Source organism: Rhipicephalus microplus, chromosome 3, assembly GCF_043290135.1.
Source record: "Rhipicephalus microplus isolate Deutch F79 chromosome 3, USDA_Rmic, whole genome shotgun sequence".
Classification (NCBI taxonomy): domain Eukaryota; kingdom Metazoa; phylum Arthropoda; class Arachnida; order Ixodida; family Ixodidae; genus Rhipicephalus; species Rhipicephalus microplus.
This window is the reverse complement of record NC_134702.1, coordinates 157,628,573-157,700,661: the sequence shown is the minus strand read 5'-3', so window position 1 is coordinate 157,700,661 and position 72,089 is coordinate 157,628,573. Positions and strand designations below refer to the sequence as shown.

Here is a 72,089-nt window from a genome sequence, read left to right as displayed (position 1 = left end):
TGAAAAATAGAAAGATCGTAGAAAGCCCGCATATCTGTACGCTTCGTTCAGTACCCCCGTTCGCACCTTAGAAGCATGTGATTTTTTTTCCTCTCACTCTATTCACTATGAAATATGGAACAGACGATAAGCCTAGTCAGGAAAGCTTGGTGGCTGACGGCACTTTGGGCTACTACGTTTACCACGTGTATGCACATGTTCTTGCACCAGTGAAAATACTATATAAGAGTTCAGCAGAAGGTTTTCATTGATGGATTACGTGCATAACGGTGCTACTACAAGGGCCTGATTAATGGGGCAAGCGTGTGTTTTTTTTTTCAGACCAAAAAAATTATGACTGCCTTCTGTAGGTTACTAACAATTCTACAAACACGCTGCAAAGAATTGATTGATTGGTTGATATGTGGGGCTTAACGTCCCAAAACAACCATATGATTATGAGAGACGCCATAGTGGGGGGCTCCTGAAATTTCAACCACCTAGGGTTCTTTAACGTGCACCTAAATCTGAACACACGGGCCTACAACATTTCCACCTCTAAGGGAAAGGCAGCCGCGATTTCATCCCATGAGCTGTGGGTCGCGGGATGAAATTCTGGCTGCGGCGGCTGCAAAGACTACGGCTACTCGCATAATCGATAAACTACAGTGCCGTAGCTGTACATTTACCAACAGCACGCAAGTGCACAACCTAGAGTCTGCATTGTTTCTTTAGAACTGAGTCGCTATAAAATGCTGCATTGACACAGCATTTAATAGTCCTCAGGTTTTGGCACATGCCAAGAGCATTTTGTGATGTGATTTAAATAGAAAGCGGCACCCACTCTGAAATTATTCTGGTGAATGAAGGGTACAAGACAATAAGAAGCACTCTGGAAAGCAGCAGTTGCCGATCTTATTGCAGTGCATTAGTAGCCGAACAAGATAAATGCTTTCGTACGTCGTTTCAGGCATACGTAGAAAAAGTTACGCTCGCACTGACATAACCAACAAACTATACTTTGAGAGCGTGCATGACGTACGCGCACAGAAACGCGACGTGGTTAGCAGACGACGCAAAGAGCAATCCACACCTCACCGTTTCGGCCAGTTGCCGCCAGGTGGCAGCTCTGCTCAATTTCGCGGCCAATTCCTCTCTCCTTAGCCTCCAGTGCAATAGTCGAGCAGAAAAAAGAAAACAAAATCGGGGCACGTAATGAATCTAATTCCGTTCGGACATGACAGATCCTCAAAATGTTTGCGATGGTCGATTTGTATAGCCACAACCTAGGGAAATGCAGATATTACAAAATGACGAATCGAACAGTACTATATTAGATTTGCTGAATTGAGTAGCGCATATTGGAAATGCCTCGAATAGCTTTCGAATAATCAGCACCGATGGGAGCACCACAGAACAACAAAACTTCGTAACAACTGATGGCCATTTTCATTCTTTTAGTCACCAAATTATCTATGCGCTTGTAGCCTATAGCTTCTAAGAGAACGTCGACGCTATATTCACTACGACAAAAAACATACCAGGCTTGACTTAAAACTTGTTGCTCGAATAGGTGAAAGACGTTCGAATAATATTCCTTTCGATTTTTACCAATAAATATAGTGCATGGTATTATAAAAACTATTTATTTGGGACGAACCTGTGCCCATTGGCTCAAAAATAAATGGTCGGCCAAAATGTTCCTTGCTTGCTGTCTCGAACTAATGATGATGATGATGATGATTCCATAGTCATGGCTCGCACCCACTAAGGTGGATCGGCCAAGAATTTATGAGTTATTTAACTTTGTCGGTCCCTTCTTCTTCACCCCTCGAGTCTCGTGTCGGTCCCGTGGCGTATATACCATCGTGGCGCGTGCGGAAAGGAGTTCCATGGCGCGGCTTTCTTGCCACTTGTGTGGCGGCTTTTACGAACGCAAACTGTTGCACGCGTATTCTTCTAATCTCAAACTGTGGAAGTACTCGTGATTGGTTTGTTCACATTCCTAGTTGATTCATATTGGCAACAACGCCCCGCCGCGGTGGTCTAGTGGCTAAGGTACTCGGCTGCTGACCCGCAGGGCGCGGGTTCAAATCCCGGCTGCGGCGGCTGCATTTCCGATGGAGGCGGAAATGTTGTAGGCCCGTGTGCTCAGATTTGGGTGCACGTTAAAGAACCCCAGGTGGTCTAAATTTCCGGAGTCCTCCACTACGGCGTCTCTCATAATCATATAGTGGTTTTGGGACGTTAAAACTCCACATATCATATATTCATATTGGCAACAGTTCTAAAATTATCGGTTCGCACAAACCAAGCCATGGGAGCGCCAGGCTTGTTGATTAGAACACAGATGCGCCTTTTTTCTTGCATGGACATCCACTTATTATGAACTTGGTTGCCTCTTTCTAGGCGCATTAGGAAAAAGCAATAGTACAGGCTATAGAAACGGATGAAACAAGCAAGGAAGAAACTGCGAGAAAGATTTCGGTTAATTTCATATTTTTCCTGTACAGCTTTCCACTGAGTGATTTCATTTTACAAATTTAATTTATTCGCAGTGGAACCAAACATTTATTAACTTACTGCACGCTTTTTTTACGCCACTTCGAAAATGTTACATTGGCTTGGTTGTGACAGTGCTTGGCTACTCACCAAAAAACTGCATGATCGGTCCCAGTCGCGGTGGTCGCAAGTTTGATGAAGCAGCAAATGCAAAATGCCCATATACTTAGGTTGCGGTGCTCGTTAAAGATCTCCAGGTGGTTTAAATATCGGAAACCCCTCACATAGGCCGGTTTTATAATCATATGGTGATTCTTACTCGTAAACCCCAGAAAATATTATTAGCGTCCTAAGTATAACGCACACTGCCCGGTTGTCGATAAAGCGATTATTCAGGTCATCGGCGATATATAGGGATTTTGCCCGGTGCCAGGCACGAACCGTCACACACTACGGCGCATTGTAGGAAACAGCATTCAATGAGTGCTAGATAGGATAATGGGGGCGGGGAGTTGTTTTTTTTTTTGCCTTTCGTTCCTAAGACGACCATACGTTTTGTATAAAGGGCCCGACAGCTACCGTCCTGGCTAGCTGAGCAGAGAACATGTCATGCAGTTTTACGTCATACTGTTTTTTTGTAGAACACAATTAGCAAAATGAGGCTGATGCAAAGTGTCGCGTAATTTCTACTTCGCACTATAATCAATTTTGCTGAAGCCCGTCTGTCGTGGTGCCAGGAGATAACTCCATTCAATAGGGGAATGCTACCTCACCTATGCAAAGAGTTCTTTAATAACTGCGTTGCAGGGAAGTTTGACAAAGCGGGACAAATTATTCACTTGCTTCACATTAGGAAATGTTCTTTTGAGTACTTAAAAAGTGAAAGCACTGCTATTGTTTCTTTGTTAAAGCTGCTGTGACAAGTGGTACTTAACTCTTTTGGGCCGCATATTGTTCCTTATGCGTGCACTATTATGCACGGCGATTCGAAATGAGTTTATTGATTTGTAGTTAACAAGTAGATAAAATTCGAGCTTTAATATGTAGACGCAAATTTGGTATGTCGTAATTTCTTTGGCTTGCAAGAACCTTCTGGAAATTCTGCGTCAGTGGACCATGGGACTTAAAAATCAGATGGAGCACCACTGGATAAACTGGAGGTCGTGATACTCGCATCGAACTATTTCAGACTCGAAGTCGGGGAGGTATTGTCTAACGCATCATAAGTGCAGCGGCGACAAATGAGCTTGCTTTTTGGGGAAGTGTGTGGCGTGGACGTTGTTCAGCGTTTTCTCAAAGTTTTCCTTCAAGCACGCATCTTAGCTTTGAACAGCCTAGAGTGACACAGTTGCCAATGAGCGAAAGTTTTACACAATTTTGAAGAACTGCCACAGTCTTCCTGTTGCATTGTTGGGAAATCAGTGCTTTGTATTCCGCACAAGGGTTTTTCGTACACTCCTTGTTAAGAGTGTGCTGGTATTGCAAAGTGCATTATCTCTAATCGTAACTTGTACGAAACGTGGTATGTATAGTTCATTAACTCAGTTGGTATGTAACTTTATATGTGCAAACGCGAGACGGCTGTAAACTTCATTTGCCTTTGACTTTTGGACGTCATGTTACTTGATTACCTGATGTTACCTTATAGTGCATCCAATCTACGCAAAACACCAAAAAGCTAAGCCCCATACCTACTGCAGCTGAGTCCGGCGAACTCATTTGAAGTTATCATGGCCATTTATGACGCAGGTCTGCGTTTCCTGTGAAGTTAGTAGCGTTGCGATTGCACTGAGAATCGCCGCGTGTGGGCTGTCAATCGACTACACGAGGGCTGAGTACTGCAGCGAAGAAAAGGAACGCAACGGGAGAGGCACCTTCGCCAGAGCTGTCTAGTAGGCCTGCCTCTCCTGCGCTTTGCTGGAAGAAAGCCATCCGTGTTCTGGCTCCTTGCTGTGCCCCCCTGACTCTTGGTTCTAGCGCTCCTGTGCTATAAATGCGTTTACAATAGTGCAGTCTGGCAAGAACGCCCCAAGAAACAAAATCAAAACCATATTTGTGAGTAAAATTGGTTATAACTCCCACATGTGGTAGAGGCATGACCTTTTGCTGGAATCTACTAACCATTTTATTTCTCGGAATACTTGAAAACTGCGCGGCGGAACAAGCAGGTGTTAAAAAAGAAAATGGGAATGCAAATAATCTTGTTTCACATGAAAAAATATACGAAGAAGTTTTGCTTGCAACGTGTAGCGAATACTGGCAGCCCTCGGACTACGCGTGGTTAAAGAACTTCTCGCGAGCCATGACAACGTGGACTTTCATAAGCACAGATTTAGCATCATTCCTCAGAAGACACACGGACGAGAACGTCAGAACTAACATCATTATACCAAAGCTTGGTCAGGATGCATCAAGATGCATTTGCCCACTACTTCGTTTTGGTAAATATTACTACTTGATAAACTGAATGGCCATAAATAGCAAGGCTGAAGGTAAAATTCAGCGCACGTTGGGTGGTCTAGTTCTTCGTAAAACCATTCAGTGCACAGGCCAAGGATATCGGAAGACATACAGTCTGCCAATCGCTCACATTAAGACATATGAAGTGCAGAAATTCGGAAGTGCGCACCACACTCGGGAATCGACAGCACTGAGAAACACGGCGATTCACGTTGCGTGCGTCAATCACGTGGCGCTAAACGTTGACTCTAAGCCAGACTGTCATTCCTGGCAGGCCGACAGCATTTTCGAACATCTCGCAATGCTCAACTTGACAACCGTAAGAAAATTGTACTACCGACGTAGAATCAATATCACCCAATAAATGTTAGAAGGCAACGTCGACGTGTTCGGAAGCATTATCGCAGTGAACTTGGAAAGTTACCGTAATTTTGCAATCCCACCGATTATAACAGCATGGTACGAAAGCTTTTACGCAATACGTCTGCCTCCCTTACCATTGTCTTTCTATGTCGTTCTAAAGGAATCAAAGGTGGCCTTGCTACTTGAAGCGGGGACTCTGTTGCTCACACTCTTCGTACTGTTCGCAGCGGACATGGATCATATTAGGGAGCGGTCATTCGATTCCCTCGCCGTATCGTTTTCTTTCCTTCTGGCCGCATTCTACGGGACGTCCTCGACCGTTCCCCGAATAGGCCGTTTCGCCTCTATGTGTGGTTCCGTGTGTGGCCTGTGGCTCATGGGAATTCAGCCGTTTTCCAACTACTTTCGAGGACAGCTGACATCCAGGGTAACACTGCGTACGATTCCGGAGCAGCTTGACAGCATTGAAAAACTTGAACGAGCGCTTGACGAAGGCAGAGTGTCGCCATGTGTCGTGGGAAAGACATACTTGCACGAACGCCTGTTAGACAGCTTCTCCGCGGACAACGTTCACCGAAAACTGCACCTCGCGTTTGTGCGGAACAACGACGCTATGGGTTTAACGGTTCGTGACTTTCCCGATTGCCTTCTCTGTGCTCATCTCACAAACCGAATATGCTTTTCGTATACCCTGCCACATTGGTATCTGATGTACTATAAGCGTGGGCTCGTGGAATGTTCAGAAACGTTGAGCAGACTACCCATGTCCGTACTGGTTCGCAAAAGTTATGCTCGCAAAAATGCTTTGCACAAGTTCATCAGAACAATACTTGAAACATCACTACTGCGTCTACGCGAGGACTTCGCTAAAATGAAACATATGCGTGCGCATGATGATAATAGTATTTTGGAACCACGCCCCCTCAAATTTAGCGAGTTCGCCTCTTTTTTCTCGCCGTTTGTTCTCTATTGCGTGTCTCTAGTATTGTCCTAGTGTTCGAGTTGCTGATAGGGCTACGGCTGCGACTAAATGTCACTCGGCTGCAGACTGTGAAACGCGTGAAGGGAAGATTTCCCTGATAAATCCCAATTTTATGTAGTATATTAACAGTTGTCAGCGTTACTACTACGCTTAGTAAGCTTAGTTTGTTCAGCGGAGGTGGTCAAACAGAAGATTACAATTGAGAAATTGCCACCACATCCCAATGTGTTTTACTTGCAAACCTACGAGCCCGCAACATCAGGCTTCCCCTTTCTTCACGTGCCGTCTCACTCACAGATTTTCACAAATTATGCGTAAGTCCCGCTGTAACCAACGTCATCTACATCTCAGAATGATGGCGAGACATCTACTACCCTCACACAGCTGTCCAATTGTTGACCACTGGTCTGCCTAGCCACGGTACAGTTCGCTTTGGCGATGCGTTGTCGTTTTTCCAAGCCCTAGTGCGAAAACTCCGCACAACCAGTTTGAAGGCAACAGCTGCATCTGCGCGATGCAGTTCCAACAGCTCTGTTTTCTTGCGAAAAATCTGATGTAGGGTAGAGTAAGGTGAAATGCGAGGAAATTTTTAAAATAGTGACTATTTTATTTTTATTTCACGTATTACGACTAAACATCAATACAGAAACTTTGCCTTGGATACAAGGTATGTGCTACAAAATAATTGTACTGTTGCCACCGTTTAAAGCACTTTAAAATTAATTAGAAATTGCTCCAGATGTCTCTATTTGCCGAACCTTGTGGGGCGAAACTACACGTTGTGTGGGACTGAACAAGACAGTGCAAAAAAAAGTCTATTCCTTCAGCTTTGGCAGTAGGAAGGCTTGAAATTCCCTCCGTGGGCCCTTACGCAGTCTTAAGCAGCCTAGTACTTGGACTCCACGCATTGAATGTAGACAATAGCACTGTTGTGTTGCTCCGAAGCTCCTTGCAGATCAAACACTATCATTTTTTCCTTGTCCTGATGTTTTTCTTTTGTTTTTTTTTTTTGTTGAACTCTACCACAGCATTGAACTATATAATGATTTGGAGGCTACACATGTTTCGACGTATTGACACATATTTTTGCCATTTTGATGCAGAAATGCTCGGGCGTTTCATTTCTTTTAACTTCATTCACTGTGATCTGTGAGGCAATGAATTTGAAACTGTGCTAGGTCCAGACTTTTGAGAGCTTGTATTTTTTTTTTGTCAATGAGGATATTAGAGAAACGTCGTTAAAACTCAGTTGCAAAGTGTGTTTGCGAGCGAGTTGGCTAGGAGATTTCGCCATTTTTATACGTCTCTTGAGGGCATCTTTGAGAACACGGAAAACCTTGTTGCAGCGCGATTGGAGGGAGTCATACTGAACGGCAATCAGTATTTTTCGTGTCGTTTTCCTCCCGAAAACTCTATACGATATTTTAGTTTATGCACGAAACTTACTAGACAAAGAAATATAATACATATTGAGCCGAAGTTAATGGGTCATTGTAAGACACTCTGTAAAACAATTGGATGCCGTTTTGTCGAGTTTTTCCCCTCTCACATACCAAGATTAAAAAAAATCTGCTTTTTCACCGGGCACAATATAAAGTAAACTTCTGGTGTTATGTAGCTCGCCGCTTAGAGCAACAAAAGAAATACGTTGCTTTACTGATGCAGGAGTAGCTTCATGCATGAATCCAATAATACGGCTGATCAAAATTTCACCCCTTACGGGTCCCGAAACATTGACACCAGTTGCGTAAATTATCACGGGCGAACGCTGCGAACAGTCAACTTTTACACATAAAAAGATGGACAAGGACCAGCACTTATGGCTGGAAAAGAGAAACACAGAAAAGTAGCTTTTGTATTAGTTACAGAGGCCGGAAGGCAAAATGTCATGTTGGGCCCCGTGTCTCATTTTACCCCGCCCTCGTTATATATGGACGGCGTTGCTACGTTCTCGTCAGTACCAAGGCGAAAGTTTCGATTATTCTTGACAAATATTATCCCTTGCCAAGGAAACCTGCAATGGCAATGTCACACGTCTTTTAGGACTACGCCGTTATCTCTACGGCACAGAGTTGTAGCTCGAGCACTTGCGGTGCTGTGCTTTCGGTCACACATATTTAGGTCCTTGACTATGTTTCCCCTAATGAGGCTGCCATGAACTGCTCCTTTGAGGGTGATTTCACGTGAAACGTTACAGTGATTTTGGTGACTACCTCAAGTGTACTCGAAAAAAAAACATATACTGATTTCATGAATTGAAAGCACTAAATTGCTAGAATATACCGGACAACATTTTTTAGACCAATGGAAGGCTCCCGAGTTTGTGGAGTGCTGTCTGAGCGTTGTTTGTCGTTTTTAGATGCGGGGCATCTAATACTCGAGGCTTGTAGTGCGGCGCCGTCCGCAAGCTTCCTCCTCCATCTTCCACCATCTGTGCATCCCTTCCTCCTCTACACACCGCGCGCGCTTCACTCCTCCACCATCAGTGCACCCTTCCTCCTCTACACACCGCGTGCGCTTCTCCTCTTCACGAACATTCGCTAGCTGTATAATGTAGCGCGCATGCGCCGTCACGCTTCGAGAACATCGGCAGCTGACGCGCGCGCATGTGCCGTCGCGCTTCGAGAACATCGGCAGCTGACAGTGCATGCGCCGTCGCGCTGTATATATACTCAAGGTCGGCGCTCGCTCGCTCAGTTGCCGCTCGTCGGTTGGTTTGTACGGCGCGTCGACGTCCAAGGTCGCGGTGAAATGAATTCCAACGAATCCACAAACACAATGATCGACGTCCCTTCGACCAGTGCCGCCCTTTCGCATACGTGTGTACGTGTTCACTCATTTAACACCCCCTCCTACAACCACGTTAACCAATTTAGCCATAGACCCAAGTAAGTCGCAATTTAACACCCCATTTCACAACCACGTTAACTAATTTAGCCATCGGCCCAAGTAAGTCGCACTTTAACACCCCGTTAACCAATTATATGCTCCGCATCCTCCTCAGTGTTCCCCGAGGGAAGCTGCGGGCAATTTTTTTTGTTTGGATACAAAACTTCGCTCAGATATTAGCGGCGGCGTTTGCCTAAGCTGTTCCAAGATAGATAAGCTGTTTTGAAGCCGTCGGCTTCGACGTGCAAACGTCGCGGATCGCTGAAGAAATGTCGAACGTGGATGACGTCGCAATGGACAAAATCAGGTGACATGTCTACGAACATTGCACTGGTATGCTACGATGCATAGGGAACATCGCTGTATGTTGAGGGTACGCGGCTCTGTTCCCAGTGAGACACAACGGGAGACCGATGGTTGTGTTTTCCGTTATGATCGTGGGGGCAATATGGCAGCTCTACATAAGATGGCGTCAGTGGTGGAGCCCTTAGCTGAGGCTCGCGGTTGGGATAGCTGCGCTCGTCAAAACTCGCATCATTATTGCTTGTAGACGGTGTCTCGAATGGTGGTTCTCAGGCGCTCACGAATACAGAAGAGTGACGACGAAGTTTCTTGCTTACAACGAGGCGAATCGTTGAAGAAAGGTCAGAAGGCTAGGAGTCTTGGCCCACACTGACATTGGTGAGCGTCGTGACATTGGCCAGGCGTCCGAACATCGAAGTGATGCGGCGAGTCTTGAAGGCCTCAAACAATCAGCAGTAGCCGATCACATCGGCCACAGTATCAAGATTCTCCTTGCCAATAAGGAAGTTGTAGACAGCTTCTACAATTTCTTTGAGAATTCGGCCCACCTTCTCCTCTTCTACCACGTTGGAATTCAAACATTACTGCAATTTCGCTGCCATACACGCCTTCCGATAATTCGTCAAGATGTACCATGTTTCATTTTTTCGGAAATATTTCTCTACGTACGATTATTTGAACAATTAATAATCACGCAACAAGAGGCGTAGTTTGCGTTTAAAAATTTACAGATCACTGGTGTTTCTCTGGTTTACAAAAACCTCAAAATTTGAGAAAATAACCATTTTTGTTCGCGTTGAGACAAAATTTACTCGACATGGTGCTCCAAATACCTAACAGCTTTATGCATCAGTTGAAGAAAGGGAATATATGTTCCCGTAAAGTAGTTGGTCTTATTGCAATTTTTGTTTTAAAGAAGAAATGTTTGAAATTACGCATTGACGGTAATGGGGAACTTCGACGAAGAAGATGCCGTATGACCATTTGGCAAGATAGGTGTCAAGGGGGACTGCACAATTTTGTTCTATTTGCAAGTGTCCAAATGGCAAGCCATGTCTGATTATTATATGTCTGATGACGTGGTTGAGGTAGCATGTACATTTGGAAGGACAAATTGACGTTGATGGTTCTCTTCGCATTATCATGAATTCGGTTGTTCATTTTTTATTCGTACAAGTATCGACTGGAAACCCGTATTGACAAGAAAACACCAAATGATGAAGGCACTGAAAGAGCGAATGAGAAATTTTGCTGTTATAACTAGCGAATTGCCAAGATGCAAGCAGGTCAAGCTTTCACAGGACTGTCGAAGCTTAACGCTTCATTGGATGAAGGAAGCTTCAGTTTTACCGAAGTGAGTGTGCCTTGATTCCGCCGTCATTATCATGAAATTAATGATCACGCAGTAAACAATATTCACCTGTTCACCTTAGTGCTACCTAAAAGGTTGTGTGTACCACCTAGAACTGTGAAATAAGTGCTGTACTTCCTCTGCAGTTAAAGAAATACCTCCATGGCTATAGTAAAGCAATACAGCCATTGTTCAACATTGGCGGTCTGCGAGTTTCGTGGTACCGCCTTCTGCGAGAGATGGCGCCACGCTGCATGACTGTTTCATTCAGGCTCAGTGCTCAGATCTTATGTGGATTACGGGAGAGCCGGCCATTCTTGCTTTTTCACTTGTGTGTGTGCCGATGGGCTGTTTTGTGGATTCTGTGTGGCACAAACTTGTGTGCCAGTAGAACTGGTCACGTTACAATCGTGTGCTTCATTTATTGCATGTCACACGTGAGAGCATCAATATATATCTGCTTATAGCGAAGACCACGTGATGTAGAAAGTAGTGTTTTGCTGAACGACTTAAGCTCTTCTAAGTTTTGCGCTCACAACTTTTTACTTCTTACTTCCCGCATTTCGTATGTCGCATAGAACTCTGGCCTAAATTCTAGGAGGTGTGTAGTAGCTACTCTGCCAGTGATTGAATGCCCAATGCTTGTTCTGTGAATGCATCCCCCGAGATGATGCTGCTTTTGCCGTATGCGCCTACATTACCAACAAAGTACATTCGGGTCATCGTTGTTGAGATATTGTGAGTAATAAAGGCTTATAAACAGCCCCTATCAAAACTCTAATATTTACTTATCGCTACGCCTCCTGTAGCGATGTGATGAAACGAACCACCATTATAGGTGTCCCATCATTTTTTTTAACCGCAAACATTGCTGCTTTCGTTCATTACGAGTTGTTCATAACGAATTGCAACGTTTCCTTGTATAAAAGTTGGAATCAGCTTATAAGAGGTGAAATGCGAGTGCGGTTATAATAAGCTTGATTTAATCCTGTAATCTGTGATAAACAGACGGTACCTTAGTGCTTATCAATAGCAAAACATTCCCGTAGCGCTAACAGTTACAGATTAAAAAAAAAGAAACGTGCAATAAGGCTTAGATAGAGACCGGGAAAGCAAGATGTTACTCAAGTATACAAGGTATACATCTAGCGTATATAAAACCATACAAGTCACACCAAACATCGCATTGCTAAAGCGAAAGTTCCTGCACAACTCCATGATCCAATAAACGACAACACCTTAAATAACCACTCATAACCCTACTCAAAATATTGACGTGGTAGAAATAGCAAGAATAAAAAAGAACGCGTAACCTTTCGCTCATTTATAGTTCATGCGACCGACTTTACAGCTTTAGCTGTAATGTGTGCGTATAACTCATAAAGCGAGGTTTAAATGCTCTGCCCACACAACACAGCACACAAGAAGCCGGCAGCTACACACACACACACACACACACACACACACACACACACACGCACACACACGCACACACACACACACACACACACGAACACACACACACGCACACGCACACGCACACACACACACACACGCACACACGCACACGCACACGCACACGCACACACGCACACGCACACGCACACGCGCACGCACGCACACACACACCAGTTGTGATGAAGAACGAATAAAAAGTGTCGACTGGTATCTGCCTGTCCATCCTGGAAGCATAAATTCATGTTTTTTTCCATTTTGAGATAGCGCCCAGTCGCTGAAGCTGAAATATTTTACGTGTCAGATGGTTTGGGCAAACCAAACGCATTGTGGAAATCGGTTTCATGTGAAGCCATACGCGCGCACGCACCATATGCTGCATATGCTGGAAAAACTTGGCTTAAATCGAAAATATGGAGCAATGGCAGCTGCCTATATGCAGGATTGTTTCGGTTTCAGCCAAATTTTGTGAGATGTGAGTTGACGCCCTCGTGTATAGTGGGCTTACCACGCACATCAAGTAAACTAGCATTTAAAGAGTAACTTACGCTATGACAGAATCTCAACACTGACATTACACTTCAGGCGTCAGTGTTATCGAAACGAAATGAATGCTATGGTGCGCTGATGTTCACATCATAAGCAATGTTAGTTAACTTGTTCCTCCGTGAACGAGCACCGCGCGACTGTCACTAGCTGAGACATGGAAGTACATAGGTAATATTTATTGTACTGTTATAACGATGGATAGCCAACGCTGCTAGCAAAACGAACGTTCCGAGCACAATCACCACCGTAATGAAAACGTCACCACCAGTGATCATGTAATGCATTTATTTAGAATAAGTATTGATAGTTGGTGTAGCGCCGCGTACAAAATTCTAAGAAGTAGTTGCCAGGAATGAGGTGCACTCGCAACTAGGCTTTATTTCTGCGTTCATTGCACATATAAAGCCGAGAAACCACGTGATATGATAGCACTGCCACGTTGTAAAACAATATAAAAACCAAATTAAACGGCCTACCACTCTAATCATCGAGATAGCCTACTTCACAAGAAAACTAGTCAAAAGATGGTTTGCTGATGCATCTGCTGCCCAACGTTTTGATGACTTACGCCTCAAACATTTCGCGCTCTTGTTTTCTTTTATAACTTCTTAGTACTCACGTCTTCTCAAGCTCAAGTGCGCAGTGGTGTGACGCGGACTGCTTGCTGCAATGGAGAGCCAAGTTGCTTCACGCGCCACTCTATAACGTATTCTTGTGTTCCCTTAGACGTTCGTTGAGGTACCGCCCCCCTTGGTCAACGTACACCAGCCCGCACGTCAGAGGGATCACGTACACGATTTTCCTTCGGCACCCAACGAAGAACATGATGTGCTTCTTGGTGAACGTCAGAGTCCTGTGTTCACGAAAGTTCACTAGGTGGCACATGGCTCCCAGCTCCTGTGGGGCACTGAATACGACAGGAACACCTGGTCGTCCCGCATTCTTTTTGATGCGATGTGAGACGCCACGAAGATAAGGGATGACCGCACTGTTTGCCCTTGACACCTGTCCGTTGTCTTTCTCTGAAGTTTCTGTGCATTTCATGCACAGGAGCATTGTCGCCAATTCACACAGCATATAGGAGAGAAAGCCGGCATCACTTATTCTCTCCGTTTGGTTGACAGAGTTTTCCTTCACCCCGGGGTGGCAAGATCGCTGCAATACGCTCCTAACCGCTGATACCGCGATGCCAAGCTTGACAAGCTTGGGGGGGGGGGGCAAAACGTAAACGGAAGAAGTGCTTTCCTGGAGCGGGGAGAGTGTGTCCAACAAACGTGGTCACCTGCGAAAGTGAGTTTTGAATCCAGGAACCTCAAACGTTGCTCACTTGTTAGCTCCATAGTCAGGGTCAGGCCATCGAGTGTTTTGTCAGATAGATAAAGAAGCTACCTTGAGGGAGTTTGACTAGAGTTGGCTTCCGCCTCGAAAAGCACAAGGTAGTCAGGCATCGAAATACACGTACAACAGCGACATCACCTAACTTTTCTTGCAATCGCCCATTGAAATGCGCCATCAGCAAGTCGCTTACACAGACGTGAGCACTAAGAAGATACAAAAGGAAACAGGAGCGGGGAATATTTGAGGCGTTTGTAATAAAAACGTTTTTGTAGCAGATGCATCAGTAAACCATCTGTTGACTTGTTTTTTTGTGAAGCAGACTATATCGACAATTAGAGTGGTAGGCGGTTTATTTGGGTTTACATTGCTTAGCGAGCTTCTGCGACTTTGAGCGTATCTATCTATCTATCTATCTATCTATCTATCTATCTATCTATCTATCTATCTATCTATCTATCTATCTATCTATTTGCTTACGTTTGGATGCTCTCGTGGTCCCACCCTTAATTTGGCGCGAGCCGAAAGTTCGCATGGTAGGGTAAAATGGCTTGACGAATATGACACGCTGCACAAGACATGAATAGTGCCACAATCCCATCACACACGTCGTCCAAGACTTACCGCCAAACAGTGGCACATAGCCATCGGCTGGTATGTGCCGCTGGTGTGCGGGTATGGGCCCCAGGTGATAAACACTTAGTATCTACTCAAGAACGACGAGAACACACTTGGGTAATTTTAGCTCATGAGCGCTAAGCAATGCCCGACATCGGTAGCGTCGAACCAACGAAGGCATAGCATAAATGTCAGTGTTGAGGAAGACCTGACATAGCGTTGACCCTCCGACAAATGTAAATAATAAACTTCTTGGTCCCAGCAGGAATCGAATCCAAGCGTTCTGCGTGGCAGTCAGGCATTATACCACAGAGCTACGCCAGGTCTCGCAACTACTTTTCAAATAGACGCTAATCTTCGTTAAACGTCAGTAGAGGTTGCAGTGCTGCCTACCCCTTTTTATAAACATTACCTATGTACTCCTTTGATACAGCCGTCATGTCGGGTCAACGCCAATTGTGGTTAGTTGCCGTGCGCTGAAGTTGATTTATGTAGTAGTGTCCAGGAACAGCATCCTCTCGAGCATCAGTGCTTCATATCAGCTTCTGGTGGTACTAATACGCAGGTTACAGTTGACACGGTTGCGCAAGTGCAAACAAATGCTTAGACAAACATTTGCAACTCTTCAACATATATCTGTGCGTGCAACAATTGTACATACAATTACGTCATTTCATGAAGCGTCGCTAAATAAAGAAAATTACAACACGGTCACGTTCCCTCCGCATGCTTCGCATACCGTCAATTTCCAGGTACGTGGGATCTGCCAAATTTTTTATCTTGTTTGACAACATGGCAGTGCTATCGTATCACCTGGTTTCTCGGCTTTAAATGTGCATAAACGCAAAAATACAGCTCAGTTGCGAGTGCGCCTCTTTTTCTAAACTACTTCTTACAATTTTGTACGCGGGGTTACACCCAAATATTGCAATGAAGTACTAACTAGCCTGCATAGACACCGTTGTTAAGATATGTACTACGTCGCTGCTACTTAAGGGACGTTAGCAGCATAATATCGCTAACTAGAATAAAAGTAGGTTCTTCTCCAATTTAGGTCATGCGGATGGTCTTACGAAACTTTCGATGCTTATTATCATGTTTGCTTTTTAGCTTAATGGCATGCTGGGTATACAGCCGAGGTGGAGATGCAATGACGAGAGCACACAATCGTAGTTAGATAGATAGATAGATAGATAGATAGATATATAGATAGATAGATAGATAGATAGATAGATAGATAGATAGATAGATAGATAGATATTTATTTATATATTTATTTATTTACAGGTTACTGCTAGCCTGGGTGCCAGGCTTTGAGCAGGTGTGGGCGATACAAAACAAGAAAACAGGATAACATACAAGCATAATAATACATACATAATAATACAGATAGATAGATAGATAGATAGATAGATAGATAGATAGATAGATAGATAGATAGATATATAGATAGATAGATAGATAGATAAGGCTCTGCAACGCTTTTCTAAAAGTCATTGAATGAATTCATAATATAGGTCGATTGCACGCGAATCAAATGCCGAAAAAACCAGTAGACATGCGTGGAACGCGCAACACAGTGACAGCAAAAGCTCGTAGAGCTGCCTTTCGGAGCGTTTTTTGAACACTCTTTGGGTAATTGCTACAAGCACACTTGCTGGGTACCCTTTACGCCTTGAGTAGTCATGTATTTTGTGTAGTGGGCCAGCATTACCTATTCTATACTTGTCATTCTTCGGAGAAGCTTCGTATCCGCTGCACACTTCGAAATAATTTTTTGCGAACACTTTATGCGGTCGCTGACGACAATGAAGAATGCGTCAAGTGGGTACACAGTCTATAGGTGATCAAGTACAAGCTTTTGTTATGGTTGTCAGCATTGGAGGACCCACCCGAAAGGCAATTTGCATTTTATGACGTATAGTTGTTCCTTTGATGATTTAAAACGCTTCATTACCCATACTAAAGCGATTCCTTTCCCGACATCAAACCTGCCTAAGGCAAGTTTGCAACAGTTTCAGACACCGGCGTGGCTCTGTGGTAGAATACTGGGCTGGCACACGGGGGCACCAGGCTCGTATTTCGCCGTGTCCTTGGTGCTTTCATTTACTAGTAAATAAGTCTATTAGGGGCGAAGCTCCTTAAGGCGTGGGTAGTGAGTCTCCTGTATGTGGTAACCACCTCTCGTTTTAGTCCTCAGAATGTCTTATGAATGGCGCTACTTCTATATGATGAATATATGATGAAAAGATGCGAGATGGCGGTACTTGGTGTGTTCACTAGACGGGCAGACAGATGGACGCGGCCAGTGGATAATTCGTGGTTTACCGATAAAGCTCTTCGAAGCTTCACCCCCTCTTCATCATTAACTCCGTGGCTGTGCTGTAATTTTTTTTCATTTCGTGCAATAGTAGTTACAGGCACCGGCTGCGACGGCTGCGGACAACTACTGTGCCACACGTGACCCTTGTTTTGATGTCACAACAGCTTTCGCTGTAATGTTCTTTAGAACTCGTAAAGCATGAGCTAAACTATATGACTTTGTCGCATGCTTTCAGCGCTATGCTTCGTACGTGCGGGCAAATGAAGGCAAAGCTGTCCTGGGGTAGAGGAGGGGGTGAAATACAAAGAATTTTCTCGTGGCCTTGAGCAGTTTCTTTTTTTTCCAACCCGCAGCATGCTTCAACTGGGATTATGATCACACGCGGGAATAGTCTCAGTGAATGAGTGATTGATATGTGGGGTTTAACGTCCTTAAAACCATTATATGATCATGAGAGACGCCGTAGTGTAAAGTTCCGAAAATGACCGCCCGGGGTTTTTTAACGTGCACCCAAATCTGAGTACATGGGTCTACAACATTTACGCCTCCATCAGAAACGCACCCGCCGCACCCGAGACTTGATCCCGCGACCTGCGGGTCAGCAGTGAAGTACCTTAGCCACTAGACCACCGTGGCGGGGCAATGGTCTCAGTGGTCATGGTAATTATATAGCTCACGATGCTCAAAGCAGCAAAAACCGTGGACGTTTACTTTATGACGTAGTCGCTCTGAGTATACGGGCTCATTTTGTAAGGAAAGAGTGTGGGATTTCCAGCTGACTACCAGAAATATTTACAAATTCCATGTGCTGCGTGAGATGCCCCAGAGAACTGCAGCTTCAAGCCAAAACGTCCTTGAAAACCTTGGGAACCTGCTCTCCTCACGGCCTACGCTCCCAGGTGGGACTTTTCATTTACCAGAAAACCAAGCCGTACTGCACACCCACCACGGCCCTGCCGTGTTAGTTGGTGTGCTCGCAGGTCATCTCGCCTACGACTGCACCGGCCGCGCCTCGGCGCGTGTCATCTACATCTCTCTCCAGTGTGAGCCTGCACCTTCGTTTTCGCTATGGAGATTCAGGTCGCCGGCCAGAATATTTCACCGGGAAACGTGACCACCGAGTCTGGCTGGCTCACTGATCAATCGTGCCGCTCACCACACGGCACTGACAACTCGACCCAGACCGATGAATCGTCTCAAGCTCCAAGTAACAAGCCCCCGTCTCAAGCGAGACAGCCTGTGAAAGCTCCACTTTTAAAGGCGGGCCGCATGCCACCGCTTCCAACGGAGGACATCAAGATTGTTATTCGCCCCAAGGGGGCCCTTCAAATAGCCAAGGTAGGCAGTTCCGTGGTGCCTGCAGCTATTCTCCAAGCAGCCGAACTCTCCGATAACGAAACCATAAAAGATACCGTCTGCCCGAATATACAACAAAATATTGTTGTCGTCAGCACACCTGACCCGGACCATGCAGACGGGTACGTCCGCATTCGCTCCGTCCAAGTGAACGGCGTCACCCACGACGTGAATGCCTTCGAAACCGCATCTGAACACACTAGCAAGGGGATCATCCTAGGGATCTCACTCACGGAGACCCCCCAGCAGATCCACAACAATATCGTCACTGCTCAAAACCCGACGGCCCTGGCAGCCAAGCGTATCGCCTCAACTACAAGTTATCGCCTTTGACGACCAGGACGTGCATTATCAGGTCCGCTATGAACCCACGTTACTCCCATGTTCGCTCTTTTGGAAGCAAATTGACATTTGCTACTAGTATGGCCGTCTGGGACACCGTATGAACGATTGTCCTTACCCCAAGAACAAGATTTGCCGAGCATGTGGTGCCCGCAACCCTTCCGTCGATTACAACTGTGATCCTGAGTGCTCTTCCTGTGGCGGCCCTCATCTTACTATCGATAAAAGCTGTCCTGCTCATTGTAAAAGCCCAAACGTTATTCGTAAGCGCATTGAAGAACGACGGGCCAACAACCAAGCCATTGACCAAGACGCCGGTCTCTCCACCGTCGACACCAAAGCCAGATCTTGTTCCCGCAACCACGACAAAGAAAGGCGATCCCGCTCCAGAACTCCAGCTCGGTCCAGGCAACAATGCTCAAGATCCCAAGCCGCATCAGGATCAGGCAGGAAATCTACCAACAATACCAAGGTGAGCTTCGCAGAGACCCTCAAGGGCACTGCGCGAAAGGGTAGTAACGCAAACAACACACAAGCTACCGCCCCTCCTCATTCGCCAGACAACCCAGAAATGCCTCAACTCAAGCGCGAGAATGCGAACCTACGTGATCTCTTAAACAAACTGATGCTGGAGGTTAAAGCCCTCAAACAAACTCAGACGCGAACTCCCACATCTACTGCTCAGGACACCCCTACCCATAGTCAGAAGGTCTGTTTGACTCCTGCCCCCAAAAGGAGAGCTCTCCAAGATGGAGCCATGGGCCAAGTCCGCTCTGAGGTGAAGGACATGCTCATCGCGCTCCAAACGACTATGAGTACTTTCCAACAGGCGCTCGACACCATCCAGCACGCTTTCACGGGCATTGTTCAACGAGTGGCAAACTCAGAAAATCATATTCTTACGCCTTCTAGCCAAGCTGCGCCTGTATGCGACCCTTCTTGGACGCCGATGGCAACACCCCCCGTTTCCTCCCATGGCCAACACTAACCGAGGCACCCTCGTTTGGCAGTGGAACTGCCGAGGATTTCACCAGACACTATCGGTTCTTAATCAATACCTACGTCAACATAGTCGCCGCCCTGATGCTAGTCTTCTCCAAGGAACGAACAATGTCACTACCACACTCCCCGGTTATCAAACATTTCGAACAGCTCACCCACGTCGCCGGGTTTCCACCCTAGTATGGCGTTGCATCCCCGTTAATGAACATGACCTCCATTGCCCTCATATCGAACACCTGTTCCTCGAATTTATTTCCAACCGTAAACAGAAAGAATGCATATTTCTTTTAAACGTTTACAATAGCCCCAAGAACAAAGCAAAGTGTCGATTTTTCACTCTCTTTAAGAAGGCCTTCCATGTTGCTGGAACGCACCCTCTCCTTATCGGCGGCGACTTTAACCTTGGCCATACTGGTTGGAGCTATGTTGCACGGAAGCTGCAGCTCGCAATCGCTGGCAAGATTACCATGACTTAGGCCTCACGCTTATGACAGATTCATCTTTTCCCACTCGCCTTGGTACATCCACTACCCGGGACTCCACTCCATACCTCACATTTACCTTCCAAATCAGCAATGCACACTGGAAGAACACCCAACAGGACCTAGGGAGTGACCATTACCTCATCGCTATCTTTCTACCTGATCTTGTTGCTGCGCCTGTCCCCATCAAAGAGTTCACTATTACCGACTGGGATGCATTTCGTAGGCTACGCAGTGGCGCCACCTCAGCGGAGCGCTTCACCAATACTGACACTTGGACGCAAGCGCTACGCACTGACGTCCAGACAACCACTCGGGATGATAACCACTGATGTCCCGGTTGAGCACATGGATAGCCGCCTTGCCCACCTTTTGGAGGCTAAGGCCTCTATTGTAGCTCGGTAGAAGGGACAGCGCCTAAACCGTCGCCTCAAATGCAAGATCTCTAAACTCAAGACAGCCATAGAGGAACACTGTCAAACGCTCAGCCGGCAACAATGGACCAAGCTGTGCAACACGATGGACGGGCAACTTCACCGCCCATCCTCGTGGAAACACTTGAAACACCTAATCGACGCAACCAACACCCGCACTTCCTAACAGGATCGGCTGCAGAAACTCCTTTATACGGATACCCTTAAGCAAGGCTAGCAAAATGTGCTTGACTATCTCTGCACCAGGTACATCTCCAGGGGACAAGCCAGTCCACACAGCAATTACGTCGGCAACCACAACGGTACATTAGACGTAGAATTTAGCACATTCGTAATACATGCTGCCCTCTGTAAGCTAAATGGTCTGTAAGCTCTCCTCCAGACCCGTACGGGGTCACAAACAAAATCCTTCGCAATCTAGATGACGAATCCATGTCCCATCTGACTGACTACATCAACAATTGCTGGCACAATGGCTCCCTTCCGCCTGCCCGGAAAACTGCGAAAGTCATCTGAATTCCGAAGCACGGCAAACCATCTAGCCTCAACAATTTAAGACCCAGTTCTCTCACTTCATGCGTGGGCAAGGTTATGGAACAGGCCTTCCTGGCACGTGTCAATACTTACCTCGAAGACAATTATATCTATCCCAACACCATTATTGGATTTCGGCCTCACCTGTCAGCACAAAACGCTATGCTGCAACTTAAGCACCCGTTCTAAACGATCGTTGCTGTAACACCAAAGCTATTCTCGGACTTGACCTTAGTCAAGCTTTTGACAATATTTCCCACGCTGCTATTCTCGAACGAGTTCGTCTTCTCTACCAGGGAGAGCGAACCTACAATTACATTTGTGACTTCCTCTCCAACTGCACGGCCACCCTTTCGGGCGGAGATTTACGATCAGCCCTGATTCCCTTAAGCAGTGTAGGCACCCCGCAAGGGTCCGTCATCTCTCCCGTGCTCTATAACTTAGCCATGCTTGGCCTTGCACAGCAATCACAACAGGTCGACAAGATCCAATATACTATCTACGCCGACGACATCACCATCTTGGCGTGCCAAGGTAGTGATGGTCAAGTGGAGACAGCCCTGCAGACGGTGACTGACACAGTTGAGGCATAGCTCCAAAGAACCGGACTGCGCTGTTCACCAACTAAATCGGAGCTGCTTCTTTACAAGCCCATTCAGCGGGGACGTCCCCCCAAACACCTACATGAGCAAAGGCCCTGTGACACCATAACCCTTCACCTTCAAGATGGCAGTCTTATTCCGCGCGTTCTAGTATGCGGGTCCTCGGTCTCACTATATCAGCCAATGGCTCTAACGACTTGGCTCTCAGCAAGATCTCCGCTTAATCTCACAACACCTCACGTCTTCTCAAACGTATATCCAACCGAAGAAGTGGTCTCAAAGAAGAGAGCCTTCTCCGCCTCGTGCAGTCTTTTGTCCTGGGTCACATCACCTACGCTGCTGCTTATCTGAACTGGTATAGTGCAGAACAAAACAAGCTCGATACCCTCACACGAAAGGTCTATAAGCAAGCAGTTGGCCTCCCGCACTACACCCGCACTGAACTTTTCAATCAACTGGGAGCTCACAACACCCTCTCAAAACTCATCGAAGCCCGACAACGCAGTCAGATAGAACGGCTCACACTCACTGAAACGGGGCGTTCTATTCTCTCCACGCTTGGATTCACGTATCATCAGCAACAGGGCCCCAAACAATCAATTCCGCATAACATCCGCAGCTCGATCCACGCGGATCCCTTCCCAAGAAACATGCATCCTGAGTACAACGGAGCCCGACGGCAAGCTCGCCCCAGAGCCATCACAAAAGCCCTTGCCCATGAACTTGGCACCACATTTGTTGACGCAGCTCAGTACCCTCAAGTCACACGTTTTGTAGCTGTTGCCACACGCAATGGAGTCCTACGACATGCAACCAGCGTCACTACTTCCTCTGCCGATACGGCTGAAGAGGTGGCCATCGCCTTGGCCACTCTAGATCCCACCTGTGACGCCATCGTATGCAACTCTCGTTCAGCCGTCACTATCTTCTGCAAAGGCCGCATTTCTCCTCAAGCGCTTCGCATCCTCTGCCAGGAACCACACTCCAAAGAAAACATGATCACCCTGACATGGATCCCCGCTCACGCGGGCCCAGTCTACCCATGCCTCCCCAACCTCAACGAAGTCACCCACTCTCTTGCACGAGGCCTTGTCAACCGCACTGGAGCTACTAGAGACGAGATGGACACCAGGGAAAACCTCACTACCTACAATGATCTGTTTAAGAACTTTTACCTCATACGCCGAGCCCCAAGCTCAACTGGGCTCAGGCCACCACTTTGCGTCTACTTCAAACAAACACGTATTCCTCACCTGCCCGCTTTCACCTCATATTCCCGGACGTGTACACAACCTGCCACTGCCGGTGCTGCGACACTCACCTGGCTACGCTTTCGCACATGCTGTGGGATGTGCGGCAGCATGTGCGGCAGCACATGCTGCCGGCACAGTACAGACACACTAATGCCACGACCCTTTCGTCGAAGCTCCATGAGGCTCAGCGGAGGCCCGCTCTTTACGACCGAACCTGGGCGACCCACCACGCCCGTGAGGCAGCGTCGAGGCAAGCCCTTGACGTCCCCTCATAGGAGGCTTTGGCCCGGCCACCTAAACATGCTGGTTTCTCATAATAAAGTTTATTCCTCCTCCTCCTATGTGCTGCGCTGTATTATTTAGCTCGCATATTCTCGGAAGTCTCGACTACTTATCGGCAGCCTTTTGCGACGATGCTGAAACCATGTTCAAGAACCCTATCAATAAAGTTCATTGACAATCTGCTTCACGCACGGGAATAGAAAATGAGCTTTTCTCCTCAGGTATATAGATTTTTCCCTGTTAAACATTAAAAATGAGCAGAAACTAATTTTTCCTAAAAACTCAGCACTAACACATCTCTTGTGCAGCGATAGATCAGTTCTGTTCAGGTACATTTTATTGTCGCTGCTGCCAGTACAGGCGTCAACGTAAGATATATAACTTTGTTGTCGCTAATTTACGACTATTTAGGCACTGAGAAACGTTCCTTGATACACAGGTAAAGCGTAAACTACGAGCTGGTTCGGCTACCGACGTGACCGAAATGATTCCATGTTTCCAACATTGGGGTTTCGGTTTTGGTGTTCACGTGCTGTCGCGGTCTGTGGTGGTGTCGGCAACGTTGGTTGCATGCTAAAGAAAAACCAAATTGGTGCAAACACTGAAAATTTGGGTTCGGGGTGCAATCGAATTCGGGTAACTTCTTTGACATGCTCAATGTGTATGATCAATGTGAAGCACTTGTTCAGTGCGTTAGCAGTGCATTAGGGAAATATATAATAGTGTATAAACGCAACAATTACGGACATCCCATTGATCCTTGGCTAACGAACATTATTCTGGAAACATTATAACAGAAAGCCCCGCCGCGCTGGTCTAGTAACTAAAGTACTGGGCTGCTGACCCGCAGGTCGCAGGATCAAAGTCCCGCTTCGGCAGCTGAATTTTCGATGCAGGCGAAAATGCTGTAGGCCCTAGTGCTCAATTTTGGGGGCCCGTTGAAGACCACTAGAGGGTAGAAACTACCGGAGCACTCCACTACGGTGTTTCTCATAAACATATGGTGGCTTTTGGACATTACGTTTCACATATCAATCATGATTCAATGAAAACAAAATGACTATTCTTACCATAAGTATAATAACAATACATCAAATTAAAACTATAAGGAGACAATTAGATTCTTCAGAAATACCTTGGTCAGTATGATCAGAAAATCAAAAAAGCAGTACTACACCAACCTCATTAAGAATGACCATGGGAGCACACACTGAAAATATGGCAAAATATACAAGATGTTGTAGGGTAATGCCAAATACAGAGAATTCACCTAGATGAACCATCGACGCGAGTAGCTATTGAATTTATTCGCTGTTAGGCTGGCATAAGAAGTATTTTAGTTAATCAGTTTACATCCTGTAAGCTTGCCTCTGCCCTGCCTAAGACAATTATTTCATACTGAAGAAATAAGCCATGACGAACGAAAATCAACGATAAATGAAATGCCGTTAAAGAAAGCTGCTGGTCATGATGATATACACTAAAAGTTTAAAACAATGTTGACATTCTCTGCAGTCTGACTTGCCAAGTACCTATTCTAAAGTTTGCTGCCAGTTCGAATGCAGATGTACTGGAAACAGTCAGAGTCATTCCTGTGTACAAATCTGGGGATTCGAATCAGCCAGAGAAGTGTAGACCAATATCCGTTCTGGGTGTCATAAACACTGTTAATAAAAACTGATTTCGAAGAGATTGAAAAATTTCATAAACGAACACAATGTTTTTTGTCCTCAGCAGCATGGCTTTGTACCAAACAGATCCACATGATCTGTCGTATTGACGCTGTTCCAAATAATAAATTCATCACTTCATGAAAATAGGTTGTTATGGGAATATTTTAGACATTAAGCAAGCGTTTAATACATTTTATCACTCCATAATACTGCGTAAACTAGAAAGTTATGGTATTACCAACTGATCCCTTGAATTATTTTCAGCTCTTTACCCTCATAAAAAATGATAGTAATGAGTGACTATTACTCAGCATTCGGCACATTCAATAGTGGAGTACCACAAGAATCCGTGGTAAGTCCAGACCATCCAGCTTTATTTTCGATATACGTTAATAACCTCCCTGATGTTCACCGCTCTAACGCTCTAAAGAAATAGATGATTTATCAAGAACTTCCTCATGGTTTGTTCAAAACAAGCCTGCTCTAAATGGCAATAAAACCAAATACGTAATTTTTCCCTCGAGGAGAAATAAGGTCGACTTTTGTAGCATAAGTATTAGCTTTAACAATAGCCATATACAAGAAATAGTCACATTTACACATCTGGGCGTCAATCTTGAACAACATATACATTGGGAAGCGCATATATTCAGAGCGTGGGCAGGAAGACCACGTTGGGATGTTTAGTATTACGTTTACTAGTTTTCCTATTCCTCGTAACGTGTATTGTTTTCCAACGCGCAGTACGAGACATGCTCTAAAACGCAATCTGAATTTACCAAAAGTCTATAGTCTATACAGTCCAAAAATAATCAAATTCAGTGGAAGAAAAATCTAGAATATTCTATCTTAAGATGTCAAATCTGCCCGTCACTTTAAGCAGTGTAAGTGAATCATTTTTTTCTTGTGAACCAGGACCTTTACCGTATCTGCAATAACTATTTTGGTGCACATCGTGAGAACCATTGTTCGTTCGTTGAGATATTTAACCGTATACTTAGCTGTAAAATACTTCTCTTACCTGCATGTTTTATTATCAACGCTGAACCAGATGTTAGCCATCCCTTGCTGTCGGTCCAGATATTTGTATAGGCATTATTGTAAGAAGAAATGTAAATACAACACTTGACTTGACAGTCTAGTTCACCACGCCAGGGTTCGAAAAAGCTTTGAACATGCCAGTAAAACGTTCAGCTGAGGTATGGTTACTTTATTTTTTTGCTTGAAGCCTTATCTTATGCAATATTAGGTGCTTCATCGCACGTATTTCACTTTTATTTCTTGTGTTCAGTCAGGTAATATGCAAACTATGCTGCAATGTACTCCCACTTATCATCTAGTACTCCTATAAAGCGGTTTTCAAGGTATTTAAGTGAAATGTAGTGAAGTGAAAAACGATCCTATGCAGTAATGTCAGACAAGGAGTCGCGTTAACAAGTGTAACGCTGTATGCAAGATGCATAGCATGGTACCAGGCCCTATAATTGTGGGTATGCTGGAAAATACACGTTCGAAGGAAGAGAAGCGAGAAATAAGGACCATTATAGAGAGTGAAAAGAAACACATTTGATTTACTACGCGCTTGTGGTACGAAGTGTGGGGACACAGCAGTAGTGGTGGCTTTTCTGTCATAGTTACTGCGCTTTCTCGTGTTTTGCTACACTACGCTATAGAAGACTATGCTGTGCTATGCTTTCTTCCTTTCCCTCCTCCTAACCCTCAGAAGCAACATCCTCGCTCTAGGTTACCTTTCGCACCTGCTTGCTACGAACACCATACTATGCTTATTTTTAGGCATTGTGTGCCCTGGCTTAGATTGGCTGGGCTCCCCTCTCTCATTGTGAATCCTCATCGCTCAACCAATCAATGTGGAACAACAGCAAGGTTTTGCCAAGCCATGTAGCTCCCCTGTAAATATTTTTCAGTAATTAAGAGTGAATACTTCCAGTAACCGAAACATTTGCTAAAACAGCTGGAACAAAAAGATCATGACGCGATGGAAAGAGTTATTGGTGGTTCTGCTCGCAGAATAACGCCAAAGTTGGATGTGGAAAGTTACAGCCAAAACGGTATCTTCGAATATCTCTGACATGTACTAACTAAAATAGTATCCTCACAAAGCTCTGACTTGAAACACCAAAATTGTATCTGAAAACAAAATAATGCGATATGCACTTCGTAATCTTTTTCCGTGCTTTATTGGAATCTGTTAGCGAGCTGTTTAGAGAAATTTATTACCTTGTTTATTACTATTGACCACAAAAAATGGGCTTCCTTTTAGTGAAAGTTTGATATTTAAGGATATTTTAAATGTATCAATGTGTGTGTTATGGCAAACATAATTAAAACTTTAGTCAATGTAGTTACGTCATAGTTGCTAAATGTTTTAAAAAAATAGGGGCATTGACTTAGGAGAGGTCCCATGAAGGAAAACTAAGCGCTAAACGATTTTGAGAAATATTCAAGCAGGCGGAAGGCAGGGACTTTCTCCGTCTTGTGTGTTTGTCAAAAATGTAGGGGCTCTTTTTTCTTGTTTGCATTATGTATCAATTCACTCAACTATTAGCCTAAGGAGGTCCACATCGGTGGATCAGGATGGGGTGCTTGGTTGCTGACACGAGAGTGATGGCTTCGATGCCGGCGGTCGCATTTGGATGAAGGAGAAATAGTAGAGGATGCACGTACTGAGCGATGTCAGTGTACGTTCACGAACACCAGATGGTGCAAGTGTTTGGAGGCCTCCACAATGGCGTCTCTCATAATCTTATCGTGTGATTGGGACGCTAAACCCTACATAGTATAATATTAGTACTTGCTCAGGAGTGTGATATTCACAAACATGCAAAACCATAGAGATGTATGTGGTAATGAATCCATGTTGCACTGACCAGTCTGCAGGCAATGCTGACGAGCCATCCGTCGAAATTGTAGGCGGTGGCAATGCGAGCCAGTTGAGAGGCAACCTCTTTCTCAAGTCTGGAGCCCCTGATCTTAACGATGAACTGGATCCCCGCCATTGACCTCACATTTAAAGTGCCTGCGAAAAACATGCGAGGTACAAATCAAGATGGCGATATCAAATGACAATGTGCATAAGGGAGGTACCTACATGTCTTCGTGTTGTGGAAAAAAAAGTCGGGAGCTGTAAATAAAGTTGTTTCTCTCTCTCTCTCGTATTCTGCGCCATAAAATTATTTCTTTCTGTTCGATGTATGTAACTGCTCATACAATCTAAGGGTATCCTAGTACCTTAATAGCCGTGGGCAAAAGCGTTATAGCCTATAATAAAGCAATAACTAAGAGCGAATGCCAATGGCTAGAAGAGTGCTAAAGAGAAAAACGATTTGTCCCCCTCTGTGATAATAAACTTTACAAGAAATCAGTACACGTTGTCCTGTGATTCAATGCAGTTCTGTTACATCATAGTATGTAGAAGCGCCATTGGCATACTATTTCATTGAACCGCATAGGCCAAACAGCAAGCTTGAAATAGCAAATAAATAAAGTTTTAAGCCATGCCAACCCAGGGGTGTTATATCCAGAACATTGGCACTCTTGCACCATTCGTGAGAAAGAATTCTCTTCATTACCGATTCTCGACAGTCCATCAAGGTTTACTATGGCAAATTTCACACCGCGAAAACGTAAAAAAAGGTGTCTTTTTTTCAGTGTTCTTGCACTGTGAAATTCCACATCATAAGCTTCGACCAACCAGCCCATGCTCCTTGTAGTCCGTCAGGGTGGGAGACCAGGCAATATAAAAAAACAGTTCTACACAATTTGCGGCGGATCACACCCTGCCGGGTGAGTAGCCATGTAAACTCGTATTTAGATTATTGAAACTTCATTGCGACACAGTAGATTCGTGACTACTGTAAACTCGTGTTTTCTACATGCAACGCAAACTGCGAACAATTCTTTTGGTTAGGCTTGAATAAATCTAGCTTGGGGTGCTGTCGGCGTGTGATTCCGTTTCAGGAGCAATTCATTGAGGATTATTTGAGGACAATCTGTCAACTACTCGGAGTTTAGCGACGGTTACACAAGCCTCTTCGCTACCCCAGCTACAGTTGCACTCCCGTGATCATTGTATATAGTACATTGTGGTTACTGTGTCACTACTGAATGTAAAGACGACGTTCACTCCTCACTCCGAAAGATTTAGGCCGCACTTCCATGACTACCCACGTTCTGGTCAGTTGTTGCGGTCGCTACACATCCGGTGGTAAAATGTTGTAGTGGGTGAGTGCAAGAAATTTAAAAGTGACAGTGAAGGGAAATCACCAAGAACGGTGCAGCATGTGACCAAACACCGAAGGAGAGTCAGTGACCAGATGAAACCTTACACATTTCGTACCTTGAAGCAATAGGAGATGTTCAATATATACAGCGTCATTTGACAAGTACAGTGACAATCTGGTAAGCTCAATCCAATATGTTTTGTTCGGCACTGAATAAGTCGCAGCTTTGCCGAAAAGGCGAAGCAATGGACGTGATACCAACAAATTGGAAGGTCACACGCAAAATGGCAAGCAGACTAAAACGTGCCTACGTTTCTCTCACACATATGACGCACAAAACTCACTCACAGGTACAAATGATAGCGAATAAACGTCTCAGTTGTTACTTTACTGTGTCTAAAAAGCGCGCCCTTTTCTCCCACGGAGACTCTGAAACGAATGCAGTGACCTTCGTGCGCCCGGTAACTGCAACAGAATCGTTACGATGAAAACCCAAGGCCAGCCAAGGCGCACGATTGTCCCCATCGCGAGGTGCCCAAGCGCACGCGTGAGCGTCCTCCCTGCCCCCTTTCCGCGGGGCAAAGCACGCGTGGGAGATGAGAGCACGCAACACCGCGTAGTGACGATGTTGTGACGCGCGCTCACCGCTCCTTACTCCTGGTAATGCTGGAAACACAATAGTTTCTTTCGAGATGCCCATCATCAGCGGTAAGTGGTAGATATAAATAGCTTGCCGTTTCAACGTAAAAGGAGATACTCCTTCGTGGCGAAGTGGCGAGTGCCTCGCACTCACAATTTAGAGGTCCGATGTTCGATTTTGCACACCGGAGTCTTTTTCTGGATTACTTTTTTTTGCATCTTCATTTATATAGATACTTACACATTTATGGAGAGTGATGGCGACACCTGTAGCTAAATCCAGTGGAGAGTGCCCATATATTTGTTAGCACAATAAAACGAAACGTCTCATACCGAAGCTTTTTACGATACGCCACTGGAAAACAAAAGTTCGGCAGAGATGACAGCAGACGACCACGCAATGGCGCCCAACAAAATTTGGTGGACGCACCCAGAGTTGACGCAGTGTCCAACTGCAACCTACATACATACATACATACATACATACATACATACATACATACATACATACATACATACATACATACATACATACATACATACATACATACATACATACATACATACATACATACATACATACATACATACATACATACATACATACACGCGTGCACACATTCGCCCCGCCGCATTGGTCTAGTGCCTAGGGTACTCGGCTGCTGACCCACAGGTCGCGGGATTAAATCCCGGCTGGGGCGGCTGCATTTCCAATGGAGGCGGAAATGTTGTAGGCCCGTGTGCTCAGATTTTGGCGCACGTTAAAGAACCCCAGGTGGTCGAAATTCTCAAAGCCCTCCACTACGGCGTCTCTCATAATCATTTGGTAGTTTTGGGACGTTAAACCCCATATATAAATCAATGATCAACACATACATTCTTTTTTCTTGCTCTGTTTGGTTTTACTTATATCTATAGGTCCCAACATGGCGAACATTGCAATGCTCCTCTGAACGTAACTAGGCTTACAGGTGGCAAAAAGAGGCAAGCTCGCCTTCTTTTGCTTTTTTTTTCACTCCTCGATCTATTTGCCGCCATGGAGCTATTCGACAAGAAGGCAACAAGCACGCCCCGCAAAAAAAAGAAAAAATAGAGACAGACATTGTCCTGACAGGAACATTCAGTATATAGCGACACGCTGACGATATCGCATCGACATCTCGTGCACCTCACCCAAGACCTTGACGCCATGTTTGTGGCCAGCGGAGATCCATCCAGGAGGGGGAATCGTAACTAGGTGGTGGGCGTAATAGACGAAGCTGTCGATCAGCTGCCAGTGGTGGAAACGGTAGGCATGTGGCTTGTCGCATCCGTGGATGAACCTAAAGGAAAACGGCACACATATGAACACTTGCCATATTGCTAAAAACACAAGTCACCAGCTAGAGGAACAAATAGGGGAGAGTGCTACAGTTTTGAAGGGCCTTGGCGCACTTCACAGCGGGAAGCTTTTACAACAAGGCGACACGAAAAACGAACGATTTCTCTGTTATACGTATGCCCGTGCTTCTTGCAACTGATCATAGCATCGAAACCTTAAGCGTACGCTCGTATAAATACGGTGTAGTGTTTCAGCCTAAACTATTCTCTCCGGAATGTGACTCCTCATTCCAATCTAAATCCAATGAATAAACGTGTGAACGATGAAACGAAAGCTCTACATTTCACGGCAGGTGTCCGAAGGTTTCAGTGTAGTCGTTAAACAGATTTAATTAAACTAATTTGTCACAAAATCAGACTAAACGATGTTTTTTTAAACCAATTAGTAGAGAAACGAATATTTTGTTCCTATTCCGATACGTTATAAAACACCAGATGGTCGAATTTTCAGCGCCCTACAACCAATTTTGCGGTGTCTCTCCAAATAATATTTGTGTTTTACGACATGAAATCCCCGTTATTACTTTCTGACACACAATAATTTTCTTATTACATACACTCCGACGCTATTGGGTTGAAAAATGCAGCCGCCGAAGCAACTGCCTAAGCTTATTTTGACGAAACCGCACACCACGCACATGTCCTTAACTATCAATAAACATCCTTTCTCGGTCTGCTCGCACAGTAAATACATTCGTTCTCCCTGACTTTGCATATAATCAGCCTGTCATAATTTCACGGGACTGTTTCGATACGAATCACTCGGAAAATAGAGGTTCCCTGGCGGGCATACTTTATGGTATTTTTGCAACCTCAGACATCGGTTAGCGTCGAATAGAGTGCACGCCATCGGTGTACACTATAGCTTCGTTAGATTTTTGTTTATTTCAAAGAACTGTAGAATATTTTGCCCGGCTTCCAGAGCCTCCTGATTAAACAAAATGACTCGAGCTTGGTCATAACGTCGTTCAATCGAGTTTAAACTGCATGATTACTTATCCTGCCAACACTGACGTGGTAGTTTACTAGTCACGCTGCATGGGTGTATATCAGATAGACCTGCTTTCGACCCCGGGCAGTTGTTCCGGCTGGTGGGTACAACATAACCATTGGTGAAATACCGCGATAAAAAACACACACAAAAAGACAAGCGTAAAAAAAGAAAAGCGTTTACAAGTCAGTGTTGTAGCGTAAGTGAGAAACATAAATGCAGCCATGGTTTACAGATTAAGGATATAAGGACAAGCAAGCGTGTGTTATAAATGCACAAAACCAAATCAGAAGCGCGTAATCATAAGTGAGAACACCAGGAAGAGCTTGATGTAGCAAGGAAGCAGAAATGGTTGTCAGTGGCGGTGGCGCGCTTGCATCCACCGGGAGGAATCGAGCTGAACCTCCGTGTACTAAGCAATGTAGATGAACATCAAACAAACGCACACAGTCGCAGTTGTGGGGGGCATATCAATATCGCACCTCTCATAGACCATAGTCCATATGAGACGCTAAACTACAACGAACGTATACTGTCAACTCACGCATTGTTGCACAAAATCTCCCAATGCAGGTGAAGTATTTCATTCTTGTCATTGCTAAAATTCCCACGCTGACCTTCACAACACTTTGGCCATTGATGTGGCAGCAAGTAGGATGGTCGTCACACTCACCGGTCTTCGAGGTAGCCACCTATCATGTCGTGGCAAAACATGATCCTCGGGCCCTGCCCATCACCTCGCTTTACTTCCCGCATAGCTTCCACGATGCACGGTTGTGGCTTTGTGAACGCGAGCAGTTCATCGAGCGTGTCCAGCGGCCTGACCTCACCGTGAGCCATGTTTTGGGAAGACACAGAAATTGCAACTGCGCAGTGTCGTCGGCCACAAGCTCCTCTTGGGTGTTGCACTTTAGAGGGCTCGGTCCAATATACCTCGCATGCGAGCGGGCTGTTCAAACACGCGCAATCACCAAAAAGGCGTAATACATACGCTGCTGCTGCTGATGATGATACCACAAACATGGCTCATACCCACTAAGGGGGATCAGGCAAGGATTATTTATCCTATAGGGAGACTCTCCTGGCATCATGCTTTTTTTCGCCGATTTCTGTGGCAAACGCCCACTGGGGGAGGGGGTGGGTTAATAATTGAATGGCTTCGTGAAACATTCTTAAAATATGGAATAAGATTGCTTATGGTATAGGAAGGTTACAGAATACATAGGGACAATATTTTGTTCGATCTGATGCATATATAGCAAAAACAGAACTTAATATCTATTGTTTGTGATATTTAGGTAATGAAATGAAGAAGTACAGTCCTCATTTGTTTTCTATATATAGGGGTAGACTCGTTAGCATAAAAATACTTATTGATTAGCTGGACTCAGCCGACTGGCCTTATTTATGTAGACGCTGGCAGCCATGCTTATTTGTCCATCGGAGAACCCGGAAATAGGGGCTCCGAAAGTAAATAATAGCATGCAAAGATAAATTCATTCCTACGGTATCTTCTTTTCGAGCACTTGGTTGCAACACTTTCAATGAGCGTTTTACCGGATGATGATGATGATGATAACCTCGGAGGAAAAGGCTCCTAAGAGATGCGAGGGAGCGGCTGTGGATTTTCTTGCTATGCAGAGACAAAGGGAAAAAATATGCTGCAAAGAGCGGAGAGGCGGCAACAGCGGGTACTCATTGGCTGGTTCCTAAGGACTTCATTAATTGTTTTCATGTTTGTCTCTCTTTATACCTGCGGGAAATAGAGCAGGAAAAGGAGTTACGAAGTTGGGATTATGCTTTCTGCAACACCTAAACTAAGCGTAAAGAAGCATATTTGGTCCCTCTGTCATTGAAATCCGCATAGCACAAAAGTGCAACGTGCCTTCGCCGAAGTAGCTGAGCGTTTGTTGTACATTGGTTCACCGCAAGGGCGATTGAGTGAATGCTATAGAAATAAAGTGTAATGTCACGCAAGAACTGCAAGCAGCTGCAAACATGGAATGCTCTGCTAAAACGGACAGGACGCACAAAAATATCATGCACAGAATGAGCGCGAATTAAAAACTGTCACAGTTGTAAATTCTTTACTCGTGAACGGCGCTTTTCTTTCCGAAAAGCAGCAGTTGCAGTGATCTATGTGACCTTTGTTCTACTACAAGTTGTGGTGAGATCATAAGACGTGCAAACCCCTCCCGTTACGAGATAAGCGGCCCTGCATTGCAACGAGCGGAGCGACGATCTTCATCGCGCGCCCATTTAAACTTGCTCCCACCTACCCCAAGGGAATCGTGAGGAAAGGCGAATGCATGTCTTGCGCCAAGAATACACGGCGTAGTAGTATAAGTGCCGTAAAATAATGAGGAGACTAGGATTTGTAGCGTGAGCATATATTTACACATTCATCAGCCAGTGGACGGTCGAGAGTGAGGCGCGTGCTTCACTACATTTATATATACGTACGAGCGAGCGGACGGGAAAGTGGGACGCAGGGAGGAGAGAAAGCGAATGGCGAGGGAAGTAGTGGCGAAGCACTGCTCCTTCTCTTTCCTACACCCTTTCCAAATACGCGGGAGCTCCTTTTTTTATTTCAATGCAAGGGGTCTTCATCAATTCCATGTCACCACAAGGCGTCCCCAGAACATCCGTGGCTGATAGGTAATGCGGGAACTATTAATATGTGTAGTACTTACACTAGCAAAAAAACGTACTCACGGTACCAGTTAGAACTCCCTCGAACGACTGTTTTTCACAAGTAAATGTAATTCGCTCCGTGGTTCTGCGGGCGTAACGCATTTTTTTCTAGGTTGTTACTAGAGCTTTATTAGCATCTTAATTGGGGCTCGTTGAAACATACTTACTTTCTCGTCTGCGTGTTGCCCCTGCACTGTGTTTTTTTCCTCTAAAGATACTAGAGCTCCATGTTTTCGAACAAATCTGCAATAACCCGACAAACACTCACCGGTGATGATTTTGGCAATTCAAACTCATTCAATAAACTATGTTATAATAGTTCAATGTCAATCGTTCAGAGGGCATTTCCGAAGCCAAGAATTGTAAGTCAAAACGAGCCTAGCTCCATCAGTGCAGTAACCTTGTGAAGTATGGTTGCGTCTATTACAACAAACTATAAGGTTGCAATACGGACATACGTATACGTGTGTTGCCCCGCCACGGTGGTCTAGTGGCTAAGGCACTCGGCTGCTGACCCGCAGGGCGCGGGTTCGTATCCCGGCTGCGGCGGCTGCATTTCCGATGGAGGCGGAAATGTTGTAGGCCCGTGTGCTCAGATTTGGGTGCATGTTAAAGAACCCCAGGTGGTCTAAATTTCCGGAGCCCTCCACTACGGCGTCTCTCATAATCATAGAGTGCTTTTGGGACGTTAAACCCCACATATCAATCGTATACGTGTGTCTGAAAAATTTGTGCTTGTTGGTTATATATGCATGATTGTGCAGTCAGATATCCAATTTGAAGTATTGATAATAATAATAATAATAATAATAATAATAATAATAATTCATCCTTCATTATAATTCTAAAAATGGGGATGGTAGGGAGTGAACTGACAAGCAGTTTCACAAGATTTTTCCCCACAAAAGTACAATTTCACGAATACACTGTAGTACACATGCACAGCATTTTGGGAGGGAAGCTCCCTATGCCGTTGGTCGGGCGTCCGCGATGTATGTAGTAGTCGTCGTAGTAGTAGACAGCTACGTCCACGGCCGGACTAGAGTAGCGGCACGCGCGCACACTTTTCATTTGAGGAGGAAGCCCGCGCACGGTAATCATATTTAAAAAGATAGTTGTTTCTGATGAAATCACTTATAGAGACGAGTATTAGTGACTGAATTTTCAATAAAATTTGCCTTGAGCTTGATGCTCACTAAAAAAAAATATTATCAGAAGGGTGCACTTTGTGCACTATCTGACCAGGAACGGATGCCAGGTTAAACTAGCTGGGCGTAACCTTCTTAGTTTCAGAAAAGTTTTGCGGGGGTTGGGCTGCAGTGCCATCATTGATGGATTGATATGTGGAGTTAAACGTCCCAAAACCACCATATGATTATGAGAGACAGCGCAGTGGAGGGCTCTGGAAATTTCAACCACCTGGGGTTCTTTGAAGTGCACCCAAATATGAGCACACGGGCCTACAGCATTTTCGCCTCCATCGAAAATGCAGCCACCGCAGCTGAGATTCTATCCCGTGATTTGCGAGTCAGCATCTGAGTACCTTAGCTACTAGACCACCGTGGCGGGGCTGCAGGGCCATGAATATAGTGAACTAGTATATAGGCGTCAACAAGAGGCGGTGGAAGGTAGGAAGTAGACACGAAGCGCACGATGTAAGAAAGTGCGTGAGTGCTACCTCTCGTTTAGTTCTTGGAATGTCCGCTGGATGTCCGTACTTCTATATGCTGAATATATGATGAAAAGATGCGAGATGGCACTACTTGGAGTATTCACTAGATGTACGGACGGATAGATGGACGGACATAAAGACAGATGCATGGATGGACGCATGGATGGATGGGCGCGCGGACGAATGCATGAACGAACGGACAGACGGATGCTTCACTCCACTATTCATCATACACTCCGTGGATATGCTGTCATTTTTTAAGAAGGTGAATAAACAGCAAGTGAGAAAAAGATTGAAAGAATGAAAAAGCAAGATATTCAGCGACAATGAAACAAAGTTTGATTACAAATAATCTATAATTGTAGCACATTGCAACAAACTATAGTGCAAACACAAAGACCGAATTTCCGAGAACGAGAAATTTACAAAAAATAATCTCCGATAAACGCCTAATTTCCTCCTAAAAAGTAAACTCTGAAAAACATCTTTGGAGTTTCCAAAAAAAGAAAAGAAGAAAAAGCTCTAAAAGGGAGCCCTTTTTGTTAATGCTGCTTGCATCAATGTGTACGCTCAGGCTGCAGTTGGCAATGCTCGTCAAAGGTGCAGTGACCTCAGGCCGGCGCAGTAACAAGCAAATAATGCTCAACGCTGCTTTTTCTTTACTGATCATTTGTGTGTACGTTTTCGTGCACCGAACCATAAACATAGAGAGTTCGCGGTTCTCGCATTTCTTTATATGAAGCCGAAAGTTTTCGTGGCAACAAACAGCGAGTGTTGCCAATTGTTTAGATTTCGCAACCTGCGGCTAACTCGCTGAGCAAAGTCACAAGCTAGTGGGCGCAAAATAACGTACCTTGATAAATATAAGCACTGGACGCTCAGTAAATCCTGTAGACGATGAAGACTAGCCCGACTTAGAGCGTTCACTTATAGTTACAGTCGCACAAAGAAAACGAGCAGTGCTGTAGTCACTTCAGAACTAGCTCATCAAACATGGATTCACGGTAGGAAGCAAAGGTCTAATACTGAAAAATGTACTTCCACAATGGCCACGATAGTGAAAGGTGCTTGTGGGTGGGAGGGGGGAACAAAGTGTCACATAACATTGCCACATGAAAGAATTCAATTTCCGTGTTTAACATATGTGGATGATTTCTGAAGGTGATTTTGCGGATTGATTGATATGTGGAGTTTAACGTCCCAAAACTATTATATGATTATTAGAGACGCCGTAGTGAAGGGCTCCAGAAATTCGGACCACCTGGGTTCTTTAACGTGCACCCAAGTCTAAGCACACGGGCCTACATCATTTCCGCCTCCATCGGAAACGCAGCCGCCGCAGCCGGGATTCGATCCCGTGACCTGCAGGTCGGCAGCCGAGTACCTTAGCCACAAGACCATCGTGGCGGGGCAAAGGTGACTTTGCCTAAGGATGCCCGAGGCCTATCAACACCTACTTAAAGAATAACTAAAATCTGAGAGGCAATCATGTAATAGAGAGATGTTGTCCCGCGGTTATGTGACAACTTGAAGTGACAGCATTGGGTGCGTCACGAACGACATGCTGCAGACCAATGCTGTCTATATTGTGTAGCTTACCCAACAACGAGTTATCAATAGAAACAGGTGGGGAAAAAAGGCAAGTGCTATTTAGCATAGTGGCAAAACTTTGTTGCATGTGAAGTCTTGTGCCACATGCCACCCCACGTGACACGTCTTTGGGACCACTGTTCTGGAAGCTGCCGTGAAAATTACGGCCGCGTACTAGATTTCACTTCAATAATAATCTAAGCTGGTGAAAGCGTTGATGAGTTCGAATTTTTATGCACCTTCGCTTTAAACAAAAGCGTGAAAGGTGGGAAAAGTAAAGCGTGGCCTAATTGTGAAGCCTATTACTACAGGTTCAGGCTTAATAGCTTTGATACTGTTAAACGGTGTCGACGAACTTCAGTTGGTGTAGCGGCGCAGTCTAAAGAGTAAGAAAGGTGTATAATGAACGGACACAATTTTTGAGAAAGATTGCTGGACCCTTAAGCTGCACCTTTAAGGGTTGAATGCGATAGCGAAATCCGGCCCTTAGTGTGACCTTCAACCGCTAAGTGTATAGTTATTAATATGTTTTGTTACACACACACACACACACACACACACACACACACATACATACATACACACACAAAGGCACTAAGGAGGCTCTGAAGGGCTCGTCCCCAGTCAGGTGTGCGCGCTCGCGCGTCTCGCTTATGCTCCTATCAAACTGCCAGGGACAGCACAGCCTACGGGTGGGTAAGGCCTGCGCCTTCCTTTTTAATCCTCACTATCATTTTAATCCCTCCTTACTCCCATGCCTAGTGAGCCACTGTTGAGGAGTCGCAGTATGATGCAGACGGTTTCGGGGTTCACTTTTATCTTCTCTCCTCTCTTTCAAGAATCACTTACTACTTCTCTGCATACAAAAAGGCGTTAGTGAAGACCAACGTGTATTCTATCACGGAGACGCGTAGATAGAAGTAAACTGCATGAGAAGTCATACCTAAAATAATTCATGAGCTACCATTGGAGCTCGTGGTGACATATTTGAAACGCAATCATTGCAAGTTACGCACAACTGTTTCACGACTTCTGGCACGTAACGCTCTAGAGATCATCGCTCGGAATCACCACACGCTGACCAACACATGATAAAAGATTCGTAGGGGTGCCGTGAAGACGCACTCTTTCAGGTTCAACGACACAGACAATCAAAGTAAAGCCGTTGCCAGGCGTCGCGCCCAGTAGGCTCCACGACGGCAACGCTGAGATCTTTGACGTAACCATTACTAGCATGCCGTCACTCAGCGCCGGTGGCTTGGCCAGGGGTCCTGCTAAATCCATCGCAGTAAAGAAGCAGCGTTTTCAATGCCTCGATTGTGTATGCCTTGGTGTGGTGTTTGCAGCCAAAACAAAATAACTTATTCGCAACGGACGCCATTCACTTTTCGCTTAACAAACTTTTGCGCTTCTAGCTATCCAGCGAAGGTCAAATCTCAAGCTTGAAGTTTATGTCACTACTCATTAACACCAAACAAGATGGCAGAAGTGGTTGCCACATCGCTAGCATATGTGTCAACGAATGCTCCAATACATCATTTGTGATTTTGAGGTGACCATCTGGTGTAGCACATCATCAAAATTAATTAATCAGGTTTTTCCAATCAGATTCTGAGGTGGACTACAGGCAATTGCTGTGCTGCCCCACGCGAGCGATTTCATGCATTCTCGCAATAAACCCAACTATATTGTACACCGCGAAGCGCTAGGTGATACGCCACAAGAGAAGCATGTACTTAATTCCGTCGCTGAGCAAAACTCAGGGAAATTAAGACATCGTAATTTTCTCCCTATCACGACATCTTGAACCTGCCCAACTTCACGTATAATGATGAAGTGATCACATGACATTGTCGCTTGGTCAAAAGTGGATCGGTCACCAGAACAGTGCAAAACCCGTTTCCGGGCAAAAAGCTTCCAACCCTGCGAGCTGTTTCAAACCACATTAAGTGCACACAGTTGTTCGACGTTGGGGGATCAATAAATTGATTTAAAGAAACATACGAGGTGGCTTTCGCCATCTTGTCGCCATAAACGAATGCATAAAGAATCCTGTGATATTTAGTATCAGTTTCCTTCTCCGCACACCATATCCGCATTTATTATAACCGCCAATATTGCAGATAATGAAACCATTCTTCGACCTATACAAAAAAAAGCCCTTACGCATCTCCCGCAATTTGCATCACAGTCTCGAATACAAGCGTAAAGATTTGTCAAATAGTGGCCTTCATCTCGTGCAGGTATATCACCGGAGCTGTGGAGCGCGTCGCCCGATACCCTGCCCTGGTGGACGAAGTTGCCAGGACTGCTAAAATCGACCGGGCAGAATTTGATGTCTTGGAACGAAACCGCCTGATGAAAACACGATCAATGGATGGTTTCATGCGTACATTTTGGGGTCGTGAAGGAGCGAGTGATCTGCCACCTTGCCGGCGAAGACCGCATGCAATTGGACGAACTTAACGAGGACTGCTGGAGTCTCGTGCACCGCGACCTTGTGACCGACGACGTCAAGCCCGACGTAGCCCAGCTTGACAGTGTGTTACTGAAGAAGCGATCAATAAAGCTATGTCTCCACAATATCTTGTCGTAAAATAGGCATCTGGGATGTTTGTTTCACGCAATTTAACGTCGCACACTGGGCTTACAACATATCTTGGATGTAAGTGCAATGCTAAAATTCTTAGAAGGTGTCTTAAGGAAGGCAGTGAAGGCCAACGCGATGCCTGGTTTGCAACAGGTCCACTACATTGAGCGCACGCATAGCACTTCCGTCAATGTGAAACACTTTCTACGTTTGATTTGTTTGAACTTTCTGAATCTCTCTAACCAATCTCTCTAACATCAATAAGGTGCAATGTAATTGTACACATCCTCTACTCTAGAATAATGACACACCTCACTGAAAACAATATATTAACTAATGTTAAACATGGGTATCGAAAGGGGTTCTCGTGTACTACACAACTAGTTAAATTTTATGATGATCTGGTATGCACCAATGATTCAGGGGGGCAAACTGACTGCATCTACTTATATTTCCGCAAGGCATTCGACACAGTAACACATACACTCCTTTGCAACAAACTTAAATTACTAAATATTGATTCTGCTGTCCTGAATTGGATTGAAAATTATTTGTGCCAGCGCCGGCAATGCGTCATATTAAACGCAAAAGCTCTGATTATGTTGATGTGACATCAGGAGTTCCACAGAGTTCACTTTTAGGGCCACTTTCACTTTTAGTTTACAGCAATGATATTTCAGCAGGTTTTTCATCACATATTAGATTGCTCGCGGACAATGTTGTTGTGTATAGACAAGTAAAGAATGTCAGAGACCTTACCCAACTGCAAACTGATTTGGAACATGTTCAAGATTGGTGCTCTACGTGGAAAATGAACCTAAATAATAAAAAGTTTGTCTATGTCTCTTTTACAAAGAAGTGGAAACCTATGAAAACAGAGAATACTTTAAACAATGAACGTCTAAAAAGAGCAGATAGTTTTAAATATCTAGGGGTAGTCTTGTCATCCGACTGCTCGTGGAATGCGCATGTAGATTATGTGGTTTGTAAAGCTGCAAAGGCGCTAAACTTCATCCAACGCATTTTAAAATCTTCGGAACTGAACTTAAAAATGACAGCCTATTTACCATGTATACGACCGATACTGAAATACGCTTGTGCCATGTGGAATCTTTCGCAAGCCACATTGATTGATAAAATTGAAAAAAAAATTCAAAACTGGGCGGCCGCGGCCAGGTTCGTCTTGGGACGGTGCAAGAGAGGGGAGAGCTGCACTCAGTTGAAAAATGAGCTTGAGTGAGAACTGCTTTCCTCACGTCGGCAAAACCTGCGACTGAAGTTCTTTTTTCAGATATGTAATGATAAAACAGAAATTATAAAGAAAAATACAATAAGGAACCTTATTACCTTTAATCCAGAACTGACCACGTTTTTAAATTAAGAGAATTACGCACCAGGACGAACCTGTTCGCGAATTCATTTTTGTTAGAATTGTTAAAGAGTGGAATGGATTGTCTGCTAAGCAACTGTGCTGTAAGAATGAAGAATTGTTTATGTCGTTTCTGTAACCCCCCCTGCTGTAACGCCTTTGGGCAATGCGGGGTAACCTTTAAATAAAGAGTAAAAAATAAAGATTGTTATGCAACCTGGAAGTAAAGGATTAACAACCATTACAATGCTGCTATTTCTGAAAAAAGAAGCAAGAGTGAAATGAAGTGTACATAGAAGGAGAGCGAGGAACAGATAGTAAATCAAATTTGCAGGAGGAAATAGAGAAACAGAAGGACATGCAAAAAAGAGGAAGCAAGAAATAGAGAAAGGGAGAAACAAAGCGAGTAAAAGAAAGATAGAAAGAACAAGAACAACGAATTGAAATAAACAGATATGAAAGAGAAAAGTACACCAAGGATAGCCTTGCATAGCTTAACACGCGATGGAAAGAAGACTTAAGAAAGCGCTAGTCTGGCAAAACTAGCTATAGGTTCCCGCGAGCTTTGCATTGAATCACTTTTGAAGCCACGTGCAATAGGCAATATGCGAAATTAACAGCGCCATCTAGTGAACGCAGCAGGTACCCTATCCGCCATTTTGATGCTGGCGAGGCTCGACCACTACGCACGGGCGACCCGCATGCGAGCGTACCACGGAACGTACGCGCTTCGACGCTTCGACTGTCGCAGTCAGATTTTTTGCTGGCGAAATGCCAGTACACTGCTGTGTACCGCTGTGCAAGCAGCGCAGAGTCACAGACAGCGATGGGAGCAAGGTATGTGGCATGAATTACGTTTTTGAAGCGATCATTTAAACGCAAAACAGGGTATGGCGTGCAGAAGCTTTATGGGCACATTCTAGGTTGCATGAATCTCCGCGGTGCACGGGCTGCACGACAGCAATGCAGGACTAACCATTTTTCTGTGTTACTCAGACAGGCCGTGTTTTTATAGGTTTGTCAGCTTTGCGGCTAGGTGTTTTCACTACGTCGGCCCTCTCCACGGCAGTGGTGCTCTTCGATTTACCGTCTCGGACTTGCCGAGAAGCTGTCCGGCATTCGAATTTCCCTATGGCTTCGGGGAATCCTCGGACTACCCGCGGCGAGTCCGAGATGGTAAATCGAAGAGCCCCGGTGATTCTCTGCAGTCGAGTGGAAAGTGCGCCACTGCTGTTGGGGTAACTAGTGTGATAGAACCGAATTGTTAGGACAGGCTGTTTTGTGATGAGATTACACCATGTAGGTAGACGACGTATAAATGTTATTTTTGAAGGTGATTGCGCACAGAGACGTGTAGAGCTTCCGCTACTCCGAGTAACATGCCGTACACGCATCCTAGAAAGGCAACTCGGTTGCTTGTCCGCATTCAGGCTCCGTTGTGTCCCCAAGTACGGTCACCGCGCAGCAATAAAACTGTCATTCGGAAGAGGAGGGCTATGCCCACTTTCGAACAGAAAAGTATCTGCTCAGGCGCTTAACTTCAGTTACCCCAACGTGCGCGGACGCAACTTTTCCATTCGGTCCTCTCTCACCGATATTCCTTTACCAACGAAATAAAATCGAAAAGATAGCGGGGCGCGCTGCCGTAGGTTTGGAAAACTGGCTCCTTGAGTATCGCGAGGGCTTGACTGAATGACGTTCTGCATGAGTTCAGAGCGCGGCAGTTCCATTTTTTCGTGAGACGGGATTCATTCTCTGCATTTTAGTCTCTTCGGCTCAGTTGTGTTGCAGCTGTTTGGTTGTGTTGACTCACCTCACCTGAAAAATGTTTCATGTTGCATTCTCAAACATACAGCTGTGGAGGCAGCCATAACTTAGTTGTACGGGATGCTGTATTTTGGCTGCCTTAGACTCGCAGATCATAGAAACCTTTGAAGCTACCTGGAGATAAAAAACAACTGATTTAAATTGCCCCAGTGTCCACAAGTGACTAATGCCTCTTAAGGCTTGCTGTGAAGGGCCATATCTAGGAAAGGCTGCTAGAAAAGGGGAGTGTGCGCAGAAAAAACTGAGGGGGGTGGGTCACATTACAAGTGCATCATTAGTCCTGCAATGCACGTATTAGTGTGACCTCTATTCTTTGTGAGATGAATTTGTGATAGGGCCTGTGTTTGTAAACAACAATCAAACAGCTAAGAGAAACCTAGCTCATGACATCGCACTGAATGTTTGTTTGCTTATATCTTGTAGGTATCCTTCCACCGCTTTCCGAAAGATGCAATGATATACAAGAAGTGGATTGTTGCGATCAAGAGGAATGAAGGCCCGGAATTTCAAGTCGGCAAGTCAACGAAGGTCTGCTCGAAGCATTTTAGGTCATCGGACTTTATACCTAGCGTTGCGAGTTGCCGCAGCCTCCTTCGGGACTCGGCAGTTCTGTCAGTTTTTTGCTTTTTCCAAGGAAAAGAAAGAACGAAAGCCCCCAAAGCCACGTGCTTCACCACAAGTAAGAAGCCAAAACCCGGTTCTAGGCCCAGGAGTGCTAGGCGATGAGCTTATGCATAGCCCAGATGAAGTGAAGGCAGCACCGGTAGGTCTAGAGGAACCCACTAGGCTCAACAGCTCACTTGAAGGTGAAAATGCACGTTTGGCCGAAAGGATAAAACAGAAAAACAACGAAATCGCGCGGCTCCGAGACGAGCTTTGCCAAATCAAGGAGCAGCTTGTTGCTGCAAAAGGAATCATCGGGCAACTGGGCTTCGAAAAGGCGTCCTTGAGTTGCCAACTTGCTGCTGAAAGAGAACGAACGGCTCCCTTCACAGTGGAACGGTTCAAGGACTGCGACGAAGACATGCTATTTTACACTGGGCTGCCAAGCTACAACCATTTCAAGAAACTTCTGGTCTACTTGAACACCGGTGATGATGGGTGCAACGTTCTACGTTCAGAACGTGCAGAAAGCAGTGAACCCAGATCATCGCGAGGGCGGAAGAGAAAACTAAGCACGGAAAATGAGCTGTTTTTGGTGCTAGTCCGACTGCGCCTCGGCCTGTTTGAAGATGATTTGGCTCACAGGTTCTGCATTGCCCAGTCAACTGTGTCCCGAATATGCCCATCGTGGATTAACTTCCTGTATGCCAAACTAGGCCTGTTACCTCTGTGGGCTCCTAGAAGAATTGTAGATGCTACAATGCCACCCGAGTTTAAGGAAAAGTATTCATCGACTCGAGTAATCCTGGACGCCACGGAAATACAGTGCGAGGTGCCATCATCCTTGTCCCTACAGTCTACAACGTACTCCCCATACAAGTCGAGCAACACATTCAAGGGACTCATCGGCGTCCTGCCTAATTGCCTTGTCGCCTTTGTTTCAGAGCTTTTCACAGGATCCAGCTCAGACAGAGAGTGTGTGATCAGGAGTGGTTTTTTAGACTTGAAGTTTGACGACGAAGATGCTGTTATGGCAGATAACGGCTTTCGCATCGAAGATCTCTTGGAAAAGAATGGAGTGAAATTGAACTTGCCACCGTTCCTGAAGGGTGGCACATTCTCACCTGAGGAAGTGAAATCTACAATGGAGATTGCTGCTTTGCGGATACACGTGGAGCGGCGGATACAGCGGATAAAGGCATTCCACATTTTTGATAGACCCATACCGTTAACCTTGGCTCCACTGATTAACCAAATTTGGACTGTGACGGCAATCCTGAGCAACTTCCAGTCTTCTCTCATTCAACAGTCAAGTGGCAAACCGCAACAAGAGCCTTAGATGTGGCAAGCTACAAAATTACGCCCTTTCCCACGAGGGGATTCCTGCGAAGGATGCGGAGCGTAACGGGGCTCCATCTGAACAGCACTTTGCGACTTATCACAAAGTATATATTTTTGCAATGCACCAATGAAGTGCAAGAGTTTTTTTTTCAGCGCACGCACTTGCTTTCACGAGACGAGCCCGCTTACACTTTAAAAGCTCTGAAGCGACAGTGTTGCTGGTGTCCTCCTGGGCCGGCACGAGCCCCGACCATGAGATGGCTCCTGGAGCGACAGTGTTGCCGGCGTCTTCCTGGGCGCATGCGCAGGTGGCATGCGGACGACGGACTATGGAAGGACAGAGCCCAAGCCTAAGATGCATTCGCAGTTACGCTCCGCATCTAAAAGAACACACAGCACTTGGCACGTTTTAATCCACCGACGACTGATGATTGACTGGTTGTGAGGTGTAACGTGCCGACGCTACACAGGCGATGAAGCGCGCCGTAGTGGAGGGCTCCGGAGTAATTCTGATCACCTGGGGGTCTTTAACGTGCACTGAAATCTCAAACACGCAGGCAATTTCACTTTCCGCCTCAGTCCGTAAAGCGGCTGCTCCGGCCAGGAAACGAGCCCACAAATGGAGGATGACTGCAGGATCAAAAGGGAGATGACAGCACGGACCGTGAAACTGGTAATCTGCAGCTATGTGACTTGAGCACTCAGGGGCGCCACGTGCGCGAACAAAAAGCCTTGAGCAAGAAGGCAATGTTGTGCGCTGTTAAGTTGTTGCTCACTGTGTGATTCGTTCAAAGACGTAACCACCAAACTTGTACTCACCGTGTAAATACATGTACGTTTTTTTCCTGGTCATCTCCGGACACCATTCGCGCTACCAAAAGTCTCCCGAACCTGGATTCACAGCAGTACTTTGTCAAGCTCTATTATTATTTCTTCGCTCATTTGTAATCCTTCCTTATTGTTCATATACTGTGTTGTGTTTGTTAACCTACCTCAAGTTGACTCTCATTGTAACAAATCTTGCAAAGATTGATTATAAACTGGTTTTGTTTTGTCCATGTGCAGCTCAATGGCAGAAGATGTGGTTGTGTCCAGTCATGACATGCTTTTGGTTACCACAGACTAAATTTTAAGTAATCAAGTCCGAAAAAATTCTCACAAAGGGATTGAGTGGTGCTAGCATGTACATTATAACTTATTTGGATGAGATAAGAATTTAATTCGCAGCATTGCAATGTGGCACACAATCATAGCTTTTCTCCCCCCCCCCTTTAGGCATGTTTCGTTGCCCTTTTTTGCTTTTTTTGAAGCCGTAGCACTTCTGTGTATCACTGTGTATCACATGTTAAAACATGTGGAGCTGTCCCCCTTGCATGGCTTGAAAGGCGCACTCCCTGCGTGCGGAGTATTTCTCTATTTCAAAAAAAAAAGTGCAGGAACACAAAAGTACATGTCCCTTGTGACTCTGTAGCGTGTGGTTAAGAAAACTGCTACGTTGTGTTTGCGTCTCTTCCTGCAATATCACTTAAACTGATGCGTTACAAAGCATCACTATGCCTAAAAATGGTGTTTTTCTGAACTTTCATCGGCGAGATTTTAAATTATTCAAGATTAAATCGAGCGAGTGTGAGCTCACGTACAATATCTATATTCTCTTACACGTATCCAAAACTTTTAAGGGCTCACTAAGTTCTGTATGAATACAAGCACCTGGATGCTGCAAGTATGTACTAAGATTCATTAAACACTGCTTAAAAAGCTTGGATGGGAGTCTAATAATAATAGGTATGACATGCAATCTTTTATCTTTACCCAAAATATGATGCATGAGATTTTTTATTTCCTTATTGTGGTCTCCACAACTTGTGCTGTGGCAATGTGAAGTCTAGTGAAAAAAGTGAATCTGAAAAAATTCTTGCACGAAATCAGCCTGTGTATGTTTGGTTCACAATAAAGCAGCCAATGTTTTTATTTCCACATGTCCGCAAAAGGAAAATTTTTTTGTCTCAAGGTATTATGTTGTGTTGCCTTCTCTGCGTTGAGATTTTGGTGCACGTTAAGATGCCCAGGCAGCCAAGACAATTTGGAACCATCCATCACAGGGCACAGTATTGCCCAGATGCACAAATGGCAAGTAAAGCTCGGAGCGTTATTTTTTTAGTATTGAAAGATCCTCTGGCACGAAGGTAGCACCGAGTTACCTCTTGGCTAGGGTGTGCAGGTATTGTGCACGCCTCATAGGTTAGGTGTAGCTTTGGCGCACTAATCAGCCGAAATCTGGAAGCATCACTGATTACCGCGTGGCAAGATGGGGCAGCATTTGCTCAAAGAAGAAGGCATCAAGCTTTTTGCGCATATCCTCCCACTCGTTCCTGTCGAACCAAATGCGCTCAATGCCAATCCACTTTTCCGAACACACGACAAAATCGCCCCACAAGCAGCCAGTGAGGGCCATCTGCCCAAGCACCTGAGCATAATACTCATGATCTCTGTCCAGCTGCGGTTCACCATTTTCTCCGAACACCAAGGAAAACTTTCTTTTCTTCGCTTCCTCTGGCTCAGAGTCTTTCAGAGAATGGGAGCACTTGACCTCCAACAAACCATATGAAAGTTCTTCCGGGTCGTACACGAGTCCGTCTGGTGTTGCACCCAACCAAGGGCACACAGGGTCTACCACAAGGCCGCAATGCTGCACTGACACATTGTGCCCGTAGCTGTTCATGACAGCTATATACCTATCTTTGGCCGTGTTCTCATTCCTTATGCCATATTGCACCGTACGGACGTGCGTGAGGTCCTTCGGCTCAGTGAGGTTACGGAGGCCCTTCTCCGTCCATGCCTGCCGCCTGACGACGTGGCCGAAAGTTGACGCTGTCAGTCGATTGGCCCGTGCCTGTCGCCAGCGTTCACTGAGCCGCTGCTGCCTTGAGTTCAGCTCGAGGTCCCGAGCTTCTTCTTGTGACAGCTGGATCTCCTGCACAATGTGGAAGTAAACATAGCATGAGAAAGTGCTAGAAACTTTTAACGGCTCAGAGCTTGCATACACTGTACTTTGACTACTAGCAAGACCCAATCAGCTTTCCTGCAGCCTAGCTGGTATGCCAATGTTTGTTTTCGGTACCGTGCTGCACTAAGATTAATAGCCAGTCATCAAAAGACAGATTTAGGAGCCACTTTTAGGAGAGTCAATGGCATGAATGGCAGAACAGCAGCAGCAATGAAATTGTGCTTTTTAATAGGAACAGGCAAGAGAGGAGCACAGTTCCCGGTTTTTTAAGCAAAGCTTGGATAGCTAGGGTTCCATATATTTTTTGCATTTGGATATAGAAGCTCATGACGCTGCAAATGTTTTCAAAGCGCAATACAATAAAAAGAAGTCCACACGTGTGTCCCCTCATGTTCAAAATGGCATATGCAGTGGATGGTGACCGCGCACATAAAAAAACAAAAAAAAACAACGGGGTGTTTGTCGTCCTCGCAAAAGTAGCTAGAGATTTGGGCTTGAGAGTGGCACACACCCCAACCGAGGCATCGGTGTTTGCACCACAGAATGAATGCGCACCTGAGTCGGGCTCCACCACCTGCCGCCGCAGCGTTAGCGCCCGGTCATCCCTATTCTAAAACTCTATTGTTATAATGCAGGTTTGACAAAATCAGAGGACATGCAATCGACAGTGGCCCCAAGTTCGATTAAGTGTAAGTCTTGGTTTACATTACACTGATGCATTGAAATGAATCAAAATACGAATATTGGGTGGTAAAGCTAGCAAATAGCAAATGTTAGCCTGTAGAAGCACATATGAGTGAGACTGTTTAATAACCACACAGCTTAACACCCTTCAAAGCGTAGAACATAAAGCAATGATCTGCACTGATAAAATAAAGCACAGCATTAGTGCTGGGTTTGCCTGTAGTTTAAAATTGCTTAACCACTATCATCACTGGGGCCATTGTCTTGGCATTTGTAACATTTGGTGGAAGCAAATAGGGCATTCATAATTTTCTCGCTCTCTCTTTTTACAGAGAACTGCATAAGAATATTTCTAGGCTGCATGTGCTCTACATCTAGGTCCACCTATTCAGTTAAAAGCATGAATGGTACACACTCCACCAGTGCAGAGAGAAGTATCTTTTCTATACTGCACTTACAGTCAACACCCTCCATTCTTCAGCCGTGAATCTGCCGGGCAAGGGTGGCTGTGAGGCTCCGTCACTAAACAGAGTCAAAGCTGGCACTGGTGTCACGGTGGCTGCCCCTTGCGAAATGCTGGGTGACACCCACGTAGTGAAGCCTGCAGGGAGTTTTGCCTGCTGGTACGACAGTGCAGACCCCGCAGGCGCAGGCCCAAGCTTTGTGTCCACTGACGGCCCCCCAGCAGCAAGGAGAATGGCAGCAAAGTCGAAGGTCCCGAGGCTCTGGAGGTCCTCTCCCGGGCTATGGATCGCTTCAAGGTGTTGCTTCTCCTTTTGCTCCTCAGCCCGCGCATCAAAAAGTCGCACGGGCATTGGCATGCCCATGCCACCCTCACGTGGACTCCGCCAGTCCACGTTCTGCACGGCCATAGGCCTGATGCCTTGTCGTCGGGGGCACCTCCATTGCTGCGGCAACTCGGTGCATGAAAGCTCTGGTGGTGCCTCTTTGAAGCCCTTCTGTTTCAGCAGAACAAGGAGGCGCAGAGCCGCAAGAATGTGGCTGCAGGCACCACCAGCCCCAGCGGGGCACTCACAAGTAGAATCTGCCACTGCTCCACTGTCGCTTTTCAAAACCAAGCTGACTTTGTCCGGCCGGCCACTCTTCTTCTGGCTTAGGTAGCACGTGGCACGTGCATAGACAATCCCGAGACTGTAAGAGCAACAACAACAACAAAAAAGAACTTTGTAAGCTGCACACAGTCAAGTTTGTCATCTTTTTACCGAGTGCCATATCACAAGTAGGAATAAAGCTGTCGTGACACTTGCCATGACAGCTTTATGCAAAGCAACAAGGTTATGCAACCTACCCTCCACAAAGTAATTACTATGTCATTCGGGAAAACCCCTGCGCAGCTGACGTTACAGAGCAATAATACAAAACCTGCATGAAGTGCTTCGATGTGAACAACCTCTAGTGTAACATAAAAAAACACTGCTTTTTATTGACGAGTTGGAAAACCACATGCCAATGCTGCTGAAAAATCTCCAAACCAACATGCACCGAATGAATCAGGTTTTTAAGGAGTCCCACTGTAAACTTACGTTGACACTTGCGGTGGATCAGTTCCGTTCTTTCTAGCTGTCCTTGTAGACCCGTTTAGTCTAAATGTTTAGTGAACAAACTAGCGTACGTCGTGTTTTATACAAAGCAGCATGCGCACTCGTAAAGGCAGCACATTATATTAGACCAGTAATGCATACGTGCGGACACGAAATTTGCGCAAAAAACTGTTTTCATAGTACGAGCGATGTCCTTCAAGGCATGCACACTGCACCACCGGAACAGCTGCGAAGTTCCTGCGCGACCACGCCTGCTGATCGGACATGCTAAAAATAAACGCCAAACCATAGCCTCCTCTTGCCAAGCCATAATGACAAGTTATCCAAGCACGTGATCACGCGTAGTGAAAGAAACACGCAGTGATATGACCGACCTCGCCGAGAACGCCCGCACGACGTTAACATCGACGGCACTATTTGTACGTTGCTCCAAAAGGAAAAGCACTGCATGCTTTCAGAAGGCTACACAAAACGTCGCTTACCTAACTTGTGTCACAGGCGTTGGTCACAACCGACGACGGCAAGGTGTACGCTTCCACGGCGAAGGCATAAGATTTGGTTTGCTGCTTGGATGACGTCGGCGCCTGGTTTATCAGGTCCGCTACAGTGTCGTTCGATATATACGGCAAGTTTTCTAAACAGTTTGTCCACATCATATGTTCGGGCACTGGGAAACGTCTTTTTGTGGCCATCGCAGTAGCTCAGCGCAGTGAAGCGGGTGTTCAGAAGTCGTACGGCCGTACTAGCGAACGCGTTTCCGTCAACCGCTCGCCCACATTAAAATGGCGGCGGGGTCGAAGTGCACAGTGTTGCCAGAGCACAAAGCAATTTCGCATATGATCTATTAGCCGCAAGGAAGCTTTTTGCGCGAACGTGGCTTCTGCGCTAAGCGTACGAGTCGCCTTCTTTTGTTAAACGGCTGCTAGTGAAAACGTTGATGAAAACTGCTTTGCTTCGCCGTGCCACAATTAGAGGAAACACGAGTACAAATGCTGTTGCACGTCATAGTTGCTTAGAAAGGAGAACGCGAAAACTTCTATCGAGAGCAGTATCCGGAGCACATTTTGGAAACGTCATCAGCTTGAAGAAATAACAAGGGGCAAACTTTACAGATCACTTTTTTTCTTCTTCAGCTTTCTTATAGTTGCGCTCAGTGTGCAGCAAGGGACGCAATAATACGTCGGCATTGCGGTTGTCAGCCATTACGCGCCTCGTGTCGACACGCCTGACGTAGACGTTTACGTAAACCCACGCGGCGTGTGCGTACTGGGCCGTACTCGAGCCTTTAACAAGGCGGTATGCACGCAATGGCCGACAAACGGCAGCAATTTTGCATGAGGTCTATACCTTTGGGGCGAGCACCATTCCCACTAGTCCACGTGTACAGACCGGCGCAACGCAGATTCATTAGGTCGCACCTGAAACAGGTTGGAAACGTATATATGTTGGTTGTTTTGGCCATGATGTGTTGGCGCAGCACTATTTTAGTGGATCACGCTCACTTCGGTTCACACAGTTGCGAAATTTGGCTCATACTTCATTTCAGTTCTAAACTATTATTGCTATACTCTACGATAAAGATTGAACTCATCTTGATATAGGAACTGTTATTAATTTATCTTAAAAGTCCTAGGCATGCTCTTACTTTCTTGTTATGTGTGACTAAGCTTTGGTTCCTGGATAATATCATATTAAGAAAAAAAATTTTGCAACATATGTGCTATTGACACAGTGTTATAACTCACTCACGCATTTCCGCTCACCCTAGCAGCATGCCTTTTACAACTTATATAGCTATTCGCCTTCGTAACTTTCTCTTGTCCTTGTCTGGTTTCAGTAAGTGTTCCCTGCGCGCTGGCTTGTATTTGCCCCCAAGTTATGTCTTTCATACTCCGTCATCAGTGATGCTTCTAAAATTTTTACTTGAGCTTGTGTACTTGAAACTAGTTTTTTTGCTTAGCTTTGCAAGATATCGAGCCAAATAGTGTGGGGTTCAAAAACATTTAGAATGATATTATTCCCGCTGCAAATCTCATTCCATGCTTCTGAACATCACTGCACGTTTGCGATATAGCGGGGAAGAGTGCATTTACAGCGCCACCTGCACAAACAGTAACGTCTGTCGAGACAACAGGACCGTCTAATTTTCGCTTATGTCCCGCCTGCACCTTCAGGCGTTTAAGCATCAATTTCATTGGACAGTTGCAACAGGCACCCAATTCACGGTTGCAAGCTAAGGTTAAATTTGTAAAAGAAGTAGAAGAAAAATAGGCTCTGTGGGGATAAATGTGCATTGAATGGGCTGCGTCATGTGTATGAACAGCAACAATTAAAAGACTTCAAACAGAGTCTCCTTGGCAACGGGTTTGCTTCTGCGTTGCCTGGCTTCTAGCTACATGTCTGCGAGCCTCCGCATTGGCAATGTGCCCCATATTAATGCTTTCTCAACTGTTGGAAATATTGTTATTGAACCATAACTGTTTTATTGTTCATTCTAGCTTTACCAACGTTATTTTACACAAATTATTGCTAATTGTGTGACAACTCAAGCAATAATGTTTGTCCGTTTTCGTTAGGCTATTCATTTTTCACTAATCTGGCAAAGTGAGTGTGAGCAACTCTGGTAAGATTTAAGCTTGTGGATCAGAGCCATCGACGTAGATTATCATCATCAGCATCACATCGAGCCGCACAGCCGAAGCGCGTGATCACAGGTCCTCCAGAGCTGGGATGGTCCTTCGCTCCAAGCACAGGTAGCTGCTGCCGGGAGACCTCGCCTGTCTAGCCGTTGGTACGGTTCGAGTCACGACTACGAGATCGGCGCCTGCTCGTTGTTCAGCTAATTTATTGCCTGACCTGGAGAACTGCGCCGGTTAGGTCCGTTCACTTCTAAGACCGCGAGGCATCGTTCAGCGGCTCGCCTCCAGTTCCACATCGACAATCACAGCGTGAGCACTTACGTCTGCTTTTTCGTGATGTCTGCGACATTTAAGGTGGATTCACACGAGGGAACGGAGAAAGAAGTTTCGCAGTGAAATGCGCATCACGTGACCTGCCTGTAATCGAAACGTACTGGTCCCGTCTATTTTGATCCCCCCATTTCATGGTCGTCTGCTCTCGATCGAGAGGATTGAGCATCGAGTCTGTCAACATTGCTCAGATTGGCATGGCTAGGAAGCAGGGTGCCGGCTTACGATCCACATGTTTTAGCTTTGCGCCAACGACCAACTGTGTTTCGTGTGACAGTGGAAGAGGCGAGTGGCTTTTGTTAATTTTCATTCAAAGCGTGTGGCCTGCATGACCACGCAAGTTCTCTGCATAAGCACATGAGTTGAGAGTATCCACGAGACTCCGCGAGCGTAGCTCCGGGCGTGTGCACGCGACGTCTCCGCTGCTGCGGCGGATGAAGCTAATCACGTCACTATTCGGTCCGCGGAGCAGCGGGATTCAGCTCTTCCGTGTGAATATCACTTTAGAGGTGTATGTATCCTGCCACCGTGGTGTAGTGGTAATGGATCTTTTATGTTGACCCGAAGGTGGCGGGATTGTACACCGGCCGCTGTGACCAGATTCCGTTTATGGCAGGCTGTTGAATGCCCGTTCCGGAGTGCGTTAAAGAACATCAGAGAATAAATTTTTCTGGTGCCCTCCCCCCTACTCTCAAGAGCGTCTTTCAATATTAAATCATGGGCGTCGGGTGTAAAAATTACTAACACAAAATTTTTATTATTTTGAGCAACAAAGTTAATTAGTGCCTGTTGACGGTGAAGTGGAGAGTTCGTTTTGGAATGTGAATTTGTTTCTGAAAATAATAAACCTTGGAGGCGCCAAGTTTAAACATACCTTTCAAGAACAAGACTCGAGTGCAAACCAAGAGGGACCACAAGGAGAGAAATGAGACAAGCACTAGCACTGATTAACCAGTGTTTTTTTTCTTCTCACATGAACGCATATAAAAACCGCAACCACATAAGCGTATTCGTCGCAAGGCCGCTTAGTGAAACGTAATACAAGAAATAATTAACGATGATGCACATGCCTCAATTCATATGCTGATCGTTGGAAGGCAGTAGACGTATTATTATTAGTGTTTGCTATCATATTCATGTGGTACACTTCCAAGGCAAGGCAGTCGTGTTCATTTTTTGTTTTGCCAAAAAGCAACGTGTCACCTAATTGTGTGCCATAACTGGAGCAGGAATAAGACGAGCCACACTATGTGCTTCCTCATCAACATTATGTACTTTTTCTCAGCATTAGAGTCTCAAACCACTCCTTTCTGCCGCGCCCAGTTTGTTTGAGGTAAATCTTTCAACGAGACAGGGGAACAGCGTTTCCCACATAGTCCACCATGGTGGCTCCGTGGTTTTGGTGTTCGGCTAGAAGCCCCAAGGTTAGGGGTTCAATATCGACCACATTTCAGTGAAGAGGGAAATCGTGGAGTCCCATGTACCACACGATGACGGCGCACGTTCAAGAATTCCACCTGGTCAAAATTTTCATAACCCACCAAAACGGCATCCCTGTAATCATAGCGTGGGATAGGGATGCAAAACTTCATCTCAAATTGCTATCATGTATACCACACGACAGTTGCGCGGGATATAGCAGACTTGGTGCGTGATTTAGCCATTGGCCTGCTATCACCGCAGGTGTGGGGCTACAGCGGAGCAAGCTCTACTTTGGGGCCGGTGTTGCAAGGGTTGGCGCCAAATCGAGCATCCTGTGTGGAGCCAGCATGGAATACCTCTGCCCTTGAGGGCTACTGACATCAGGTAAACCGGGCGCTTTATGATTGCGTGGCTCAAGGAGAACGTTTGTAAAGCAAATGATAATGACAATGGAGCACTCAGTGTTAATCACCTAACTCCTGCTAAAATTCAGCCCGGGAATTTCGCCAGACGTTATTATTTGGCAGAAGTCAGAAGGAACAGGCATGGATTGTGTAGCAAGCCCATGGAAACAAGGACAACGCACACGTCTGTAACAATTGTACTTCAATTATGTCGCGTCTGTGAGAGTATGAATATGTGCAGGCACACCTTCATTACTTCTTACGTCATTTATTTTATCCGCTCTTAGCATGCGTGCGCACGCGTCGTTATGCGGTTCTGTCACTTGAATGCGCAGCCAGAACAACAACTGTGTAGTTAACTAGTGCCGGCGCTTGTCTCAACTCTTCCCTGTGGGCAATCATTTCGAACCACACATATCCCTGTACATATTTATTTTGCTACACTCGTTTATTTTTTTGCTTTAGTTTAATGTATCTCTGTGCATGCATGTAGTTTCCCCCAAAAAATGTGATAGCAAAGCCCGAAGTAGATTGCGCCATTAGGTTTGGGAGGATTCACGATGGTGTGATCTCATTCTGTTTAGATTACACGCTGGACGTCAATTGCACAGCTTGTTAGAAAGCCTAAGTGAGGCCAAGCAATAACACAAGAAGTCCCTATGACACATGTATAAAAACGACGCGTTTCTGGAATGTTTATGTTACTCGACAACCGTTCTCGGTGTTATCTGTGTAAAGTTCGAATTCTCTGCTGCATCTTGGCTTTTCACTTTTCGTGAGCGAGCAAGCCAAAGTACAGGGTTCCGAACTTTTCAGCCTAGGAGCAGCCTTCTTTCTCGTTCCTATCACATGGCAGTATGTAAGGCCGTTTTAATTATTATATCGTAGTGCTGAAAACACGGCCTTTGGATTTTCAAGAGGCTGGTTCGTTTTCGCACGGACACCTACTTCATTTCGATTCGTCGCATAGTTGCCAACAAAGATGATTGATCGATAGGTGGAGTTTAACATCCCCAAAGAACCATTTGATTATGAAAGACACCGTAGAAGGAGGGCTCTGCAAATTTCAACCACCTGAGGTTCTTCTAACGTGCATCCACATCTGAGTACACAGGCCTATGCAACGATGATCAGGGAGCGGTGATGTCAACGTTGTAAAATACGTAAAAAATGAAACTGTTTTCCACAAAAAGCGACCACATCGCGTGCAGTCATATTGATGCAAAAATAGTTAATCTTTCCTACGGGGCTCTCAGAGGAGCGGCAATCAACCCTTTTCGTAATTTGCAAGTGCGCTTCTCTGTACTGTATATTTGCCTCACAAATGGCGGCACCTGTCGTGCTTCAAGGGGACATGCGGCCTTAGTTGAAAGTTTAGGGGTGTTGTATTATGAGTGTTTATATCAAGAAAGTTGGCTCAGCTTTTTACAGTTCATTGCGTATGCAACCCACGCTTGAACTGGCTACTCGCAGTGACTAGCCGCCATTCATACTGCATATAAGGCTAGCTATCTTCAAATCAATTGCGGAAGCAAATATATGGACAATCTCGGCTGGTTTTTGCCGCCGGCGTCGACGTCATGCACCGTATATGAATACGTATCTATATATAAGATAACTCTAAAAAGAAAAGAATTGGCCCCATATCTGCATATCAATCTGCAAATGTCGTCGAAAGACGATAGTCTAGCGTGTGGAGAGCAAACAAAACATTCATTTGATTTTCTGCGCCAGAAAATCAGTGAATGGCATTCTCGAGTCACTGCGTCAGAATTGCTCGAGCGTGTAGCGGAAGCGAACAAACGCATCAAGTCCCGTCACACGTCAGACGTGAGCGCCATCTGGCAGTGTTCTTGGAAAACGAAGCGCGTGGCTCTGAGACGGGTGTGCGCGCCTGTCTCAGAGGTGATAAGGTGCAGAACGCAAGGCGACGGGTAGGTGCCACAACCGTCTAGTCTTAGCAAAGCATCGGAAACACTTGCCTATTCGAGCAAGCGTTGCGTGGTCAGCGGAGCGTGACAAGCGCTACGGTTCTTAAAATTACTTATGTATGTCTTTTCTTGTAAAAGACGCACATGCAGAATATATACGTGTTTTATGGTGCAACCAGACATGTGCATTAATTGCTTTTTAATAAACAGTTTGACAAGTAAGAACGCTGAATCTTCAGCAAAATTGGTGGGCGCATCGAATGGAGTCGGCCGTTTCAAATACCCGATGCCGTCGCGAGTGGACAAACAGAGAAATGTACAGACATACAGACCAAAATTTTCGCGTCGAAGGTCCCCAAGAAACACCATCGTCTTAAAAAAAAAGCCGCACGCGCTTCACACTCGGCTAGTCGCGATGTGCCGACGCGCGTTTTCTCCCACGTGTGCTTCGTCCCGCGGATGGGGGGGGGGGGAAGAGGGGGGTAGGATGCTTTTGGGCACGTGTTTATCCTTCTGCAGCGAAAATTGTGGTGTGTTGGGCTTTCACCGGAACGATTGCGTTAGTTGCCAGGTCCACATAGGTCACTTTACTCACTGCACAGGCTGCGTTTCCCAAAAAGAGCCCCTTTCAAATACAGCGAACAACCGGGAAACTTGTAACTTTGCACTTATCTGTACCTTTGATTAGGTTTCGTGCGTCGTTTTTGTTTAAACAACGCGTTAAGTGTAAAGTGACGGGAAACGTTGTTAGTTCGCTCTTGTGATACATGTGTGTGTTGTTTTTGTGCCTTATTTGTGTGTGAGCAGTGCGCTGCACGTTTAGATCTGCTTGCCGTTTTCAGCGTTCAATTCGAAGTCGTTGCTATTGCATCCGTTGGTTCACCTGTGCGACGATACCGTGACGTTTTTTGAAACGGGTCTGTTTCAAGCGACGAGCTGCACCGTAAGAACTTCGAACGCTAGCAACATATATAGTTTTTTACTTGAAGACCAAGCCTAGTCACGGCATTTGTAATTTACCGGCAGGTTCTCTCTTAAGCATGCCCCTTTTTCGCCTAAAAATTGTCCCGATTGTGCACAACACGTGATGGTTGTGTTCGTATGATGATTGTACTGTAGAATCTCTGCGCATAAATTCGAGAGGGGAAAACACTAAACCCTAAATCAAGCGTGCAAAAGTAATCATTGTTTCCTCGAAGATTTTTTAGAGAATATATTGCTATCGATGCAGGTTAGGCAGGAATCTCCCGAAGGTGCGTGACTGCTGCGACAGTACTGACCGACCGACACTGGGTTGTGCTCCACATGATACGCGAAACAAACGAGAAAGACATGGAGTTCTTCGAGGGAAGAGCCTCGGAATACCTTGTTCCCTGTAGAGCGTCAAAAAATACAACCTTTCGAATTGTGACGAAGCTACAGACATGGAACAAGCTGCTACTCGGGTCCACATTTGAAATACAAGAGGAGACTGAGATGGCGAACCAACTCTCAATAACGAATTACACCTCCCACTCACAAGCCGTGCAAAACGGCGATTCATGGCGCCTTCAGCAATGCGCCGAATCGCTTGACTGGTTGCTGACAACGCATCGCTGCATCGGCAGCGTGATAATCAAGCTTTCCACCGATGAGTATACGAGTTTGTGTCTCTTGCGCTCCGTCTCTAAAAAAAAGGAATAAAAACTTTAGCCATAGATGGCATTACCTCGTCGGCAATGAGAACTGTTGCTGATATTCTACCTTGCCTGACGAATATCGAAAACCTTGAATTGAGGAGCAGCCGGCTCGACCTGGTCGACTATTGAGAACCAGTGTGCGCACTTTTTCAGGTGTCATCATCTTTGAGAGGACTGCACATACGTGATAGGATTACCAATGAGCAGACGGTCGGCGCACTTCTTAATGCTATCATGAGAAAGCCCACCTTAGAAGAATTAAGTTTTGAAGACTTGGCACTAGAGACGGACCCGTATATCCAAACGTGGAAGCAGTATCTCAGCTCGACAACTGTGCTAAAGAACTTGTCTTAATGCACGAGTAACTGGTCGCTGCAAATTGCCGTGCTTGAAGGCGTTTTGGAAAATCACAGCGTCGAGAAGCTCTCACTCTTCATGTTCAAAGCAACTGAAGAGAGCGTGGCCCTGGTATCGCGAATCATAAAAGAAAAGTGTGCAATGCGCTCGCTGTCCATCGTGACTTCGGACGACGAGCCTTTTGAGCTGCTCTCAGTTTACGACTGCTGGGTTACTCCTCTGATTGACAACGACACCTTGGAAGAATTGATGCTCTGTTCGTGCATACTGCGTACGACGAAGTGGTCCGAATTTTTCCGGGCCCTTATGGCGAAAGAATGTCTGAAAACGGTCCGTGTTTCTCCAACCTGCGACTGTTCTGACATGTGGACGCTCTGCGCCGAGCCTAAAGACAGCGGAGCGGATGAAAAAGTTTCCATCGATTATGATGCAGATCTCACTTTTGAAGCCGAATTGTTACCCTGCAAGGCCATTATAATGGTAGAGTTCCAGCCCTGGGAGTGCGATGACCGCTTCATAGCTGCACTACGTCTGCTACCGAACTGCCAGCACCTGAAAACATTGAGCATCAACATCCAAAACGACCACATGCGGCTAGCGGCAGCATTAGCCGAATTTATGAAGTCAGCTACAGCGTTACGTACAATAAAACTTTGCATTCGATACTTTGGCCTACTAGACACTCCTGATCAAAACCTATGGTGGAATATCATCCTCGAGTGTATTTGTCGAGGTCAAAACGCGAAATATCTGTTCCTCGAAATGCCTGACATGAGCATGCAAGACAGCAAAGACTTCGCATGCAAGACAGCAAAGACTTCGCCGACTCGGTCAAGCATAGCAAATGCGTGCGGAAGTTGTGCTTCATGAAGTCACCTAAAGCTATCAATACCGCCTTCTTTCGGCGCCTTTCAGAGGGTATTCAAGAGAATTACACGCTAGCATCTGTGACATTCGACGGTGGCGTAGAAGAGGATGGTGTCAGCCACTGGCTCACTGTGAAGGAGACGACATGGAGGAACTCCGGTCTCGTTACACGGGCAGCACGGATAAAACAAGCTTCGCAATCCGACAGGTACTTGCAAAAAATCTCTGCTCTTATAGTCCAAGACCGATAGGCGTTTTTAGGCGTTCAATTTGAGCGCATTGCATTTCGTACTATTATTACGCTGCGATATCTCTTAGAACCTTGCTTCGAATACCACGTATATATAATTCTTTCATCTTCGCCACGGGACATTTCTGCGAAGTTGCTGATTCGATGTGCTTGTTGTCTTTGACTATTGTCAAATACTGAATCCTGGTATAAACACTGCACAGAAAACGACTGTGTGCATCTACAGTGGTCGAAATTTGAACGCGACAGCGTTAATTACCTTGTTTCGCCGTAATTCTGGCATCGGCTTTAGCGGCTGAGAGCGAGAAACCATCATATTTGTGAGACCTAGAAAACGACCATCTTTGCGTGATTGAAAAATCGAAACAAATAGGCAAATAACCAAATTTTGGGTGCCAGTGGCAGTCTAACTCAGATCGTTTGGATCTGAGTGGGGATCGAAGCCGGGTTGTTTGAATGACAAGCTAGTGTTCAATTACACAGTCATGCCTCTTTGTGAGCACAGTGAAAATATCTTCCTCTGCTTGGAAATGCAGTGAAAGATCCTTTCATGCTTCACACACACGCGCGTCCTTTTTACATGCTCCCCAATACAATATCAACTGTTGCCGTAAAAATGCGTGGTAAAAGCATACATTGCCATGTGGCGTCAGAAGATGGAATTATCAATATGACTTCATAGTTTCAATTCCGTCACCCACTACAAATGGCACAGACGTTACTGCACCATCAAGTCCCCGTAGTGGGTGCATAGCAAGTTCGAAAAGATTATATACAATAAGTCTTCGAAGTAAGCGCTCAGAACACAATATCGCTATCGAGGTTAACGATGAAAGCGAAGCGATGAATTTTAACCCAATTCGATGTTTTCACGGAAATTTTGTTTTGGTAAGATATGTGCAACACCGCTTACTGGAAAGAAGTTTTCAACGCTGTAAACAGTATACCATGATTGATACTAGTCAATACTAACACTCCTAGATATTGGACGTTCAATTGATGAAAAGTGACGAAGTGTAAAAAAAACAACCGAGGCTCAAATTTCATTCAATGAATGATGCGGCCCTCGATATTCCTTGGCAATAAAGTAAAAAAATATATTAAAAAAGAAATAGGTGGCCAGTTTTCACAACCTGGTACCGAAAATATATCAATAAGAAATGAGTAGAAAATCAAGGAAACTGACTTTATTATACCGCGTATAGTAAAATGCAAATATGTATTCAGGCTGTTGTAAAATACTGCTTAAATTTTCACAGAAACAGAAAAAGCTAGTGAATTCACAGGCGAGGTTGCTGAAAAAAAGAGATTAAGAAATAACCAATATGCTTCAAAGAAGTAATCAGAAGGCAAAACAGCATGTGAACTAATCAGGCCAAATTTTTATACATCAAGCCAGAGCCAACTGACGGCTGACAAAAACATGCTGGAATGACTATTCACTACTGAACGCATCTATTCTGTATAAAAGCCCCAAATTACTGAGCACATTGTCATGTAATTCCAGGTCATACATCCAAGATGACCACTGGAACGTCTTCATTTTTCAGACGATCTCAGTTTCAGTGTGGTTGTTAGTATCGAAGGAGGGAGTGGTCGTATCAGAGAGAGGTTTAGAATGCCGGTAAAAAATAGAAATGTTGGAAAGGGCTCACAGTGGGAGCAGATAGCCTAGAGGATAACAAAATGGATGAGTGGGAAGAAGCCTACTTGATGCTCAAGGGATATATAACTATGATGAATGAGGTCAAGGCATAGCTGTCTGTAAATCTATTTTATAGCAGGTGGTGTTAAAGGTCATCGTAGGGCGCATTCGTTGCAAAATACGGCTTGCGGTAGGTGACGGAAAGGCCGGAGCCTCAGCACGACTTGTATAGTGCGTCGTTCGCCAAACCTTGAAATTTGGGGTTGGGTTGCTAGTACTAAAGAATTGATGTTGCGTTCTCTGCTACACATAGTTTCGCTTACCGCGTGATAACTGTAACGTGGAATTAACAATGAATTTTCGAAATCAGCTAAAAGTCACACACTTTTCCTGCAGAACTGATGACATAAACCAAATAACCTTATAATCACCCAAATATCCACGGCTATTGCCTAGTTAAAGCATCGCCAGCTGAATAGCTGCCGCGGCCGTCATGAGATGTCGCTATATGTCCGCGCGTGCTCTCGCGATAGCTCTGAGCGCAGGCAAAGAAATGCAAAAAAAATGCGGGAGGAACTGAAGTGCGCCCACGAGCGGATGCATCTTCTTAGCCGTTTTTTTCCCTGGCACCTCTGCGTTGGTTTTCAGCAACCTCTCTAGTACTTGATCTTCATTCGGTTTCGAAGTGCTTGTTGCAACTCTGCACGAGTGGAACGAGCGGTTGTTTTTTGCGTGATCAACCAACCACCACCTGCTTCTTGAGTATGTGTTGATTGGCTGCCACGACACTTGCCAACACACTTTCCCAGCATGTCTTTCGATGGAAAGTGAGCGCCGACTTACGCGCATGTGCAAAAGAGAAACGTCCTTTCCTCTGCAGTGTATGTTTGTGGCGTCACGCATATTTACAAGTGCTAAGAGCGGATTACAGGCTTCCAAAGCAACGTGCGGGTCCGCCACTGCTCGTATCCTAACTGGGAATATCCACTGCACGTCTCTGCTCGTCGCGTCACAAGACTGCCGCCACAGGTTTCGTGCATCTGAAAACTTCACGAATTGCATCCGCGACTTGTGACGATGTAACTATTGCTGACTTGAAGTTCTCCGGGACAAAGCGCATGTGCGAACGGTCCTTGCTACCGACGCTGCCCAATTCAGTCACCAACCGCCTTCGTGGGCAGAATCTGTCCCCAATAACTCATAGATGGGCTCTGCGAGCGTCGCACCCAGATTTGAGCTTGGTTTTCCATAGCAGCACCCAGGAAGCCCTTATGAAACAATGTTGTCAACGTGGTGCTCACGTACATCTGCTTTTGTGTACGCACGTAACAAGCTATGAGTACGTGAAAACCACTATGGATCTCACCCCTTTGATGGCCCTCTGAAATGGAAGCTGCGACTGAGTGGCATAAATTCACTCTAAGTAGTTAATTATAGTGTGTGCAAACGAAGGAGCTAAACGCAAAATTTGTGCTTGTTCTTAGGAGCCTCAGTTGGTCTAATTGTAACTATCTGTCCAGAAGCCTACGCTAAGGCATGCCTCAAGCACATGGCAGATGGGGCATGCGAAAGCCAAGAAGATACTATGGTTCATACAATACGTGCCATATATTCGTAGTGTGTCCACTATTTGTGAAAGAGCATATTTGGAATTTCTATTACAAGCCCCAAGGAAAATATTCCAATCAGGCTCATAAACCGTGAATGTTTAGGCACATCAATTTTGCGCATACTATATTTTGCATTCGTGCACAGTCACTTGAGCTACTGTATAGGATCATGGGGCAGTACATATAAAACTCATTTGAAATGTATTAGCCGCCTGCAAAAGAGGGCAGTCCGGATTATTACATACTCAAACAGGACGGATACTGCAAAACCACTGTTTCAAATGATGCGTGTACTTCCACTGGACTCTGTTTACGTGTCTAGTGTTGCTGATATAGTGCATGGAATAATAACACGTGATGACCCATTCCCATGAAGCACCTTTACGTTACCCGCGCGCTGTACAAGAGCTGCACCGAATCACTATTTTAATTTACCAGTAGCCAGAAATGCCTACGGTTGAAGGCTCATAGAATTTCACGGCGCTCTCATATGGAATGCAATACCGACTGATGTGAAAGAGGCTAGAAATTTTCCATTGGCCATGAAGCATGCACTTCATGCGAACTTTCTAAATAATACGTCTGTATAGTCATTTGGTATTACTATTATTATTATTATGATTAGTATTATTCTAGTGCTAGTATTACTCTGTGCTATAAGTAGCTATGTTCTGCGCTATGTTTCTTCGTATAGTTCAATCATATGTTTTTTGCTTTTTTTCTGTCTTAAACATTGTGTCCAGGTTGATGTCCTTTGTCGCTGTGTAACCGCTTGCGCAAGTATGTAGGTATGTCACACAATTGCTCCCTCTACTAGCCAGTTAGGCTATGGGACCAAACAAGTGTTTGCGAAGTTTTTTGTTACATGGATGTGAAAGTTACAATAAAAAAATAAAAAAACACGTCAGTGAAAAAAAAAACATAATCTACGCGCAATGCCGCATATGTCGAAAACCAACTGCAAGAAGTGCAGTTGCCACCCAATATGAGATGCACAATTGTAATATTTGTTATTGGCAACACACAGCATCTTTCTGTCGTCACATTATTCATAATTATAAAGTCAATTTCCCCGTGCATCATGCCCCTAAGAGATAACACTCTCGCTGTTCTCTGTGCGAAGGACTGCCGTCATCTAGGAACGCCGCAGCAAAGCAATCTTGCAGAAAAAAATTGCCCGCAGCTTCCCTCGGGGAAACACTGAGGAGGATGCGGAAGCGGTTCCGCCAACAGTTTGGCCGGCGCTGGTCGAAGAGACGTCGATCATTCTGTTTGTGGATTCGTTGGCATTCATTTCACGGCGACTTCGGACGTCGACGCGCCGTACAAACCAACGGACGAGCGGCAACTGAGCGAGCGAGCGCCGACCTTGAGCATATATACAGCGCGACAGCGCATGCGCTGTCAGCTGTCGAATGTTCTCGAAGAAGAAGCGCGCGCGCGGCACAGATGGCGACGGCGCGACGGCGCATGCGCTGTCAGCTGTCGAATGTTCTCGAAGGAGAAGCGCGCGCGGCACAGATGGTGGGCGACGGCGCGACGGCGCATGCGCGCGCGTCAGCTGTCGAATGTTCGAGAAGCGGTGCGGACAGCTCACTACAAGGCGCGAGTATAAGATGCTTCCGCATCTAAAAAAATTAACAATGTTTTTCCAAAGGGAACCCTGATGGGATGCGAAGGAGCAGTGTGGCGCACGGGTGGCGTGACGCGTAGAACGACGCTAACACGGATGCGGTGGTGAGTGCTAGAATAATCGCTGTGGCGCATGCATTCTTACCGGTGGATGACTTTTCATCTCTTGCGGACCGGTAGCGAGTAGTGGGGCTCTCGCTGTGTCTGTGGGACATACTCGTTAAAAGCTTTCTGTGGACACACCGGACGTTGTCGTTGATAGATATCTACAATTTCAAATTTTGGTTCACACAAACCCTGGGAGATTGGATAAGAATCACATAGCTTGCAAAATAAATGTTTAAAAAGTAGGAAGGCGTAATTCCTCACTATATATAAAAAATCACAGTATTTCTATGGAGCGAATAATTATGAGCGACGCGGAGCGTCTGCCAGGTTGTCCATGCGTCCGTCCGCCCACCTAATAAAAATTCCAAGTACCACCATCTTGCCTAATTTTATCATATAGACATCATATACAAGTACCGCCATCTAGCGGACATGTCAAGGACTGAACGAAACGTGGCTGCCTACAAGTACTACTTAACTGCAAGCCTTTGAGGACCCAGTCTGTATAGTGCGGGAAAGTTCCCGGCACGGACGCAGAGTCACTGGCTTGTGGAACTTGCAAGAAGTCAGAATGGTAATCTTGCCTGGGAGGGCTAGAAGTTGACGCCGCAATTATCGGCAGTGAGCTACGTGACGACTACCTCCGTGGTATATGCCGAGTTCCGATCCGCATTCAAATCTGAGGTTCTTTGCGAAAAAGTTGGCGTTAAAGTAACCTGCGACGTGAAAAGATGCATCCACGGATCATAGTGCTGGTGATGGCTCTTTATATAGCAGTTGCGTTGGTCCGGGACCAATTGCTTTGTCTGAAGGATTTCATAAACACTGAGTGAGCGACAGAAACATCCGTTTGATTTGTTTTGATTTGATTCCTTCTTAAATGGCACATACCCACTCTGGGAGATTCTTTCTGAATCTTCATAGTCTTCTTCGCTGTGTGGAGAGAGAGATATTGGCACGTTTATTAGATTTTCTGCACGAGTAGATTGGTGTGTAGAGGCGTTTCGTGAGGCATGTATGACATGTGGCAGTATTGTCAGGAAACGTAAGTTTTTGCAGAAGGCAGAGCCACTAGTATGTTGCACGACCGCATCGTCTTAGCGAAACGTATATAGAAAACGCCCGCTTTTTTTGTTCATAGCGTCGCATTGTCAGCCCAGCCTAAGAAACGCTGCGGTCTTTATAATTAAGCATCTATGCATAAAAACACAACGTAATTGATATGTTTTCATGTTGCACGTTAGATAACGCCGATCATCTGCTTTCTTGTTGACGGTGTTTACAAGTATTAACGCAGCCATTAGATCAAGACAGCTGGGCGTTCATCAAGGGCCGAAAATTTCGCCGGGTGGTTGAATCGTAGGATAGACAGACCAACAAACGGACGGACAGACAGACAGAGACCACAATTTCTGCGTTGAAGTATCCCAAAAATGACTTTAAAACGCTACAGGAATATTACACCTGATTTACTATTGCGTGGCTGGATATTTATTTTTCTTTCTCTTTCTAGTCGTTTTTCTTTCCAGCAATCATGGTTATTTCAGGCGATGCAATAGTGGAGAGCATTGCGATCTGACCAAACTCGGTGGCAAATACCAGTGTATGATGTTGATAGCTTTGCGGTGGTGTCGACATCGCCGCAAGTTTAAGCAGCTTCACTTTTAAAAGATATCCTCAAATATGCACTCACGCAGCGTTATTTTGCACTCGCGCATATATTCTAACACTAACAGCATGCACTTCCCGATTCATGGCCGCTTTGTAGTTCATCCTCGTAAGTTGCATTTCTATTTGTTAACTCCAAGTATTTGTTTCTCGGGGGCTTTTACGTATTTGCTTCCATGTAGCGTTTTTTTATCTCCGTAATCGCTGACAACTTTTCAAAGGTTTAATTGAAAATATGTGCCGAGATATGCAACTCTATGAACAAATAGCGTGAGAAACGCAAAGAAATAAAGCAACAATATCTTTCTAGAAGTGTCGTGGCATGCTTCTTAACGTGCCAGCTCATATCGGCTCAATAGGGAGCGAGACAAAGGCCCATATTGCATGTCCACCTGCATAGATATGTATATCCATCCACCCAACTGGAGCTTCTACTTTTGCCACTTGTCCCGCCTTCATTTACAGGCGTGCTTGAGCGCTGATATTTTCGAACTTCTGTGACGAGTGCCTCATTCATATTTGCAAGCTAGGGTTAAAAAGAACAACGTAAAATGAAAAGGGGTAAGACAAAAAGAAGTTCTTAAGTATGAATTTGCATTGGTTGGGTTTCAGTAAGTGGCTAAGGAACAACAATACATACAAATTGAATTCATTTTGATTGACAGTTGGACTGCTTGTCTTCAAGCTCCATGTATTTGAAAGCCTCACCATCAGTGAATAGTAGCACGATGTTTGCTCCACTGATGAAAGGTTTGTTAATGAATTATATTTTCGGATACCAATTTCAATGTTACCATTATTATTTGTATCAATGTTTGCTAAATTTCACAGAGGTCATACAACATTTTTCTGAGTCGTTTTTGTTAGGTGTCTATTTCTTCACCAACTTGCCTAACTGGGTGCGAGCCGAATCGCGTATGCAAAGACATCTGAAACGACCTTTTCAAAAAAAGTTGTTTTGAGCTTCCCACAAGGGCAATACTCTACATGGGAACGTCGCCCCAAGGGCACCTTGTTAAGGGCACAATTGAGGCTGTATTTAATTATACGAAGGAAACTAACAGAAGGCCATAATGATATTATCAGTACATATAAAATGCCATTCTTTTCTTTATTGTTCTTATAGGGATTATTTTGAATGCCTAAATCTAGTCTATTTAGCACTGCCTTAAAACCACCAAAATTATCACAAATACTGTAGCTTCTCCATAGATAATGTTTTTTGCATATATTCCTCTCTTTCTCCTTCCTTCTCTCTTTCTGATTTTTTAGCTTTTTTTCCCCACAAATTCTATTGCCGCACGTTTCCTGGCGTATCTTCCGGCGTAGGTTTTGACATTCCTCTTGGAATCATCGCCATCAATTAAAAGTCGAATTTCACTCCTGGGTGGGTGCGAATGATTGGTATCACCATCGGCATCACATCATGCTGCAAAGAGAAGCTCGTGAGGTCGGGCCAGCTAGATCTTGGGTGGTTCATCGCTCCAAGTCTACGTAGCTGCTGCCCAGTCGCCTCGGCTGCCAGGTCGTTCGTGTACTTGGTACGGTTCGAGTCACGATTAGCGAAACTCGTGCCTGTTGGACGTCAGGCCACTCTGCTGCCCAGCCTGGACTACTGTGCCTGTTGGGCTTGGGCCTGTTCAGTGCTATGGTCGGGAGGCATCGCCTACCGGCTTGCCTCCACCCCCGCATCGATATCCACAGCGTGAGCCCTCACGTCAACTTTTATGTGGCATCTAAAACATTCACAGCTGTAATCTGCCACGCTAATCTGATGCTTATGGTACCTAACTATAGGGCAGGAGGATGCGCGATTAAATGTCGACCGTGGCGGCCATAGTGCGATGGACGCATAATGCTTAAGGCCTAGACAGATAAATTTAGAAGTAGGGTAACAAATACCAGATAATAAAAGTTTTCAGTGTCCCTCACTACAGCCTCCTTCAATTTCAAATATAGTGGCTCTAGGGCGTAAACTCATATATTATTATTGTAGAGGTGAGATTTTTTGGAGTGACATAAAATTGATATAGTGGTAATTGGCTTTTTATTGAATAGTTCATTTTTTAATGTAAGGCACTTCTTGCTGAACCAATAAAACATTGGTTGTGCCAAGTTAGAACACAGATGTATAGGTCAGAACGTCAGGACAAAACAAAACAGACCACAAATTAAGAGTTGAGAAGAGCACCAACAATGACTTTATGCGCATTTATTAGAACAGCCACATCGCCTCTCTTGCTCAAGCGTAGCAAGACCACATTGTGTGTATTTAACATCAGATTAAATTACCGATTATGGGCATGAATGAATTTTAATGGTTACAAACAAAACGGAAGTAGTACTGATACCGTATTCTCCATTCCTCTGCATGTGCAACAGTTCCAAGGCGAGCCTTGTTCTCTATGCCAAGAATCTACGTATTACCGAATCTTGTAGGATACCTGCAGCACGAGTCAATAAAAAACAAGCTGAGCTTCTTTCCATACAACACTTTCTTTTTCAACATGCTGCTCAAGTCACTTCTTTATGCAGCGCCCAGTTTGCGCGAAGTAATTCTTACCAAATGGCAAGGGTATGGCATGTGCAATACAGTCGGCCACAGTGAATTCGTGGTTGCAGCGTTCGGCTGCTCATCCGAAGATCATCCCGGGCTGTCGTGGTCAGTTTTCGGCGAAAGGAAAATCGTAGCGCCCCGTTTACTGTAAGATATTCAAAATTTCCACAGCCCTCAACTCAGGCGTTCGTAATTATCATGTTATGATTTTGGGAAGTCGAAACACGTATAAAAATACACCGCGCAACACCTACGCGTCATACAGCTGACAGAGTGCACTATTTAAGTAATGCACTTACTGTCACCTCATGTGTCAGGGAAAAGCTTAGTAAGCTAGATCGGGATGCTCTTTCCGGCGGGGGGGGGGGGGTTAGATTCAAGCACGAAGTCTACCACATTCATCGCAAATACTGTCTGGAATAAGTCATAGCTTTGTATTACGGTAAGATTCATATTGGGCGAACTCACCGCTTTGTAAATGCTTATGGAACATGTCCTAAGCCTAAATATATTGACAAAGGAGCATACAGCGTTGACCACTGCCCAGAGATCATGCCTGTTAATTAGGCCAGGCCTTCATTTTTGGAAAAAGCAAGAAAGAATAGATGTGGCTTGCCTAGCAAGCGCAACGAATCAAGGAAAGAACACGCCTGTAACAATGGTACTTCAGTTATGTTCCTCCCGTGAGAGGATGAAGATGGCGTGCGCATCCCCCTTGTTAACTTCTCCTGTTGCTCATTCAATACGTGCTCTTCCCATACTTTCGCATGTAGGATTATGTGGTTCTGGCATTTATATGGGTGGCCTCAAGAAGTATACAACAGTAGTTAATCAGTGTCAGCGTTTGTCTCACCTGCTCTCTGCGGGCCATCATGGTAACCAAACATATATATTTGGAGAACAAATTTATATAGGCACACGCGGTGATTCGCTTTATAATTGTGCGTTTTGGTTTTATGCACCAAAAGTATATAAACGCTGGGCACAAACCACACAGCATTGTTTGTGCTTTCGGTTGTATTAAACCATTCTGTAACAATTACGCGCAAGACCCGAATAGTCGAGCTTAACCAAAGATTACCCAGCACAGAGCACCAGCATCTTAGCGTTATATGCAAGCCAACCTTTTCACCTAAAATCAAATTATTCGGCGGCAAATGACCAACTGTTCTTGACGCCATCAGTACACAACATATATTATGCATCGGAAATATTATTTTACGATCACAGGTTCAACGAGATAACTAGTTTCATACTTCACAGTCTCCGCGCAGCTTTTCAGGAATCTGTGAAAATCATGTGACAATATGTTACGCCGCTTTGTTAATAACTTTGTGCTGTCCAAAAACCCCGCGTACCAATTAAGCGATGGTACCTGCCAGATCGCCTTGTCACGAATACTTGCTTCACTTCGAATTACGAGTTCCAGGAAGGCCAACATAGTGGGCGGAAGAAGGTAATTAACGCTGTAATATGTGAAACCTCACACTAGGTTCGGGCAAGAGCGACCATATTCCGTACAGACATTCAAATGTGCCGGGAAGAACTGATCATTCCTGTTTAGTTCTAGGAGCAGCAGTAACTTCAATCGATAGGCTTCACTGCGAAAGCGTGCAACGTCAGCACCCTGTAGAGCTTCATACACAAAATGAACGTGCCAAGTCAACAGCATAAGTACTTCCCCGGATCACCTTGTTAAGCAGTCATGTATTTTTGTTGCCTGACAAGTGT

At 45.3% G+C, this 72,089-nt stretch overlaps 1 protein-coding gene and 1 pseudogene across 1 annotated transcript; one reads left to right on the top strand and one right to left on the bottom strand.

The window, feature by feature from the left end:
* The first annotated feature begins 44,906 nt into the window (after positions 1-44,906).
* On the top strand, positions 44,907-46,298 carry LOC142803407 (uncharacterized). Its single transcript, XM_075888528.1, has one exon. The coding sequence runs from the start codon at positions 45,087-45,089 to the stop codon at positions 46,002-46,004; it is 918 nt and encodes a 305-aa protein (XP_075744643.1). The 5' UTR covers positions 44,907-45,086; the 3' UTR covers positions 46,005-46,298.
* A 2,001-nt stretch (positions 46,299-48,299) lies between these two features.
* Positions 48,300-51,951, bottom strand: LOC142803031 (uncharacterized; annotated as a pseudogene).
* Between the last annotated feature and the right edge of the window lie 20,138 nt (positions 51,952-72,089).

What these genes read in the sequence shown, in the direction of transcription:
- LOC142803407 (XM_075888528.1), top strand. Translation starts at nt 45,087, where the DNA reads ATGCTATTTTACACTGGGCTGCCAAGCTACAACCATTTCAAGAAACTT.